We start from the raw sequence: 71,921 nt of genomic DNA, 5'->3' as shown, positions 1-71,921 counted from the left end.
TTTTTTCAAAAAACAAAAGCGATAACGTTGCGATGTCCGAGGCAACCAAACATGCCCACGTACACACACACACACACACACACACACACACACATCCAGAGCAGCAGACGATGTCCATCTATGGAGGGGAAAGTGTTACAGAGTTTACAGAATGCGAAACTAAGTAGTGAATCATTGTTATTTCCCTCGATTTTAACAACCCAAACTGTTTTTTCTCTTTGTTGTATTGACTCATGTGTTGGTTGTTAAAGTGCTCTAACTTTGACACACACTCAGATACACAAAGAAAACTATCCACAAATTAGTTGAATCTGATCTCATACAGTCTAGAAGCTGAACAAGTTCCTAATTTAACTATTTCAGTCTTACAGCCTGCAGTAAGGAAACATGAATGACACCATAATATGCACAAAAAAGCACCGATGACAACAATAAGTGGCTTTTCTGTATTGTATTGAATTGCATTTGTCAGTTTATGGGTCACATATGAATTTATAAATGTGGAGGCAATTCGGTATAACTCAAATCAGGCAGAACACCACAAAGAATGTAAGACAAAATGAAAAACACTCAGAAAATCTGTTTGTGTTGCAACATATTTGTTGACTTTATATTGACACTATACTTTTGAACTTACTTGATGATTACAACATGGATGGGACTGTTAGGGGAAGCAAAGCCTGCATTTTAAAGCTCCATTGATACCAACGCCTAAGTGGGCGTGGTCATGTCACGTTTGCCCCCCTAAATCTACGATTTGTAGCTGCACTCCTCACTACTGAGCCATCTATGATGTGGCATTTGTCCCGTCTCATTTTCCTCTCTCTTCTCTGCACCATCTATTATCAGAGGGATTAATAAAAAGCTTTGGGCAGCCTGCCCTTTATCCAACAGTCCCTCTTCTGTTCTGATAGCAGGGCAGATATTTGGGCTAAGGTCACTGCGCAACATCAAAAGAACCAACCTGATTTCTCTGTTCTGGTTCAGTGGACAGGTAGCAAAGGAAAAGAGGCTCTTCTAATAATGCAGCCCCTCTAAAGACATGAAAGGAACCAAAACCTTCCCTTGAACTATTTACTGCACACATGCACACACATGCACACTTCTTTACTTGCACGGTGTAGATTTAAATCCCCCGCTCCTCAACAAAGAGCTAAGAATACAGGAATTCACACTGTTAAATCCCGCTCAAGCACAACGACATTTACATCAAATCTTTGTACTTAATGTTTATATGAACAGCAACGTAAAAATGCTATAACACAATTGATCACATTTGTGATGCATAAATGCACTGAGAAGTGTGCGCACAGACACACACACACACGGTACACTGGTATAAACACACACTGCCCCATCCCTTACTTACTCACTGGTTTCCCTGTAATAACAGCCCAGTTGATGTATTTCCAGTGTCTAGTACAGTACAGAGCCAACTAAGTGCATGAATTTCCCGGTCTGTTTCCACTCACACCAGACGGACTCATGCAGGTTATGGTGTGACACTCCAATTCAAAGAGGGGTAGAAAGAAAGTAAAGCTGCAATCTATACTCATACACAAACCTCATGTATGACCATACCATAATACCATAAAGCTAGACAACGGGACTCTGGTAAGTAGACTCAAGCCTGCAACATGATTGAAGGATCAGTTCACAACTAAAAGGTAAGGCAGGCAAATATCATTTGTTTCTCAAATCACATCTTTAAGAAAGATTGTCCGCACGGTTATTTGCATGTGAACAGATCCGATTTGCCTGTCCAGATATCCCCGACCTCTAATCTGTATGGGTTGTTGCGCCAACAACATGGGCGTCAGAAACTATGCAGCTGAGAGCATTCGCTCCTCAAAACAACTGCGCTGTCAAGTCGCAGTGCCGAACTCCCCCATTGTACCAGACAAACTCAGCAGAGAAGACTGACATACATGGTGAGGGGGAAGCAGCAGAAAGAGAAAATACCAGTCCACGGACTGTTGTCCTCCATAGCGCTCTGCTAGAAGAAGAAGGATTCTGCTCAGAACTTCCACACTTTGAAATCTGAATTGAGCGGCCAGAGCGTCTGGACTGAGACGCTTCTGTAGAAGTCTGATTGAAGTCTGATTGAAATCGCAAATTGGTGTTGGAATATCATTTGCAAAAATCGCATTTCATGTATTTTGTTTTACTGTCCAGACTTTCTAATCTGAATACAATCTGGATATGCCTAAAAAAAGGTTAGAGTAGCTGCAACAGCGAAGTATATCAGGACTTGCAAAGAATGGCACTGAAGGCTTTTCTTGATGGAAAAGATGTTTTCTCTCTTCTCCTGGACTGACTTTGGCAAGAGTTTAATTGACAGATTCACACATGCAATCACGTTGCAAAGTATCTTTTTGGAAGTGCCTGCCCTTTTTCCAAACAAACCATCTGGCGCTTCAGGTTCGAGTCACGCTGAGCCACGTGTGATGACCTGCGTTCATGCCATGGCTCATGTAAAGCTGCTTGATCTCCCTCCAACTACTTTGATAAGTCAACACATTTCAGTAAACTCCTTCAGCTCTTCCCTTGTGGAAAATATTCCTGTGGAAGATATTCCTCAACCTCGGATGCCACCGCAGTGTTCTGCGCATAATGTAGTCATGATACTGAACTCTGCCCCAAGAGCATAAAAACACATGCAAATAGATTCCCTCACTGCTCCATCCAGGACACACATACACGCAGCTCTTCGCAAAACATCTCCATCTGTAGTTATATACCTCTAATTAGAACATGACTGCGTATGACTCAGACGTTTGAGGGAAGTCATCATTTCCCAGCTGTCCTGACTTTCCATGCCCTCTGCGCTCAGTGACTGTTTTTGTAGGATATAATAATGGCTCAAGCGAACGATGCCGTTGAAGGTTTTCTTCTTTCTCTCCCCCCTCATTCTTCCATTCAGTATATGGTTCAACCCCCCCCCCCCCCCCCCCACACCCCCCACCCCCACTTTCCTCTCGGAACGGTCAAGTTATGACTCTGGAATTCCTCACCAGTGTTATGTGGTAACCATGGAAACCCCAATCTGAATCTCCCTTGGTAACTAACACCAGATTTTTAGCTTCATGACGAGTTGAAGAAAACAAGTCAACTCTGGCAAGTGACAACTGTGAAATCCACTTCATTCAAATAAACAATTGAATAAGTCGTTTTACTGGAACGAGATAACATTATTCTCTTAATTTATTTCTTATTTCAATATTTCTCACGTAACTTATGTTTAGAAACTTGCACATAATGCAAAGGGTGTTAAATATTCCCGGGTCAGACAGGGGACAGCGGGGTCAGACGGGTCACTGTCTGGGCTCATACGTCTTTGTTAAGTAGCCCAAAGAGGACTCTGTCCATTCAACCACTAATGCATAGTAACATGTTTCAATCTGCCTAGACGTTTACAAGGCGAAACCCCTTCTTTCCTCAATAACCAAAGGCAGGAAAAACATATCATTCTTGTCCAGGGGGTATTCTGTGTTTAGTAGAAAAGGACACATAATCTGGGAACCAACACTAAAAAATAAACCAGGGGGTTGATTTGTGATCCCAGACCAGCATCCAAATTTCAATCATGGGCCCAGACTTGTGAAAACAAGTACTTCTGCCATATATAGTGGTGACGCCTCAGAGAGGCCTTTTAACTTATTCTCAGTCTGTGCACATGAGTTAGGAAAGTGATTATCCAGAGTCTTGATCTGAACTGAAAACGGGACATCTATGAGATTAAAATCAGTCCACAAGTTACTGTTTCAAACGGTAAGTCTGGTGTTACATATTTTGCATATTTCCGAATCAAAATATTCCCAAACTGCTGTCATACTCGCTTACAAAATAAGCTAAATAAAGTAGAATAAAGATAGCGACACATTAAAACTGACACTCCCATCTAACAATCTTTGAAGTCAGTGAGGTGGACATTAGAGCAGAGGTGCCGGCTGCCAAGCAAACAGCACTCATCACGTACCTGAGTGATGCACTGTAGCGATCAATATGTTAAATAACAATGTACAATGGCTGACTCTTTTCTCACTCTATTGATGGCACAGCAGAACTGCACTGGTCGATCACAACTGAACCACTGCTGCCTTTCACATTCATCTCACAAACAAAGATATTTGTTAATACGGATGCACAGAAAATAGCCACCATTTATCAGATTGGCTGTTGACATGCAGGAATTGAAAGGATAGGTTTCTTACAATAAGCCACAGCTAATATGAGGCTTCAAGGCGTCTGACTTTGTGAGCGTTCAGACCAAAACCAGCTCTTCATTAAAACAACATACAGGGCTGAGGGGCGTGTGGCATCAGGTACTGGTGAGACCATTAAATACGATCTTTGCAGCTCAATATCAGTAACAGATTTGGAAATGTGAAGGCTTCTCAGATGTGAAACAGAGTGCAGTGTTTATTACACAAGATTTTCCTACGAAGGAAAGTTATCTTGAGAGCAATTTCTTTATTTTGTCATTGTATACCGTGTAGACATTACAAAGTAATCCACTTAGACTGTGCACTAGCATGCATTTTATTGGCTAAAGGCAGGTCTCGCTGGATGACGTTGCGGTGCGTTCCGCCAAATAATGAGCAAACTATTTTTGTCAGACGACCCTGCGTTGTTTCACGCAGAGCTACGTTGTTTCACGCAGAGCTAAAGTCGGTCTGAACATGGCCTTAGTCCAATTAAGTTATTACCTTCCAAAGAACCTCATACTCTTTTTTTCTTAACGTTAATACAGTAACCTCTTCACGTCCTGTGTTCATTGTTTTAATGTTTTTAAACCAGATCTTACACGTTACACCTTACGGTCTTGAGTTCACTTTAATTCAATAGCCTACTATAGCACAACAGTTTAAAAAACCAGCTGCTCTGAGAGGCGGTGCTGTACATCCATTTGATCCTTAATAGATGGTATAGGTGTGTTCAATGAGGGCTGCTGGGAGAATAAGGTAGAGAATATACTTTTATGGCACCGTTAGGATACAGCACAATTCGCATCGGTCTGTGAGCTCTGTTGGCTGTAACTCACACAGAGAGACCACCCCCCCCCCCCCCCCCCTTGTAACTTCTAACTTCCTCTTGGGTTCCCTGTGGGGATCGACAGCCCAGTGCATTGTGGTCTGTCACCAGGAGATAAACCAAATGCTGCAGTGATGACATCATCTGTCTGTTTGTTTACGGGGAGTCAAGGGGGGGGGGGGCGATGGAGAGATAGGACGAAGGAAGAGGGAGGGATTGGGGACATGCGAGGAAAGTGGGGTGTTGAGAAAGACGGAGAAAGGGAGAGAAGCTGACATATAGAGAGAATGAAACAGGATGCATTCATGAGCCCTGAATAAGCAAATGTAACCCACTTTGCCTCCTCAGTTTGTTTAGCCTGCAGTATGCTCACTGAATAATCAAACACTCATAGTTTTCTCTTACTGGCTGTTTGCTTTCAGTACACAGCTGCTTAGTCTATGGGTGAGCTTTTCAATTAAGTCTAGCTTCCATCTGTGTATTATTCTTTGAAGTTAACAGATATGTCAGTACTGCATACCGCGTATCTCCAAAAAGTCGTCTCATTCAGGAACTACTGATTTTCCTTTGGTTTAGTGATTTGGTTTGGGGGAAAGATCATGAAACGTTATCTACATGTGGGACACAGTTATTGGTAAAATGCAGAAAATACATGTTTCAGTGTATATGTTGTCAACAAATAACTCCAAATACCTTGAAAAGGATACAGGTCAGACAAAGAAACATACCAACTGTGCTAGACGCAATCACATTGACGCAAAGTCCATCAGAAAAAGTCACAACACAAACAACATTAAAAAAGAAAGATAAAAGACAGTTATACCAATGTTTCCACAGGGGCGATACAGGGGATCATACAACACCAACAAAAAGAAGAACCATATTGTTATGCATAGAATGAATAATTCACTTTTTTACATTGACACAGCAGATTGGCCATGATCTTGACAATCATGACTGTTCCATTTTCCACATGAATAAAAAAAACATGAAGACAGTCGTCATTACCACGACAATAACGGTGGAAGTGGTCCATGAGGTGTACGTGACACACTTGGAAGTTTCCTGTCTATCCGTACAAATTCAGTGGTTAGAGATCTGAATCACTCATATCTGTGGTGTACTGTAGCTAATGGTTGTGGAGGTGGTTAGGGGGCATGTGGCTCTCACGCTCTCTCGGGCTCTCTTGTGACTTTTCTTGCATGTCTCCACAGCAAATGGCTATGAGTAAGGTCACACAGAGGGGGCAGATATAGTTAGAATCTCACCCGCTCCAAAACTTAGTATTTATCAGCTTTTTGATGGTTGAAAGTACACAAATAATTAATATAAGTAATCTGCATCATATATGCTGCTAAAACAGATTATATTCACTAAATATGAACTGAAGTAAGATACTCAGTATCCAAACACAGAAATCAAGACATTCATTGCCTCTGTGTGTTCATGACAATGAGCCCCTACTGAGCAACTTAATCTTTTACAGGCCGCCTCTGTGAAACTATGCATTCCTGATGCAGAGAGACAAATGTTGAGAGGTGTTCCTGCGGCTCCTGAATGGATGAAGGATAACAGGACAATAGTTTAGCCTTCTCAGTTGCACAATGATTTATATCACATTTCAAACCAGGTCTGACCAGCTATAAATACTGAGATTATTTTGAAGATAACCAGAACTTATCCAGAACTTATCCAGCTAAGAAAAGTGTGGAGTCTGAACTCCTAATCACTCCATCTTTCCTCAGACTGTGACCTCATCTCCCTGGAGGATGGGGGAGGCTGGAGGAGGAGGAGGAAAAGAAAAAAAACAGGGTGGGGGAGGGAAACAGAAGAGATGTTGACATAAGTTTTTTTTTTAAATAAGAGATATGTAAGAAATCCTATTTGAATGAATTGGAACAAAGGTCTGTAAATACTTTCATGGTGCCCAGAGGATAAAGCCCTCCAACTTCGATGATCTCCTGACTTTTCCTCGAATGCAACCATAAGGTCTTATAAAACAAATTGACAACAACTTTATAGATTTCAATGAAATTTGGTACCGACATTCATGCTCCCCTCAGGATGAGGTGCAATAACATTTCCTCTCGTGCCATTATCAGGTACAATTTATACTTGTCCTATACGTTGGCTACAACTAAACACCTGCAAAACTAATGACATTCCCTTGAGCCTCAGCTGTACTTTTTGTTGAGTGCCAATTAAAACATCTTAGCATGCTAACTGTGAAGCCAATGCAGAAGTTCCAGGAACTTGTATTCTTTCTAATGGCCTTCAGGGGGCGCCTCGTCTGGTTACAAAAATAAGTCTAATTGTATAGAAGTGTATGAGAAGATTTCCCTACTTCTCACTTGATTTATTAGATCAGTAAACATGGTCTCAATTGCTAGTTTCAAGTCTTCTTCAATACAGCAAGATGTTCATTTAGTAAACTGAAGTTGTCTGGTCTGGGTGTTTTTGTTTTACAATTTTAACCCTTTCACAGTGTGTTTTCATTTCATGAAAGTTAAGTAAGTTAAGTAATGTTGAAAGATTTTGGTCGCCTAAAAATGTTTTATTCAGTGTTCATTTGTACTTAGCTCCATCCTCTTGTGTCACTTCCGGTTCCAAAAAACACAAAAATCAAGATGGCGATGGCCTATATAGCAAACTCGAGGCTTCAAAGCCGTAGTCCGCAAACCAATGGGTGATGTCACAGTGACTACATCCACTTCATATATATATGCTAGAAACCTATATAAGCAAACACCATACTTAATGTGGTTAAAGTGAGAGGCATGGAAACAAAGACAAGAGGTACAGGATAGAGTGAGATCCAAAGATTAAAGATGCAGTGAGGCACTCGGATGGAGGTATGCAAGACATTCTAAAAATGGGAAACACTGTATTAAAGGAATGCTGGAAAAGAATAGTGTAAGACGAGACGAGCAAGCCAGCGGAGACTGCTCTGGGATGTTGCAACTATATGTGAGGAATGACCAATTATTCAGTGCAAGGACCGAGGACTTTTCATGATGCTAAACCACAGTGATGAACGGGTAGAGCAGAATGAAAGACAGCGGGAAAGACCACCGAAAGAGTAACATTTTGAGGAGATTTGGAGAAGAGACGGACTTGGAGGGAAAAAGTTGGATGAAAATGTTCAGCAGCTGTACGGAGACTGTGCAGCTGTGACCTCTCTCCTCACCCTTGTCCTGTTTCTCAGGATGACCATTCTGAGTGTATTGTGTAATGCAAATCACAAGGTTACAGTTTGACTTCCACACGTCGGCAGTTCACAAATTTCCCAACTCTCCATTTAGTCGCATCACGTTGCCTCCATTTCACTCCCTACACCACCTGTCTCTTAGGATTATTCATATTTCCCACTGTCAGACTGAAACCTCCTCCAAAGAATTACGCACTAGTTCCTTTAATATCACACATTTCTTTCTCTCTTTTCGTCTCTCTGTCCTCTCCATTTCCTTTTCTCTTCTCCCAGTTGAGCTCTTACATCCTCTGCATAAGGCCTTTCACATTGTACGGTTTAATGAAGATGAGCTCAGTACAGTCTCATGTCTATTTTTGTGTATGGGACTGTCATCAATGTAACCAAGTTGCGTACTGGAAATGATTGTCGCTGTTTTCATTGTGACCATGCTGATTCACTTTTAATGTCAAATTACCACATAAAACCAGTCCTTATAACCATAAGAATGTTGGTATATTCATATGTGAAGCCACAGTGGACAGTGAGCTTGCACAATGACCAGATAATGGCTTTAAAGCAGAACGTGGTTTAGAGATGGTAACCACAGGTAAACTACTTCCCTTTGGGGTAGTCGTGTGAGGAGGTAAAAAAGACAAAACAGTTTTTGCTACTTTAAAGCTACTTTACCATATTTTGGACAAACTTAGCATGTCAAAGTCTGAAATTCTCGTAGATGAAAGAGTCAAAGAGCTCGAAAAGATGCCCCCACCTGGAGAAAATGTTATATTCAATGTTTAATTCTTTAATTGCATTTTAATATAACTTAACTATCTCACTACATAAGATTGCAACAAGATTGATATGACAAGGATTACAAATTTTTCAATTTGTTGTTGTGACAAGCTCTAAGTTCAAGTTCAAAACAGAAACATACCATTGCCAAAGCCTCCATGGATAATGAGAAACGCACTCACGGTCAGTAGTTTATCAGATGGCCTTTTCACCTCTTTACCTTCATGTGACATCGCCATCCAACAAACATGTCCATATATAGATGAGTGTAATCTGAGGGTTTAGGACAAATGGAGAGAAAGTCCTCAAAGTGGGGATGGCTATCACAGTAAGTTTACTTGTATATGCAGGTAGATTGCATTTACACAGTTAGTCTGTAACTGAAAACACATGTGGAGCTTCTCTGCTCAGAAGTGGTGTTTTCTCACTTCTTGAGCTGAACATATTGTAAAACATGATCCCTCACAAAATGTGAATACAGCGCTTCTTCTGCGTGTGCATCCTTTTAAATAGAACGACTCAGAGCTTCATTCCGACAGGACTACAGTTGTTGAAAACACAGACACACACATGTCTGTGTTACAGTAAACTGACATGCCAGACAACAGATTTCATGGGACAGAAATGTAACGGATCAATCCTCAGGCGAATACAAATAACTTCCCTCATAGCTAATCATAGTGCGGAGCAAATGCTCAATAAAAGATAACGTAAATGTCACGGTAGAGCCAAATGATGCCAACACCTCGTCGACACCCCGTAGATTTCCTGACACACATAGGATAAGCCACATGGCCTCAGCTACAGAGGCTGCACTCCCTTTTCACCACGGCTTGATTTGCCAGCTGACTGACGATGTAACTGTTTTACTGCTGTGACATTGCGGCTGGTGCCATGACAGAGGAGATATTATATATATATATCGTGTGTCAACGACGATGTAGCGGGTTAAAAGATTTTGTTTTTGGTTTTGTTTGATTGTACTGAAGTCTGCATCATCATTACGTGGCACATGCAGTTCACCACTTGGCTGACGCACGCATTCATTCCAAGATGGCCTGTATTCACTGTTTTTGTCATCCTCTTGTTGTTCTGTTTATGTATTGTCTCATGACTTTCAATAAAATTAAAAAAAAAATGGACTCAAGGGAGTCACAAAACAACCGTTTCTGTGATTGAAGAGAAATTCAGGAACTCACCATGCATGACTGTTTCAACCTCAGAATGTTCTGGAAGTGACTAAAGACACTGGAGGAAGTTTGCACTCATAGAGATGGGGAAACCAATGAGTGACTAAGGCAAAACAACAACATTACTGTTGGTTTCCATTTAAAACCTACAGTCATGTGGACAGAAAATACAATCAAGATGGAGCAAAAGCAACAAAGTGACATTGCTCCAGAAAACTATTACTATTCCAATTGCAGAATAAAACTAAACAAAAATGTCCAACTGACCTAAAATGGGCTTTTCTAAAAATGTGTAAACTTTGAAAGGCTTTTCCTAACACAAAGAAGTACTGAAGAAGCAGCACTAATCAAAGTAAATAACGTTTAAGGACAGATCAATAGTTCCCCTCTTGCTTTAAATGGCATTGAAGACTTAAACTGGACAAACAGATGTAAATAAAGCCAATGACAACGACTCTAGCATGAGAAAAGAATCAACTGATTACAACTGTTGAGAAAGCACATGAGAGTGAGCCGGAGAGGAGAGGAGCGAGAGAGAAAAAGAAAATTGATCTTTTAGCTCGCACATTACTGTTCGCTTGCATCACAGAGAACTCATTTCAATGAAACTCCTGGACATATAAACAATTTCCAGACATTGAAACTTTAGGCTACTGGAGACTTTCCAGATGCTGACACCATTGACCTAATTCCTGCAGATCACCACCAGGACTGTGTAAAACCTATAGGCCAATATACTGCATAGGATCAACATCCTGTAGGTTGGGCTGCTTAAATAACATGAACCAGCAGTAAGTCAACTCTTGATGACAATATCACACAACAATAAAGACACAGACCCCTATAGATTTTTGTGGATATAAATTTGAGCAAAAAGAAGTGGGAGAGGCTTCTTTTCTTCTTTCTTTTACGCCGTCTCTCAATATGAATTGTCATGTTTAGGACACATGAAGCTTCAGCCCTATTATAAGGATAAAACAAGACCCCTTTCTGGCTCTACTAAATACATGGTTTCAAGCACAACATAATCACAACATTTTACTTAATTCTACTTTTAAACACACATGGGACTCTTCAGACACAATGTGGGCAGATGGTTGTATAGGTGACTGTATAAGACAACAGTAAAATTAGGCCTAGAGGAGATTTGAGTAGTCCTTGGATGAAATGTTAAAGGTAGAGAGCAGGCAGAGGACAGCCTTGTGGCCAACAGGGTCCTAAACTCCAACCTTTTACAGCCAGTGGGATGGTTCTGGATCCAGCACCCTACATCTTTAACTGGGTAATTAAAATCTGCTCATGGGGCACTGCCTCTGTGTCATGATATCAACGACACATTCAAGTGTGTTTGCCTCTGTGTTGCGGGTTGCATGGAGACACTTTTAAAATAATTTCTCTGTCTTACCTCATAGGTATAAAAAAAGAGTAAGAGAAAGACCTGGAATTTGTAACCATCTTTGTTTCGTAAAAGTTGGTCTGCCCTCTTCGTCTACGTGCTGCGTGGGTAGTCGGTCTTTTTGTTGGACCTCCCTCCTCCGGCTGAAACTAAGCCATGCCCAGATAAATCACTCCCACTGACTGGTAACCTGCACACTGTGGCCGCAGACTGGAGAGGAGCAGACTGATTTGGGAGGTTGGAGCGCGGCAGAGAAATAAGCGTTGCACTGGAACCGACCTCTCAGAACTAAACTTTGCACAAGGAGCACCTGTACCCGCGTTCAGCAACAGCCGGGTGGCTCGCATTAAGAAAGTATGTCCGGCAGCACCATAGCCAGGGTGCTGGTGGCGCTCTGTATCGGGAGCGCGGTGAACTGTATGCCCAGAGGAACGCACAGGAGTCGGCGACAAGCGCAGCAGCATCAGGTCTCCTCAGTCTCTCAGGGTAAGTGTTTCCCCCGAGTTATTAGTCACAAGAGAGATTTGGTGTTGCAGTAAACGGCTTCTTAGCTGGGGGCCAACAGAGGTCACTTGACGGACCTCACAGTTTGAGGGTAAATAATTAAATTACAGTTCATTTTGATCATGTGTTTGGCATTTTTAGCTGTCGAGACAGAAAGCAACATGGATTTTCTATAAGACGCATCTTTTCAGGTCGTGTCTCTATAGTGTCATTTTTGAAGGATTTGCTCTTAAATCGATTGGAAACCCCATAGATTAGGTAATGCATTGTGTATTTGTTTGAGAAAAAGCACAATCAGTCTCTATGATCCTCTGATCTTCATTGGAATCATTAAATTAAACTCAACAACAGTAAAAAAAAAAAACGTTTCTGATCTCCTCAACTTCATCCGTGTGTGAATGCTAATGATCCAAGCTCCTGAGAGAAAAAAAAAAAATTAGGCCCAAGTAAAAACTCTTTTAAAGTTGGAAAAAAAAAAAAAGATGCTGTTGACATGTGAAGTCATGAGATGTGAACAAAGAACATGCCTGGTGGGGGAGAGAAAGAGTAAAGGTGGATATAATTCTCCACTCTGTGCAACTGATTTAATACTCCCTGGGGGCCTTATGAAGTGGAGTTAACACATTCAGGGGTGGAGTGTTTATATGTTTATTCCAATGTGGGGTTTGCTTATTTTGCTATATAAAAAAACCAATAATACTGCTCTATGTGTTTTGTTGTTATGGGCTGTACCATTTTCCAGTTGCTTCATTTGTCTTTCCACTTTGAAACAGGACATGGTAAGCAGGTACAGTGTTTTGGGGGGGGGTGCGGGGGTGCGAGGTGGAGTGTGTTTTCTCTCGCTCACATTTTCCCTCCACTCTATTTGTTTTAGTGTAAGAGCAAAGGGAAGCGGTGCGTTTCATTTGACCTCCTGCGGCCTGATTCTAGCTTGTGCCAAAGTCTCATTAGCCGCATTTTTTTCTGTTCTCTTTTTTTTGGTCAGATGGTTGCATAGAGAATGGTCAGTTATATGGTATTAATGACCAGTGGGAACGACCATATTTGGGCAGCATTCTGGTCTGTACCTGCTATGGAGTCGCTGGCATCAAGTGTAAAAGCAAACCTGAAGGTTAGTGTTGTGTGTGTGTGTGTGTGTGTGTGTTGATCTCATTTTTTTTTTAAAGCTTTGTCCAAACATCCCCACATCAGCCCATCTTCACTTCCCTCAAAACAAACATAAAACACCCTTTTTCTATTCCCCCCCCCCCCCACTGTAGCAGAGGAAAAGTGCTACGATAAGATCAACCAGCAGTCCTACACTGTGGGGGAAACCTATGAGAGACCCAAGGACGACATGATCTGGGACTGTACCTGCATCGGATCAGGGAGGGGCAAGATCAGCTGCACCATCGGCAGTAAGTTTGTGTTTTTGTTTTGTGTGAGTGCCTGCTCTACAAGGAGCTGCCCCGCTGCCATTAACTGTTCTAACCCCAGACCACACATCCTCATGTGTTTCTGTGTATATCCTGGCCTGCCAGTCCAATGCCAGTAAACTGGTTAATCTCCATATTCTCCTCAGCTGATCAGCAACTGGTGCTGTACAGCTGTTAGCAGTTAGCCCGGTGGTTAGATAATGGGAGAAATGTCTGAGTGTGTGTGTGTGTGTGTGTTTCTTTTGCTTTCTTTCTGTGCAAACACACGCATGCACATTGACCTCAGTCTAAATTCGTCTTTTCTTCTTTCTGTCTACCCAGACCGCTGTCATGAGGGTGGGGCTTCATATAAGATTGGTGACACCTGGAGGAGACCCCATGAAACAGGAGGCTACATGTTGGAGTGTGTCTGTCTGGGAAACGGCAAGGGAGAGTGGACCTGCAAACCTGTCGGTGAGTCATTCAGACAGCCACTGACTAACAGACGACTGGATTTACCCGCTGGGAAAACTGTCTGATTTTAGTCTGCCAGAAAACTTTGGGATGATTGATTAGATTATTATGTATTCTTCATTCTCTTGTGTATAAACTTAATTTTCAGGGTATTTTTGTATTGAGTGTTTGGTACAAAAAGATTTGATTTAGTAGCTCACGAGTCTCTGTTTCCTGCAGCTGAGCGTTGTTACGACAACTCCGCGGGAACATCCTATGTTGTTGGGGAGACGTGGGAGAAGCCGTACCAGGGATGGATGGTGGTGGACTGCACCTGTCTGGGAGAAGGAAGCGGACGCATCACATGCACTTCCAGAAGTAAGAAACCCTTTCTTTCATCTATCGGGAGTGTCACCTGTCCTGCCACTGTATGTAATCTGTATGGGGCAGAGCAGCATCACAACAATCTAACTTCCAAAGAGCTCTCTTTTTGTGTATCTTCTATCTATACAAATGTATATCTACTTGTTCAAAACAGACAGGGAAAACTGCATCATTAAGAGCCACACACAAGCAGAAAATTAAATGAAATGCTGCTTTAACGTGTCAATACACATCAGCTTAATCCTAATGGAACGCCACACAGATATACTCTCTGGTCGTACTGGCAGAGCTGAAGGCAAACAGCGAAACTTGCGATTTGTTGGAAGATTTTAACAGGCTGTGGAGAAAATGTTTACCAGTTGTGTTTTCAACTGGGACCATTACTTGCCTCCTTTAATGATGCTGGCTGATGTAACAGATGAGAATTTCCCTGTTGGTTTGTTGTCGCATGCAAGACTCCAGGGTGGCCTTAGATGTTTTCGTGTCGGAGGTTATCAATAAATTGTTATCGTGCATTTGCTCAACAAGTTATCAACAAAATCTCAAGGCACACACATGGAAACAGCTGGTGGCCAGGAGGAATTACTCCCCACAGAATCGCTGCAGACTCCCATCCAAAAGTGGCCACAATGCCGTCTCACAGTTTCGATCTATTTCTAATGAATCCCTCTCGTTCACTTCTCTCCTAGATCGCTGTAACGACCAGGATACTCTGACCTCACACCGCATCGGAGACACCTGGACCAAGACAGACGCCCAAGGCCACGAGCTCCAGTGTCTGTGCACTGGTAACGGCCGAGGGGAGTGGAAGTGTGAGCGACATGCTTCACTTCATACCACTAGCCTGGGTGAGAAATGAATGATAATATGCCTGTCCCTTTTTTTTTTTTTTTTTTTCTCCTGCTGTGTGCGTGGAGAGAGGAATGTATACCAGAGACAGATGCTGTGAGGAGGGAGAGATAAGAAGTGCCAAGTGTTGAAGGGAGAAAGACGGGTCTATTAACTCATGACCATGACCTCATGAGAAAGAGAGGTGGTGAAATGCAAAGGGAGAAATGAAACATGGGAAACTTGGTGGGAGAAATGTGCTTGAAGTGGTTTGAAGTGATTATTGGGTGTGAGACAAGAACACATGCTTGTCGTGACTCAGGGACAGTAAACTCATTGAAAGCTTCATTGTAGCCAACTCGGTACAGTGCTGTTTCTGTTGAAATGAAAGACATTTCGTACGTTATACAGTACAACACACCAACTATATGTTGTTTCTGCCGAAGTCATGCATAGGCCTTAACTCCACCGACAGTTGCATGTTCAAAGGTGTTTGTTCTGGTGTTTAAATTAAGTACATGTCTTATGTTTTAGCTGCACCATCACCTAATAGGTAGATTTTAATTTGGGACGTTTTTATGCGATATCCCCCGTGACCTGGATCCAACGTTTCATTCCAGGCACTGGCTCTCGTGTGATCACTAACATCCAGCCTGCGGTCTTCCATCCCGCCACTGATCCTGAGCTTCCCCAGGAGGGTCCCTGTCGGACGGATGCAGGTCTCTCCTACTTCATTGGCCAGCGCTGGTTGAAGAGCCAGGGAACCAAGCAGTTGATCTGTACCTGTCTTGGCAATGGAGTCAGCTGTGAACAGTGGGGTAAGATATGTTCCTTCTGTCGTTACAAATAAACAGTGTCCGCCATCATTTTATAAGAATTTTGTGAACTGGAATGCAACAAGCTCACTGTGGAGTTGTACGATTAAGGACACAACCCAGCATGTGAATGCAACTGAGGTGATGAGCTCATGGTCATACCTGTATGTTTAGTCATTACTTTATCCGTGTGTGTTCCTGTCTTCATACAGATGGACAAGCTCCAGTGTACGGCGGCAACTCCGGAGGTCAGCCCTGTGTGTTTCCCTTTGTCTACAAGGGGAAGACCTACCACTCTTGCATCTCTGATGGACGCAGTGATGGACAGCTCTGGTGTTCCACCTCCTCTGACTTCGAGACAGACCAGAAATATTCTTTCTGTACAGAGAGGAATGGTGAGCAGATGTGTTGAATGCTATTATTAAAGGCGGGACTTCTGAAGTGAAATTGGACAGCAACCTTGATTTGAAAGTAACTAATTAGCTCTACACATACTGGTGTACCGTTATTATTTTGACATTCGAAGAGAGAGAGTGGAGGGTGTCTTTTTGCTGTCCAGAAAGGGTCTTTCCCCAGAAAAGGTATTGAGCTTGTCCCTGCAGATACCTAACACTAGCTAGCATCTACCACAGGGGATGAAACAACTGTTTAAAGCTCTGAATAGGTATTTTCAGGGCTAAGTTTACCGACTAGTCTGGCTGACAAGTTTAAAAGAAAGACCCTGGCAGTGCCTCAGCAAGCACTTGGTTCTTATCTGAAGTGTGTGATTCTGCTTGGTAGTATGTATAAAGCAGGAGTTGTATTGGGGGTTGGCTGTTAATAACTATATAGTGATGGCAATTTATATGGCTGTGTTTTTCTTTTTAACAGTAATTATGGCAACACGAGGCGGTAATTCGAATGGTGCTGTCTGCCAGTTCCCCTACCTCTATAATGGCCGAAACTACACCGACTGTACTGCAGATGGTCGTAGAGATGGCATGAAGTGGTGTGGAACCACAACGGACTATGATGCAGAACACCGTTTTGGATTCTGTCCCATGGCTGGTAAGTCTGTATGTGGGTGTGTGTGTGTGATGGAGAGAGAGAGAGGAAGGGGGACAGAGAGACTACAACTGTGCCTTCCAATACCCATACTACCATACTGTTCAGTATGCCAGAAAGATATGTCCTACTGCATCTGGTTGCATTTTGCAGTATGCAAGCAAGCATGCTTTTCCGACTATTCTGACCCACAATCCTCTGCACAGCAGATATATGGCGGAGCAGTATGTCCCAATTAAATGCATACTGCATGCAACAGATCCATGATTTGTAAGGGCAGCTGCAGTATGCACTGAAAGTTAGTTAGTTGGAATGCATTCCAAATGCTGGGGCTGGAGGTGGTGGCACATTATAGATGACATTTTAAAATATCATTCAAATGTCCTTTAAAAAAAGGAAACACAACTTTAAAAACTCTTTTTCACACACATTAGTTTCCAAAATATTTGTTTGCGAGCCAGAAGTGTTTTCTCGCCACAGGGGGCACTAATGTGATTAGCACAGCTAATTACAATGTCCCTCCTACTCTTAAGTGAAATGTATCTCCGCCCAGTCTGAATCGGCGCATAGTCTTTGTAATAAGACTATTCTTTGGCAATTAAAAGATTTGAAGGGCAACCTTATTTAATTTACATAAACGCTATTATCAGATTGATGTTAAAAAGGAGTCGGGGCTGATGGCGCAGACAACATCTAATTTACAGTTCTTACACCTTTTTTATTTATAGCGTAGCCAAACTCGCATTGAAGTCACTGCCTTGTGAGAAATGTGTTGTTGTGTTGTTTAGGTGTCAATTAGGTCTCCACAGGTAACAAAAGAGGCTGAAACACTAGGGGGTAATTAACGCTGCACTAATGTCTGTGAAGGAGTAATGATATGGTAATGATTATACCAACATACCATTTAACAAAGAGATAAACTATGAAAATCTACAGGACTTCTTTAGATATCAGGCGAATGCATGTTGATGTCTGAATAAGATGCCTGATGGTCTAATTTATAAAAAACAACAACACTTAGTCATGTTGAATAATGCCAAAGCTAGTTGATACAAACACAGCTGCATAGTCACAGCAAATGTGATTCCTTTGGCATTGCGGTGAATGTCGGGATCTTTCCCGGCTAACTAACATGATTGTAGACGAACACTGAGGTTTATCTCAGGCATTGCTTGAATTTAGTATGTGCACGAATTAAGTGCAGACGGATGTGAAACGATATCCTCAAACAGGAAGGAAGATTAGCTCTGCTTTCAAGAAGAAATCCTTCTTACTGCTGTCTACATCAAAGTAGATGGTCAGAAGATGGAATAGTCTGTTTGGCAGCAGTGTGTAGACTGTGCAAACATCTAGAAGACTTATCTGAGATAAAGCAGTCTTTGAATTCTAAGAGAAATGCAGCGCTGGATTAATTTTTATCTTGTAACAACTTATCGTTTGTAGTTTCTTAACGCAGCGTGGCAAGACAGATAGGCGATCATTTTAGGAAGTAGAAACTTTTTTTTAACTCTGCTCTGAAGTCAAAGGATTTGGTTGTGTGCAGAGGTTTAGAGTTACCACGGGTGCATATGGACAGCCTGTAGAATAGTAATCCTTGTTTTATGTTGTACTTAACAAGCACATCGCAAGTGATGGCATAATAGATTGTGCTGATTTCTTGGGTTTTTTCAAAGCTACAATTTTCTCCAGAATTCCTTTTTTATTTGCCTACTTCAATCCTGGGATCCACCTTTGGACCGACACCCTGTTGTTAACAACACCCTCTGGAGATTTAAAGAGGGGGGAAAAAAACTGCCGTTATGCCCTTTAGCCAGTGCCAGAGCGGGTTAAACTCAGTCCAGCAATCAAAGCAGCAGGGGTTCTTTGATATTGACATTAATGGCTTCACAGGGATTGTCAAAACAAACATGGCACTTGAGATGTTAATGGCGGTGTTTAAAGAACAGTAATAGTCTGGAGCCCCTTCTGCTCCACCTGTGGCAGTCCTCCGGGGAGAGTCTGGATCGGCTGATCTGGTGTCTGTCATGTGCTCTTGGGATGGTAGCGGCTCTGTCTCCACCACCACTATGCAAACTGCACCATTTAACATTGTTAGATCAACTGTTTGTTTTCTCTCTACCTGAAAAATATGGCCATAATTATTTGTATCGGCCCCTCTTCAACAAGATCACCAGAGCTTTGGTTTTTCCTCTGCAGCTCAGCTGGAATCTGCTAACATACCGTCAAGCAGTGATTGGTTTTGCCTGGAGGAAATTGTCCCTGGCTGCAAAGCAATGTTCAAACCGCCAGTTACGTTTTTAAATGGCCCTTTTCAGAGTCATTAAAAAGAGTAGTTCAATTACCATAAGAAAATACAGACTGGTTTTAAAGAGATCATTTAGTTGATGCCAAATACATTCAGACCTTTTGGAACAGATTGAAGCAGTTCCATGCTTGGAGAACAGATTTTACATTGCGAAAGAGCACCAGGTCACCCTCCAGCTATAGACATCTGGGAAGGGTGGGGTGAAAACGCATCCAGACATTGTCTCCAATCATTTTAAGCCATACTGATAGCACAGGAGAAGCCCTGTACAGCAATTAAAGAGACATTTACAATGTAATGAATGTACAATGACAATAAAATAACCTTGTAACCTTGTTCACCGGCCGCTACTTGGATCATTCAAATGCTAAATTAGCTTGAGCCCCAGGCCTGGCTACTGCACATCAAAAACCACCGCCTGGGTACTTGACTATTCCCTACCATGTCCAAAAAAAATCTCCGGCCCCTGTATTTTTGCCCCAAGCCACAGCTTTGTAGCATAGCCACCAAACCAAGTCCAAATGATCTTTAGTCCAAGGAACCAGATGGTCTGGCTCCGGTCCAGATTCTGCATGCCTAAGAAAAGTTTGGGCTGGGCTTCAAGACAATATATATGCCCTTTATCTCTACCTCCACCTCCCTCCCCTGTATGGAGTGTTGAATGTTGCAGTTTAAGCAGAAGTACCTATGCAGCTTTCCTGAATAAAAACTACTCGCTCTTTTAATCACGGGAGAACATCTGGTGAACACACGCAGCCATTCATATACACAAGGACATGAGACAGCTGTGTCCGGCTTCCAATCCAGGAAAAACTTCTTCAAACTTGATTTGAATCAAGAACCCAACATATTTGCATGGGCTTTTGTAACTTTTTTTCTTGTCCTTCTGTGTCTTCTAGACCATGAAGAAGTGTGTACGACCAGTGAAGGGGTGATGTACCGCATGGGAGAGCAGTGGGACAAACGGCACGATGTTCTGGGTCACATGATGCGATGTACCTGCGTCGGCAATGGCAGAGGAGAATGGAGTTGTGTTGCTTACTCCCAGATTAAAGGTTTGTATGTGTGTGTTACAGCGAGAGATGGAATAGGTTACATAGAGGAAGAACGGGTGAATCAGAGTTGCTGACGTGGCAGTGTTTTTGTCCGTAATAATTAGAGAGTCATATTAGAATACTCTGAGTGAAGAGGTGAAAGGTCACAGGTGACAAAACCACTCGCCTGCCAAAAGGTTAAAAAGCAAGGCTGCACACCTGCGCTTTATGGGGCTTCAGCTGCACCTGCATCGCAGAGACGCACGCCTACACACACACACACACACACAGTTCAGAAGAGCAGCTGTGCTAAAGCAGTGAGGTACTTCGAAAATAAGTTACATTTTGACTTTTCTCCTGCATGCAAATGCATTAATCTGTGTTTGTTTGTCTGTTGCAGACCAGTGTATTGTGGATGGTCTGACCTATGAGGTGAACCAAACCTTCACTAAACAACATGAGGAGGGCTACACGATGAACTGCTCCTGCTTTGGACAGGGCCGTGGTCGCTGGAAGTGTGATGCCGTTGGTGAGTTTACCTTGTTACAGGTTTTTATCTGTGTTCATTCAGTCCCAACTAAATCACAATCATTAAGCTGATTTAACCGTCCAAATTCGGTTAGAAAATTGCAATTAGTAATTTCTTTAATAATTCAGTTTGCAGTATTGTGCGGTCCCTGTTACATCACCTGGTTTTATGTGACTCTGTCCTCAGATCAGTGCCAGGAGCCGGAGACGAGAGCCTTCTATAAGATTGGGGAGTCTTGGGATAAAGTCATCCAAGGAGTCATGTACAAGTGCTATTGCTATGGCAATGGCGTCGGAGAGCTCAGCTGCGAGCCTCAGCAGTCCTACCCCGGTAAGATGTTAAACACATTAGGGTTCGGCAATGTACTGATATTGTATAATACTGTAAGACAATATACATTTGTCACCACTGAGAAAGCTTCTATGGAAGCTGTGCCTTTAACGTATCTGGTCTGTATTGACTTATGATGATAGAGGAGGGTCGCACACAATGAGAAGAAGTCACTTTATCTACAGGAGACTAGAAAAACGAAATGTTTTGGCCATCTGGCATTGATCAATGTTGCAGGAATGTATTCATAAAGCAAAACCCCTAATATACATTAATATACTTCTGCCTCTCTCTTTTGTTTGTCCTTTTCCACCTGGTCACCTTTTTCAGAAAGAAAAGTCTCAATATTGTCATTTTTCACTCCTGAACCTGTCTCAGTCCCTGGTACTATTTGTATGATGTTGACTGCTGTTTCAGACTTGGTTGCACCTCTCACCATCTCATTTTAGTGTCAGTAAGTTGTTTGAGGCTTTGGGTCTTTTTAAATAGTACAGCCAGGTTGATGCCTGTATTGTACAGGGTAAAGAAAGGATGCAATGTTCACGGTAGCTGTAATAATGTAATCCGCAGTAAGGATGTGTTCGGTGATGGTAATATGAGCCAACAAATTACGCGCCATCTCCTGCAGGGAAATTTATTTGTTTAAGTCACCTTGAAAATGAGGCCCTTGACTTTGATGTGAAACAGACAGCGATGGGGGGGGGCGGGGGGTGTGATTTCCTCTTTAACAGATACACCCCCTACTTTGAGCCTTTGTTCTTGCTAGCATGTGGTGCATCCCCTGTGCTGTTGCCACAGCTGTACAAAACATCACAGTGCACGTGTGTGTGTGTATATAGCCCCCCCCCGCCCACACACACACGCATGCACACATGTAAAGCCTGTTGAACAACAGTTTTGTGGATTTTAGCAATCACTTTAAATTAAGCATCGTGTCTTAGAGTTTAAGCACTTAGTCAGCATTATTTAGAATAAAGTCATCATGCTTCATTACACAACATTATGCAGCCGTGATGGTTAAGTTACCTCATTCCTGCTGACTGGAAACCAAGCAAGGCTAGTCAGCAACACTGCACACCGACTTTCTCCAAAAAAAAGCTTTCACACAGTTCTTTGTTGTTTACCTTTTAGTATTCTGCCCCCTTTGTCATTACAGCTGACCACGTTCTTCACCTTGTATGGCATGTAATGTTGTTCCCATCCTGATTCTTAAAATGGTGATGCACTTGTACGGTATGATGGGCTTTTATGGTGTGTATCTGCTATTACATTTTAAAATAAGCGAGGCTGTGAAGCTATGCTAGTGGAGACAGAACTTGAGGTTTGACAAGTCTTGTGTAAAGGAACATTTGAACTATTACTTGTTTTCCCTGTGTGTGAAGCAGGTTGTCTGGAGATACAAAATGTAGGGCAGTAGTCCTCCATAAGTGGCTATAATAGCAACCAGCTGTGAACTTGCTCTGCGTCTGTGTGTGTGTGTGTGTGTGTGTGCACACAAAATACAGCGTGCTAAGATTTAAGGGCAGCAAGAGTCAAATCCAGACTCAGTCAGTTGGCTTACTGGGGAAAACACCATAAAAGGTAAAAATGGAAAATCCCAGTGAAGGATCTTTTTAAAGGGTTTTCACAAGTCTCAGATTTAGCCGCACATTGATACGATCTTCCGGAAAAAAAAGTTTGTTTTCATTTCTTCCCTCTGCTTTTATCTCTTGTCTGGAGTGTAATTTAATCTTTAATCTTTTTGGGGTATTTCTTATTGTTAGGATGACTCTCAACATCACTTCCCTTTGCTGTGGTCCTTATCACCACCTTGCTGTGCCTCTTGTCTGCATCAAGAATTAATGTTGTGTCTGTGTGCAAAGTAAAGAGGATGTCTGCATGAACGTGCATGTGTGTATTGCTGAGAGATTGTGTGTGTGTGTGTGTACATGCAGTTTATCCACTGCAAGTGTGCATCCGTTTTCATTTGCGTCCCACATCTGATTCTATGTAACCCTTACCCTCGCCAGTGGCCTGTGGGTCTGTAATAGGCAGTAATTGGTCCCAGATTGTTTTTGAGGTTTGTGTATCTGCTAGCAACTTCTGGTTAACCGAGCCACTTGCTCAGAAACTTTGATTACAGGTCTGCTATTTGGAAAAGTGGTTAGTAAACCTCAGTTCTTTATAGAAGCTACCAGTTTCTATCAGCACAGCTTATGTCAGGAGTCTGCTTGCCACATGACTTCTGTTTACATTAAAGATGACTTGATACCCTTTGTTCACTTCCGAAACCAGTAAAGATCCAACATTTTTGAGCTTCTGCTGATCTCTTTTTTTTCTTTCTCTGCTAAGCTACTCTTAAGCCTGGACCGCCACTTTTTGCAAGACAGAACCCAACTTTAGTCAATGTGCTGTCAGATGCACTAAGGACACAATACACATGTTGAAGCTCATGTCGGTTGACAAAACTCACTACCGCAAGGTTTTCCAAAGAATCCACCAACAAACGTGCATAGTCGTTATTTGTGACTTGTTAAATGTTGTTTGGCAGCGTGTACCTAGATTCAAGGAGCTCAGTTAAACAGCGAAACCCACGTTTCTAGGACTGAAATAGCATGATTTTGTGTTATCGGCTTGGCAGTATTGTTTTCACAAGGTTTTTTTGTCATGCTTCTTTATTGCTTCCAACTATTTTTCTTGTTTCAGCAAACTGTTTTTCCCCTGGAAGCTCGCCGTTTGTAAAAATGCATCATATCCCTTTCTGTGATACTTCTCAAAGTGTTTTCTAAAACTCATGAAATGGAGAAGGTTTAGAGAGAAGAGAAAGTAGAGTCAAAGGTTTCTCTCCTCCAGCTGTTGAAATCTGGGCTGGAATCTCACAGGGACGTGCTAGTTTTCCTTCTCTTTCTGTGTTCTGTTCAGGAAAACACTGCTGCACACTCACTCATGCTCACTGTTGAGGTGGAATATGTGAAACTGCAAGTTTCTGAAATCTCTCAGATTGTAGAATAGCCAGTATCTCGCCATGTTAGATGCTAAAGATATATGATGTGTTCAACATTATCACATTATCTTTACTCTACAATAGAAAGTGAAACTCCTCGTCTGTTCTGTCTCTGATCTTTCTCTCTCTCTCTCTCTCAGGTGGTAATCGTCCTGTCCAGGTGATCATAACTGAATCTGGAAACCAACCCAACTCTCACCCTATCCAGTGGAACGCCCCACAATCTGCTCACATCACCCAGTACATCCTCAAGTGGAGATTGGTGAGTCTTCTGATTGAGCTTCACGGTTTACAAAGAAATGATGGTTCTGATACAACCGCAACCTCTATCGACATATTCTGCATGCAAATCTTTAAAATACTCTTGCAATCTCTTTTTTTTTTTTTCTGACATTCTACATCACATTTTCCAGAAAAACTCTCATAGCCCATGGAGAGAGGTGATGATCCCTGGCCACCTGAACTCTTACACCATCTCTGGTCTGAAGCCGGGCATCACCTACGAGGGTCAGCTAATCAGCGTGCTGCGGTTTGGACGCCAAGAGCTCACGCGCTTTGACTTTACCACCAATTATGGATCACGTGAGTGGAGGGAGTTGACAGATCTCAGTGACAGTTGCCGCATCACTGTTTAACCACCTGTATTGGCAGTTTATTTGGCTACTTTTACAGTTTAGGGATGGGTATTTCTTTTTTCTGCAGATCTCTGCTTAATGTGCACTGGTTTGCAAAATAAATATGAAAGATAGTTTGGAACACGAGGCTCTGGAAATGTGCTTGCAACATTATGAAGGCAATTTTTTGTGCTTTATTTTTTTATTCTGTTTGGCTCCTCTTTAATGTAACTTTTATTTAACCAGAATCTCCTCACTGAGGTTTAATAACATTTCCTGGACAGTGTTGCCAGTTCTGATCTCAGAGGCAGCTAGTAACCAACTCTCCTATATTTTCCGTCTCTGTCTTTCCCGTTTTTTCCTGTAGTGGCGACATCACAAGGCGAGACCACTCCACCTCCACCTGTGGTTGACATCTCAGAGTCAGTGACCGAAATTACCTCCAACAGCTTTGTCATCTCCTGGGTTTCCGCCTCCGACACAGTTTCTGGTTTTAGAGTAGAGTATGAGCTCAGTGAGAATGGACAGAGAACTGGACAACCCCTGGTGCTTGGTAAGTGTAGAGATACACTTATACAAACATAAATACATTCACAAATATACATTAGGGTTTGTATTGATGGCAGCAATCACATTGTGTATTCTATTTTGGCCTGATTTCAAAATAATAAAAATGTTACCAGGACAGACTGCTCTTAGTCAGAGAATAAAATATCTTTATTTAGCTGCTTTTCAATGTATTAAAACCAATGTCATTTTCTTCCCATCAGCCCTGCCCCATACAGCTACCTCAGTGAACATTAACGAGCTTCTACCTGGGAGGAGGTACACTATTAACGTCTATGAGGTTACAGATGGCGGAGATGACAACCTCATTCTAACTACTACACAAACCACTGGTTAGTAGGCACATACACACGCTTTCTCCCGGTTTATATTCCCGTCTCTCTTCTCTGATGTTCTTTCCCGTTCTCAGAAAGATTACAGCTGCTAGACTGAAATGTTGTCTTGAATCCCAGACCTGCAAGCAGCCTAATGAACACGTGCCAGGGGACTATAAATCAAGTGGTCCAGTTAAAAAAAAAAAGCTGTGGTTGTAATTTCCCTTCTCACACTTACACCCCATTTGTTCCATAGCGCCTGATGCTCCCATTGAGCATGAAGTGGAGGAGGTGGGAGAAACTTCCATGGTGATCAGCTGGGAAAAACCACTGGCCCCCATCACTGGTATGTTGTAGCACACGTCACAGCCAAAATCTATCATCATTCTGTTGCTAATTTGAACCCGCACCTATTCATCTGTGACCGTCCCGTACGCACAATGAACCGCACGGTCTCTTCCTCCATGCAGGCTATCGTGTCGTCTACACGCCATCACTGGAAGGTGAAAGCACGGAGCTGACTCTCCCTGACACGGCAACATCTGTGACTCTGAGCGACCTTCGACCTGGGAAGTTGTACAACATCAGTATCTACTCTGTGGAGGACAGTCTGGAGAGCGAGCCTATCTTTGTACAAGTCAACACTGCTGGAAATCCACTGCCAGGTAAAAGACTGAGATGTGTAAAACAAAGGGGACCTATTTGTTATTTGGAGAGCCTGAGTCAGGTTGTTTTTGTGCTTGTGTGAGGAAGAGAGAGTGTCAGGCAGAGTCGATACCATTCGGATAGATGCATGAAGAAGTATTCCTTAATATATGGGGTCTTCTTTTACTTTTTTGAAGTACGCACTGGCTTCCTTATGTCAATATTTAGGTTTTAATTGCTCTGGTTTTTGTTTTAACCTCTACCACCAGCTCAAACCCTTGTCTGTTTACTGGTACAGCCTCGAAGGAGCCACTGTATACTTACAAATGCTCACGGTTTATGGGCTAATATTTACTTCAACAATTGTTTTGGTGTTAAAAAAGTGACTCTCAAGCGGTTGAATTGCATCTCCTGAGGGAAAATTGCTGGCACTTTGAAAGCACCCACAGCCCTCCAGACACAATGAAAACGATAAGCCCAAAGATAGGGTAATATGCTATACTCTCTTAGGCAGGTATCCTCAGTTGATCCCCCTGCTGTATGTTCATATGTCATCATAAGGGCACCCTCCAGAATGCTGCAAGTCATCCTGTGGCCTAGTCACTGATTTATGTGGAAGTTTCCAATTCTTAATACTAGAAGTAAAGAGTTTTCCATTGGAAGGAGAAGTCACTGAGTTCACAGCTGTTCTACTCTTATTCTGCTTGACTGTAGTTATGTAAAACTCATCAGTCTGCCAGGTCGAACATGCTGTTGGGCCAGTTGAGCAGATGCTGGAAAAGTGTGTCTGTGCGTGTGTGTGCTTGTTTGTATAGTCTGTGTGATGGGATAAAGACACTTGACTCGGATGAGAGTGTGTGCTGCCATCTTCGGACAGACAAGTGAACTCTGTAGATGACGTACAGTATGACAAGTGATTAAACCGGTGTGAACTCTGATGATCTGTAATATAAAAGAAAATGCGTTGAATGACATGAGCTATTTTTAAATTGTGTTTTTTAATCACCTCCAAGATTAAAAAATACAGCCATGAGCTCAGGCGCTTTGACTTTACCACCACTATGGATCACGTGAGTGGAGGGAGTTGACAGATCTCAGTGACAGTAGCCGCATCACTGTTTAACCACCTGTATTGGCAGTTTATTTGGCTACTTTTACAGTTTAGGGATGGGTATTTTTTTTTTCTGCAGATCTCTGCTTAATGTGCACTGATTTGCAAAATAAATATGAAAGATAATTTGGAACACGGGGCTCTGAAAATGTGCTTGCAACATTATGAAATAGCAATTTTTTGTGCTTTATTTTCTCCTTTTTTAATGTAAATTTTATTTAATCAGAATCTCCTCACTGAGGTTTAATAACATTTCCTGGACAGTGTTGCCAGTTCTGATCTCAGAGGCAGCTAGTAACCAACTCTCCTATTTTCCGTCTCTGTCTTTCCCGTTTCTTCCTGTAGTGGCGACATCACAAGGCGAGACCACTCTACCTTCGTCTGTGGTTGACATCTCAGAGTCGGTGACCGAAATTACCTCCAACAGCTTTGTCATCTCCTGGGTTTCCGCCTCCGACACAGTTTCTGGTTTTAGAGTAGAGTATGAACTCAGTGAGAATGGACAGAGAACTGGACAACCCCTGGTGCTTGGTAAGTGTAGAGATACACTTATACAAACATAAATACATTCACAAATATACATTAGGGTTTGTATTGATGGCGGCAATCACATTGTGCATTCTATTTTGGCCTGATTTCAAAATAATGGAAATTTTACCAGGACAGACTGCTCTTAGTCAGAGAATAAAATATCTTTATTTAGCTGCTTTTCAATGTATTAAAACCAATGTCATTTTCTTCCCATCAGACCTGCCCCATACAGCTACCTCAGTGAACATTAACGAGCTTCTACCTGGGAGGAGGTACACTATTAACGTCTATGAGGTTACAGATGGCGGAGATGACAACCTCATTCTAACTACTACACAAACCACTGGTTAGTAGGCACATACACACGCTTTCTCCCGGTTTATATTCCCGTCTCTCTTCTCTGATGTTCTTTCCCGTTCTCAGAAAAATTACAGCTGTTAGACTGAAATGTTGTCTTGAATCCCAGACCTGCAAGCAGCCTAATGAACACGTGCCAGGGGACTATAAATCAAGTGGTCCAGTTAAAAACAAAGCTGTGGTTGTAATTTCCCTTCTCACACTTACACCCCATTTGTTCCATAGCGCCTGATGCTCCCATTGAGCATGAAGTGGAGGAGGTGGGAGAAACTTCCATGGTGATCAGCTGGGAAAAACCACTGGCTCCCATCACTGGTATGTTAAAGCACACGTCACAGCCAAAATCTATCATCATTCTGTTGCTAATTTGAACCCGCACCTATTCATCTGTGACCGTCCCGTATGCACAATGAACCGCACGGTCTCTTCCTCCATGCAGGCTATCGTGTCGTCTACAGGCCATCACTGGAAGGTGAAAGCACGGAGCTGACTCTCCCTGACACGGCAACATCTGTGACTCTGAGCGACCTTCGACCTGGGAAGTTGTACAACATCAGTATCTACTCTGTGGAGGACAGTCTGGAGAGCGAGCCTATCTTTGTACAAGTCAACACTGCTGGAAATCCACTGCCAGGTAAAAGACTGAGTCAGGTTGTGTGTGTGTGTGTGTGTGTGTGTGTGTGTGTGTGTGTGTGTGTGTGTGTGTGTGTGTGTGTGTGTGTGTGTGTGTGTGTGTGTGTGTGTGTGTGTGTGTGTGTGTGTGTGTGTGTGTGTGTGTGTGTGTGTGTGTGTGTGTGTGTGTGTGAGAAAGAGAGTGTCAGGCAGAGTTAATACCATTCGGATGGATGCCTGAAGAAGCAATCCTTAATATGTGGGTCTTTTTTTACTTCTTTGAAGTCCACACTTGCTTCCATATGTTTGTATTCAGGTTTTTGTTTTAATCTCTACCACCAGCTCATACCTTTGTCTGTGTATTGGTACGACCTTTGAAGAGCCACTGTATCTACTGTACCTACCAATGCGCACAGTTTATGGGCTAATATTTACCATAACACTTCTTTTGGTGTTACAAAAGTGACTGTCAAGAGATTGAATTGTACTAAAACACTGAGGAGTCATTTCTCTAAATAGATGCATTTTAATGCAATGTTTTTTTTCTTCCTGTCAACAGAAGAAGTTTCCTCTCCCACAGATCTGCAGTTCTTCGAGGTGTCAGATACAAAAATCGTTCTGACCTGGACCGGCCCAGCCAGCGCCGTGTCCGGTTATCGGGTCACCGCCGTCCCCGTCGATGAGTCTGTTTCTCCCCAGAGGGAGATGACTCTGCCCGTCAGTCAAAACTCCTACATTGACGTGTCTCAACTCCAGCCTGGAACACTGTACCGCTTCAACGTCTACACCATACACAATGGAGAGGAGAGTCTACCACTTATTGGGGAGCAAACCACTAGTGAGTATGACGGATGCCCTCAGGTCTTCAGGGAAATGACTACACATGTCTCTGTGGATTTATGAGCTAAAACATGTGCAACCTCCACTTCTACAGTCCTCAAAAAATGTTTCCTCCTTTAAATCAAACGGTCCACATCTAACAGTGTATATTAATGTCTTTTCTTTTTTTAAGAGCCTGATGCTCCCACTGATATCCATTTCAAAAATGTGACCGAGGACAGTGCTGTGATGTTGTGGTATGCCCCTCGTGCCAAAATCACTGGCTACCGTCTCTTCCTCACGGTGGAGGGCTCTAACCCCAAGCAGCTGCGCCTGCCTGCCCGCCTTTCTCAGTACACCCTCCTCAACCTCAGGCCTGATACCGAGTACACCGCCACGCTACACGCAGAGCAAGAGAACACCCTGAGTGTTGGAGAGGCTGCTGTGTTTACCACTAGTGAGTGTCTGATGCATATACAAATAAGCATAAAGCAGTATGGTCACTGTTTATGCTCAAAGGCTGCATGTGTTTGAGAATCAGAGTTACGGTTGGATGGGTGGAATATTTGTTTGACAAAGTGAGGGTGCGTTTTTAAAAGTTTAACAATTTTAAAGTAATTATCTTACATGTGTCATGTAGAATACCTGCACAAAAAAATGGCAATACAGCTTATAATAAATAAGAAGAATAATTGTAAAGGTTTTGACCAAAATTAGTCATTTAAGATGAGTAGAGGACACTGGCATTATGGATGCAACTTAGTGGAAAGAGCAATCTTCTGAATATGTATGCACTCTTATGTAAATCTTCACACTGGTGCTTATATCTTGATATACTATGACCCAAAAACTGATTAGAACGCACTTTTACTCTCCTTGTGTTTGTAGATCTGCCAATGGGCAACGCTCCTAATTTCAGCACTGATGTGACCGACACCTCCATTGTTATCTCCTGGACTCCAGTTCCCCACATTGGATACAAGGTACACTCACTGCTAATATATAACATACAACATGTTTTAATATCCCACCACCCCACAAATGTATAAATCTGATGTTTCCTATTCTTTCCCATAAAATTAACAACTTGTGTGATCGTCTTCAGATGCAAATAGTTTCCTTCCGTTTGCTGTGGAAAGTGCGCTCCAGTTATTCTTGGTTAAGTGTCGGCCCCATTGGAGTTAAATAACATGGAAACTACAGACCTCAGGGTTCAAATCTGATTGGTTAGAATATGTCGCACCAGAGATGAGAATGTTCTACTGCCTTAGATGTTCTTGGGAAACCATTGACCTCTGACCTTTTACCTCCTGTACCCCCCAGTCCATGTCCCGCTCTCCGCCGTCTCTCTGACACTGTGTGCATTTATCTTTCAGTTGACGGTACGTCCCAGTCAGGGCGGAGAAGCCCCCAGAGATGTGACCTCTGACTCAGGAAGTATTTACGTTTCTGGCCTGACTCCGGGAGTGGAGTACACATACAGCGTCCAGCCAGTTATAAACGGCCATGAGCAGGGAACCCCAATCACACGCCGTATTGTCACACGTAAGAATAAACCAATGAATATTGAATTTGTCACCTTTTTTTCATTCTGGTCTTTTCCCTTTTATTGCCTGCTGTTTTGTTTGTTCCACCAACGTCTCTTCTTTTTGATTCTTTTACACTTTTCTTCTCCTCTGAAACCTCTTTTTCTTCTTCGTTTCCAGCTCTGTCTCCTCCTACTGATCTCAACCTGGAGTCCAACCCAGGCACCGGAGACCTCACAGTCCAATGGAACGGAGCCAGTATACCAGGTACACACACACACACACACACATACACACACACCTTCATATTCAGGTGCGCTTGAAACACAAAATATTTAGCCACATTTAACACTTCATCATATCAATCAATCTAAACCGCTTAATAGTATGCCTCTTTTGTGTGTTTTTGATTAAATCAATCTGTCAGTGAGTCCAGTTTGATTGAAACAACTCTTAGCTGTGACATTTGCAAAATGTCATTGAAATGCCAAAGTATAAATGTCAGCGTCTTATTGTTCCTCATTGATGCATCATTTATTTTTCTCATTTTCCACGCCATGTAAATCTTCCTTCTTTTTTTCTCTCTCTTGCTCTAAGACATCACTGGCTACAGAGTGACATGCACTCCCACCAAAGGGCAGCAAGGAAACGGTGTGGAGGAGTTTGTGGAGGCTGGTAAGAACTCCTGCACCCTGGAGAATCTCAGTCCAGGAGTGGAATACAACATCAGCGTTGTTACTGTTAAGGACGATATGGAGAGCACTCCGATATCAACTACCATTACACCAGGTGAGTGAGAGCTCAGCCCATAATCCTGGAGTTTTAATGTTTGTTTTTTTTAGACCATGAGGTATGGATATTCTGCAAAGGAATTCAGGGAGTCTGTTCTGATTCTCATGATAATTTTATAAGGGAAACGCGTTTGTGTGGCCAGTAAGAGCAAACTGTCCCCATTTGTAAATAACATGATATGTTGAAAGTGTATATGTTAAAATAACACAATAGCTTTCAACATTTAACAGATACTAGCTCCCCTGTGTTAGCACCACTGCTCTAACGTAGCACCAGTAGCTAAAGGACTGTCCAAAACGGCAATAGGACTGTTTTGCAACACTAATGCTATATTGCTCATTTATATATTACGATTTCTCAATGGAGTCGTTTCATTGAATAACAGATGAAACCTCAGGAGATGTTAATATATAAAAGGAAAATCGGCTTTGCATTAGCTCTTCCATGGGTGTGATATGTTGAATATCTCACCCTATTGGAAGTAGACAGTTTATATTGCTTGCCCTGACCGCTGCTGTCCTTTTGTTGTCTGTTGTATGTCCAACCCCTTCCCTTCACTTCCGCCTGTCGTTTGTTTGGTGTTTCTGTTGTCTTCTCCCTTCTACTTTCTTCTCCCTGCTACTTCCTTTCCCTCCAATCCTCTATCCACCCACCCAGAAGTCCCAAAGCTGACGGACCTCACCTTCAAGGACGTGAGCGACACCACTATCAGTCTCCGCTGGTCCCCGCTCAACACGACATCCATCACTGGTTACAGGATCACGGTGGTGGCGGCCGGCGAGAGTGTACCCATCTTTGAAGACATGGTTCTGCCGACGACCGGCCAATACACCGTCTACGGACTGGAACCTGGTATCGACTATGACATTAGTGTGATCACTGTGACGGAGAACGGCGAGAGCGAGCCCAGCACAGTCACTCAGCAGACCTGTAAGATTCCCTGAACCAAAGAACACTTCTTCTACTACTAATACCATGAACAATACATGCACACATGTTCTTATTGGAGTAGCCCTTCAGTCATAAATAAGAATACTAGAACTATACTTTAGGCAGATAGATAGTGTGACCTCAGTCTCCAAGGAGGGAGTCACAAATCACATTGTGTGTGTGCTGAGTTATATAATGTAATAAGGTTCTTGTTAAGCCTGAGACATTACTTTTTAAAGCAAACCTTTTAAGTTGCTGGTGTAATTGCGCAGCATCTTGCGTTGTCAGTTTAATAATCCCCTGTGTGTATGTGAGGACCATCTGGTTTTAGTTTCGGGGGTTTAATCATTCTGAGGCTCATTTTGCCCTCCAATGCAAACGCTGCTTGTTCTCTAACTTTTAAGATGTCATAAAACTTCAGATGGATTTACACTGACGCACACGTAAAACACAGACTCTTCCCCTAAATAGTGTGAATTATTGTCTAGTTTAGTCTAGTTTTCATTATTTTCTTGTTTCTTTCTTCAGATCTATTTTCTCCCCTTATTTCCCTCCTCACGCTTTCATAAAACTATTGCAATTCTCTTGCCCCCTGTTTATTTGCGCACCACTTGTACCTTTTGAACACACTCTGAACCCGCTGCTCTCTCTTTTCGATAGCTGTACCAGCACCCACTAATTTGGGCTTTGGCCAGATTGGGCCAGACAGTATGCAAGTCACATGGGTCCCTCCCGTTGTCCCTAACACAGCTGACATCAACAACTTCCTCATCAGGTACGAGAAGAAACATACAAAATACTTGTTTATTTCTGATTCAAGTTTTATCTTGAGGACAGGATTTCTTTCCTACACCCACATATAACAAAGCAACACAAATGACTCCTCTGTTGGCCTCCTTATTATTCAGGTATCATCCCATTGACGATGAAGATGACATTACAGAAACCAATGCAGAAGGCAGGACTAACAACGTGGTGCTAAGGAGTAAGTTACAGCAAAAACAACAAACACACAGGCACACAAATGACTACATTTGTATTTATGTCTTTTTTCATTGTCCACAGACTTGCTGCCTAACACAGAGTATCTGGTGAGCGTGGTGTGTGTGTATGAGCAGAGAGAGAGCTCGCCACTCGTCGGTACCCAGCAAACAGGTGAGTCTAACATGATCTAATTTAACAACAGGGGTAAATCAGTCCAGAAATGGGGATCAAACAGCTTCTTTTTCATGGTGCAGATGCTGTAACTTAATGCATCCTTCTCTGTATCTCCCGACCTCTTTTCAGCTCTGGATTCCCCAGTCGGCCTGCGTTTCTCTGAGATCTTCACCAACTCCTTTACCATCCACTGGCTCGCTCCCCAGAGCAAAATCACAGGTTACCGTATGCGTTACCAGATGGTCAGCGGCGGGAGGGCCAAGGACGAGAGGCTGCCCCCGTCCAGGAACCACTTCACCCTGACAGGACTCACTGCTGACACAGAATACTTGGTCAACATCTACGCAGTGAGCAGGTCCAAAGAGAGCCTGCCGCTCAGCGGGAAACAGAAGACAAGTATGAAATCATGATTTAATACTTGGTTTCATCCGGTTACTCACCATGTTATCATTATCATCATCATGTTGTTCACTAATTTTGTTATTTTCGGCTCTTCACTCTCTCTCTCTCCAGTCTCTGATGCTCCCACAGACCTGGAAGTCCTCGACTCCTCCCCCACCAGCATCACCGTCCGCTGGGATGCTCCACCTGTCACTGTGCGCTACTACAGGATCACTCATGGAGAGAGTGGTGAGCTAGTATTAATGGCTTAAGATGCATTTCTTTTTTTTGTGCCAGGAAACTCTTCTCAGAATGTATTTTATTTGTTATTCTAGTTCATACATTTATTTATGGAAATGTATTTGCGTTTGGTGTTATCACATTATCACATTATCATTCTTTATCCAGGAGGTCACAGTAATCCTAAGGAGTTCACAGTGCCTGGCTCTCAGTCCACTGCCACAATCACTAACCTGAAGCCTGGTACTGACTACACCGTCACTGTCTACGCTGTGACTGGTAGAGGAGACAGCCCCGCTTCCAGCACTCCAATCTATGTCATGCACAAGACAGGTACACACCCTCTGAGAGACATAAGTCACCCATTTTTTGTTATTATCCTGCTTCCACATATTTACCACTCATAGCTTTCTCCTCTTCATCTCTCCTTCCTCCTCTTCTAGGCGTTGACTCTCCCTCTGAAATGGAGGTGATGGAAGTGAATGACAACAGTGTCACAGTGAGGTGGAGCCCTGCCCAGGGCCCAATCAAGGGATACAGGGTGACTGGGGTCCCCAGAAATGGACAGGGGCAGTCTTTCACTGAGGTGGTGGCTCCAGGTACGGGGTTTGAACAAATACTCCAGTATTTAGTGTTTATCTGTAATTTAAAGCTTGACTAGATTTACATTTGTTCTGGCTTCTAATGTCTCTCTCTTCCCTGTTTTTTTATATCTTTTCCAGACCAGACAGAGATTACTTTCTCTGGACTGATGCCCACAGTAGAGTACGTTTTGAGTGTATATGCTCTTGGACAAAATGGAGAGAGCTCTCCTGTGGTGGTGAATGCTTTAACAAGTAAGGGTTTACACTTTCTAGAAAACGTATTTGTTAAATATTGTACCTCTTGACCTCTCCACCTACTTCTCTTAACTCCACTACCTTGCCACCCTTCTCTCTGCTCTCATCGCCTTTTTAGATGTAGACCGTCCCAAGGACCTGACCTTCTCAGACATCGACTCCTCCTCACTGCGGATCACCTGGGACAGTCCTGAGGGAATCGTCACATCTTACCGGGTCTTGTATTCCAGTTCGGAGGAGGGGGAGAGAGAGCTGCGCCCTGCTCCTCGAGGAGATGCTGAGTCTACTATTATCTATGGTCTGCAACCCGGCACTGAATACACAGTGAAGGTCATTGCTGTGCATGATGACACAGCCAGCACACCGCTGGTCGGGACACAAGCTACAGGTACGGAAGTAAATTGGCTCTATATGTAATAACAACAGTGACAAATGTGATACAGATAAGAAAAAGTGAAAGCTAAAGTTCAGAAACCAAACAGGAAGTTAGTTTTGGGCACATTGTATAAAGGTGAATATCCTTTATTCTGACTTGACAGTATTCAATGAGCACCTCCGTCTGCCGATACTGTGAGTACTGTCTCTGTGTAATCCTCGTTTTTTATCTTCTTCCCCCCACAGCCATCTCATCCCCCACCAACCTCCAGTTCTCCCAGGTTAGCCCTACCTCTTTCACCATGCGCTGGGCTGTGCCGGGTCAGGAAAACCGACTAACTGGCCTAACGGGCCTCACGGGCTACCGTGTGGTGGTGAGCCCAAAGAACAAGAGCGGTCCTACCAAGGAGATCAACTTGGCTCCAGATGCCACACAGGCGCACATCTCTGGACTCTCGGTGAGTGTGGCTCTGAGAGTCTGAACGGGGGACTGCTGTTTAGTGCAGTACCTTCTACATTAACAGCAACTTTAAACTAGTTAAAAGGTGGTTTCCCACCTTCCAGATACTCATTGGTTTCCATCTGTGTTATTAGTTATTAGAGTATGAAAATGGACTAGCAGAGACCTCCATCACAGGGAATGTTCTCCGTCTTGAAACTCCATTACGTTGCAAAAATAGCAGAACTAAAAAAAATGTGCATTGTTTACAAAATGTAATACATACACACACAGGCAGACTTGCATACCGGTGAGCACACATGCATATACATGCACTAAAAGTTATGTTTGTAGCTGCAGACAGCATAATTAAACTGCACAACACTGTGAGAGACTGAAGTCTTTTTTTTTCTCCGTCTTCCTTAGGGTGAAACTGTCTATGAAGTCCATGTTTATGCCTTGAAAAACTCTCTGACCAGCAGGCCAGTCCAAGGAGAGATCACCACCCTGGAGAGTGAGTTTGAAACATGGAAATTCTGAAATTCTGACAAATGAATGGATCCTTTTGATGCATGTATACAGAGCGATGGCATTATTGTAAACGTTGTTATGGAATGTCTTGTGTTGTGCAAAAAAGCCATTCTCAAGTTTATCCCAACTTTATAAATATATACATTCTCTCCCTCCTGGTTTCGGTCCTTCTCTCCCTTACTTTCTCTCTCTTTCCTCGTCTCCCTCAAGGTCTCAGCCCCCCTCGTCGCATTCGTATCTCTAACGTTAACGACTCTTCCATCACCCTGACATGGCGCTCCAAGATGGAAACCATCTCTGGCTTCCTGGTTGAGGCCACTCCCACCATCTCCTCTACAGGCTACATACCCATTCAAAGGACCATTGGTCCTGACTCGCGCTCCTTCGTTATTACAGGTAATGACGATGCACAAGCATTTTTATACACAAAGATGTAGTGTAAACCCACAGCTGTAACCCCTCACTAACCTGTCACTCTGTCTTCACTTCAGGTCTGGAGCCAGTCACCGAATACAAGATCAACATCTATACACTGAGAGGGAACGCACGCAGCACACCTCTCACAGTCACTGCCACCACGGGTAACCATTCATTTCTAGCCTACAGTGTCAGTCCAGAGGAACACATTACTTTGTGAAATGTTACTTCTTTGCTGTGACGGTGAGAAACATAACATTGGTAACAACAAAAGTATTTTCTTACTTGTCTCTTCCAGCCAGACCAGTGGTCATCCCGCCCACCAACATCCGCTTTACCTCCCTGAACCCTAACAGCATCTCTTTCACCTGGGAGCCATCACGCAGTCCAGGGGTTACTGGGTATTATGTCACCTATGAGGAGGCCGGGGGTTTGCCTCAAGAGGTTATCCCAAGACCCCATGCAGGCCAGAGCTACGCCATTGTCAATGGTGAGTGTGCAGCATGGGATTTTCTCTACTCGTACGTACATGCAAATGCATCGATTACAAATTGTGGCAAATAACAAATGCTCATAACTTCTTTTGTATTTTTTGTGTTTTGGCCATAGGTCTGAAACCAAGAACGGAGTATGTCGTTAAGATTGTTACGCTGCAGAATTATTTAAGAAGCACACCTCTAGTGGGCAAAGCCAGAACACGTAAGTACACCCATCATCCACCTGCTAGCACCAATGGGCCCTGCAAACATTAGATCTTTTACTTTGACGTTTTTATTTTATCTAAGTGAAGGTTAATTAGGACATTTTTAAGAGTGTTTCTATTGACAAAACCTTTATCCCCATTATTCTTTCAGAGTGGATTATAGTATTCTGATACTGGTGCTGTAGAATAATAAAACTAGATGCTATCAAGTCCTGCTTCCAAAAGTCTTCATAAAACTATAAAATACGACTTGGGCTTTTTTATGTTTCCCACATTCAGGGATTGTGCCAATTAGTTGAGGTAATCTTGTGTCTCCACTGGAGGAGAACTTGGTCTGGTTATGCTTATTTGTCATGATGGTTGCAATGAAGAATACCTTCTCTTACAGACACTTTTTTCCATCAGAAAAAGTCATATTAGCAGATTTTTTTTTCTGTTGGCAAAACCATTGTCCAGGTAATAAGTTACAATTGCCACATATTTGCTATTGCTATATGTTTGACAGCACTGTTGCCCTCTACTGGCTTTCATGTCTAACTGCTGCTAATGTAGACTTACAGCATATAGCCCTTGATATTGATTGTCATTTATATTCTTCCACACTAAACACTGATGTTAAGATGGGAAAAGCTACACTTCAGACAGAGGGTCAGTTTTCAAAATGGGCTGCAACTAAACAGCTGAAAGGCTGTCAAACCGCAAATCTATGTTTCATAATAACATGACCATAGCCAGTAAGCACTATTCAACAACCCATTTGGAGCAAAACATTCCATTTAATTATATCCACCTAAAAAGGCCCTATAAACAACTATACAACCAGGTCCCGACTGTAACCACTGGAATCAAATGCATGAAATGTCTGGGCTTGTATGGATCTATTAGATGCATTTTCATCCTCAAAATCTTTATTTTGGTTGAAAACAATTCTATAACTATTAAAAGTTTCCCCAGTAGCACAGTTGAAACACAACAAGTGTGTGTGTGTGTGTGTGTGTGTGTGTGTGTGTGTGTTTCACCTGCTAAAGGTTCAGCTGGTGGATCTGTAGATTTGCTTTGGCCTGCTGGCTTATAACAGCTAGCATACATACATATGTCTCTTGTCCAACAGAGCCAGCTCCAGATCATCCGCTATTGGTCCCCGAGCTGCCACTGCTTCCTGTTCCTCACCGACCCACCACTGACATCCTGGATGTTCCAGAGTCCTTCAATGACAAGCTGTAAGAACCAGCATAATCGTACTGAAATGATTGATTCAGAACAAAGATGCAAGAACAAAAACACCTTACATATCTGTGCAGTTAAACTGTGCTTTTAAAGTTAACTCTTTTTCTTTCCTTTTTTTTTGTTCATTCACGTTCCAATTCACATCTCCTGTTGTTATTCCTTCCTCAATCCTCTCTTTTTTTTCTGTGTGCAGTTTTGACACCAACCATGTTCACTTGGCTGGTACTAGTGGCCAGAACCAACCAGGCCAGCAGGGCCAACACATCTATACTGAGTACCAGAACCTAGGCCCCAACAACGGACTTCATGGCCCCTTCAGTGGACCCAAAGAAGGCCAGAGACCGACTCTCAGAGAACCTCTGATCTATATTCCTGTAGCAGGCCCTGATGGAAACAGAGTACCCTTGGTCAGGGTGTGTAAGACTTAAATTATCTGTAAATCTGATGTACCTCATGATGTTATTTTAATGGGAAAATGTTGTATTAATCCACTATTATTAAAGATTTATATTATCTAGAGTTTGGGAATGTGGCTGATAACAAATAACTGGCCACACGAAACTGTGGTGTGAATCATAAAGTCTCAGCGGATCTGATCTCACTGTTCTGTAACTCATAACTTCAACTTTTCTTATAAAGAAATATAGAACTTAAACAGAAGTTGCTAATGCATTAGCTGTCAATCGATATCCATCATAAAAGTGTACATGTGACATTTTTGGTGGTTTTATGACCGAACAATATCTCCGTACTGTACGTTTGATCCTGTAGGTGAGCGACGGTCTCCTGCCAGGTCTTGCGTTTGGTTTCCCTGACAATGAAACCGAGTTGCCCCAAGAGGCACAGACAATCACAACCATCTCCTGGTCTGGGGTTCCTCAGACTTCAGAGTATGAGGTGTCCTGTAATCCCATTACACACCTGGAGGAAAGAGGCTTCCAGGTATACACACACACCCACACACACACACAGTCTCTCACACACATATATTTATTGCTGGAGGTGTAAGAACCACTTTCTCTTCCTCCCTATAGATGCGTCTTCCTGGCACCTCCAACAGTGCTACACTGGTTGGTTTGACATCCGGAGCTTCCTATAACGTCGTGGTAGAGGCCATGAGGGGCGGGGCTAAAGAGAAGGTTTTGGAGGAAGTCGTAACCGTTGGCAATGCTGGTACAGTAGTCCACACTTGACAATGACAATAAAGTTGAATATGTTTAAAGTTGAATATGCATTCCTATGTACCACATGTATACACAAAGATGAATTAATTGTATAAAATCTCACTATGAATAGTAATTGTTTAGACACAACAATGTTTTAATATGAAATTTTTTTATAGATGCAAAACATTTAAATCAAATGATGGAGCATATTGTGTGTATCATCTGTCTTTGTCAAGGTAAACCAATCAGCTGGTTCAATTTTAAACGTATTTTTGTATCCATCCCTTAGTTCCAGGTGACATTCCCATTTCCACCAACCGGGATGTGTGTTATGACACATTCACACAGACGTACCATGAGGTGGGCTCAGAGTGGGAGCGCATGTCTGAGACGGGCTTCAAGCTGTGGTGCCGCTGCCTTGGGCTGAGCAGCGGCCATTTTAGATGTGATTCATCCAGTGAGTGGCTTAATAACCCCATCCCAGCATGCTTTGCAAACACACCATGGAATTATACATCAAATAATTCTATGTGATTTACTCAAGAGGAATTTATAAGACAAAATCAATGTATCATAGATAAAAAAAAACTGAACAGACTTGTTGGAGTTATGTGCTACACAAAACAATGAATACATTTTACTTGATGCACTTTATAAATTCCTTAGCTACAGTTGAAAAGACATAGAATTTTACAGTTCTATGTGCGGCAACACAGTAATAAAATGATGGCATGGGCAGCCTTAGCAGTGTAACTAGATCATTTACTGTAAGTTATTAGATAGTTTCTTTACTATGTATGAGTCTGTCTGTAGTCTGCCCATGTTGGTCTCCCTGCTCTGCCTCTGTAAACTGTGAAAACCTCACAGACTGCAGAAAGCTAAGCTAAGCTAACTGGCCTGCGTCAGTCTCGGTTTTTTGTATTGTCCATAGAGCTAACACGACAATACCAGAAACTGAGATCACCATCCATTCGCCATAAGTACAGTGCCATTACGCTGTCTGTATGTCTATGTGTGTGTGTGTGTGTCCTCACTGGGACAATGTATGTATTCAACTGGGAACCAGTCAAACTCACTGGGGCTCTGTCAGATTTCAAGGATGTGATCACGTGTTGTTTGAAGTACAAATGTATTTTGGAGATTGTAAATTTCAAAATCTGTTTCTGTGAATCTTTGTCTGCAGTGTGAAGAGAAAAAGTTGAACTTTTGGAAATGTTGTCAAATGAACTTCTCTCACATATACACTTCACTCACTCTTTGCTCTTTCCCATCTTTGCCATTTCAATCCAATCTTCCACCTTCTCCGTGCTGTCCTCTTGCTTTTCTCTCTCTCTCACTCTCATGCTACTTCTTTGCGCTCCTTTTTAGAGTGGTGTCATGACAACAATAATAACTACCGCATCGGGGAGAAGTGGGATCGCCAGGCTGAGAACGGTCACATGATGAGCTGCACCTGCCTGGGCAATGGCAAGGGGGAATTCAAATGTGAACCCCGTAAGTACAGACTGGTGAACATACACACAAGTTAACCTAAACTCCCCGTAATGTCAGGCTTGTTTTTTTGTGTTCCTGGACATGTTTGTTTAGTATATTTCTTCTTTCAATCCTTTCTCAAGGATATTCACTTCACATTCATTGCTGTTATGAAATGAATGGAGAACGCATTAAGAAAATACAAAATTCAATTTTTTGCTAATCTTTAATATGTAACTCTCACCCTCCAGATGAGTCGACGTGTTATGACGATGGGAAAATGTACCAGATGGGAAACCAGTGGCAGAAGGAATACCTGGGCGCCATCTGTACCTGTACCTGCTATGGAGGACAACAGGTGTGTAACACTGTGTGTGTGTGTGTGTGTGTGTGTGTGTGTGTGTGTGTGTGTGTGTGTGTGTGTGTGTGTGTGTGTGTGTGTGTGTGTGTGTGTGTGTGTGTGTGTGTGTGTGTGTGTGTGTGTGTGTGTGTGTGTGTGTGTGTGTGTGTGTGTGTGTGCGCACTCAAACCTATTCACTGCTGCTTCATGGGGAATGTGTACTACCATCAGAACTGCGTTATGGAGTCCTTGTGATCAGACTGTGTTTGTGCGTGTGCGTCATCCTCTCCCTCCATCTCTTCAGGGCTGGCGTTGTGAGAACTGCAGAAGGCCGGGAGGACCGACGGATGTGGACGCTGACCTCCTTCAACCTGTCCATACAGATGTCTTCGACCGTTACAGAGAAAATGCTCTACGCAAACTGGTCAGTGTCTCACTATAGGTTTTACTACTGCTAATCTGCTCTAAAATAAAAAAAACTATAAATTAATATCACAATTTAGCCACAAATATTAACACACTGCAGATATAATTCAACAACTTTAAACTTGAATTAAGGATAGGACTTTCTTTCATTTATCTCCCCTGATCCCTCAACTTTACATGTTAATGTTCAAGTAAACCTGTAATAAAAGCATTAAGTATTAAATTCAGCATAGTTTTGGTGATCTGTAATTTTTCATTTATTTACAGCAGTGTTTCCCAAACCGTTTTTCTGGAGAAACTTTTGAAAAAATTGTGAGAGGAACTAATTTGTGCGTAAATGAACGTTCCGTGAACCATTTTTACTGCCATTTCCGCATTAGCTTATATTATCTTGAAAAGTTAAACCAGCCGTTTCAAATGTACTAAATCACAAACGTCTTTTCATGCATGTGTTATTGAAAACATATAAACGTTATAAATAAAGTTATTTGGTGACCCCGTCTTTGGGAATGACTGATTTAGAAGAGGTTGCTTTAAATCCAGTCAAAACTAATAAATCACAACATCTCTTCTCTCTTTCCTTCTCTTCTTGCCCTTCTCTGCTCTCCAGAACATCCAATGTCCGATTGAATGTTTGAGGCCGGAGCTGCTTGCAGACGCTCAGAACCCCTTAGAGTAGAGAAGAGGGGAATATGAGTGAAGGAGGATGAAGAAGTGAGACCCCTTACAGCGTTGATACCACTTCAAGAAGGAAGCCTCCTCCTGTTTTCATTCAAAGAAGACATTTCCATCAGATCTTTGCCTTTAAAGGTTTCCCCTCACCAAATTTAAGTGCCTTAACTAGACTTTTCTACACCAACCTTTGTGCCTTTTCAAAGATCTGTTCGACTTTTCACATTGGTTGTGATCCTTTCTTCTTCGTGAGGAAAAAAAGGATTTCTTCATCCAAGGATTTTTTTTTTTTTTTTACATCAATCTAGAGCACAAATCCTGCTGCTTTATCACCTCAAACCTGCCTACCCCCCAAACAAACTGTTGGCACACTCACACATACCAGATGCAGTGTATTTGTTGTGTATTTTTACTGTTGGGACTTTTCAAGAGTATTTCAAAAACATTTGTAAAACAATCCATGACCATTATCTTCCTTTTGACCAAGACAAAACACACCAAATGTGTCTGATTTTATATAATGATGTTCCCTGATGATAACACATGTGATACATTCCCCAATGTTTTAAGTCTTACTGTGACTAATGAATATTCCGAAAATATTTAGGTAATGGTACAAAGCATCTTTTGGCTCTTTTGACATTTCCAAATCAGCAGAGTGTGATTATTGCAAACAAACTATATCCATACAGTATTTTTACAGTTTTCCTGTCTCAGCTTGACTTCCCTAGATAGATATGACAGTTAAAGTCAGATTTTGATTAGACAATTTTTATTAACTTGAATCAACATTCTTTGGCATGAAGGAGATTAAAGTGGTAAAAGCTGTGCGACACTGCAAGTGTCCTGTCTGCAGAGCAACGGGTCACTACGAATTCTCTTTAGATTACAAGAAAATCAAAACGACACATTTTCCTTTAAAAAGATAAGCACTGTTACTTTTGAGTTGGTATTACAAAGCGTTGCCTTGCTATTATTTCGGTATAGGCTCTTGAAGTCAACATGTAGATGTGATTCTGTGATCTGTAGTGTGGATATGTTAAAAGTAGATAAGGTATCGCACCTATGAAATCTATAAAGCAAAAGCTGACTGACCAAAAGTGAAACTGTTATTTCAACAACAACAAACATGTAAGTCAATTGGAGGATTCGTTACTATTTCCAAGTGAAATGCATTTTCAATTACATTCATGTTTGTATTTTTAGTTTATTTTTTAATTCATTTCTTTTATTTATCCCTTTTATTCAGGCATTTGTTTAATGCTTTTTTGGGGTGTACACTTTATTTTTTAATTAACTTGTTTTTATATTGTTGGTGCCAAAATCTGAACTACTGTGGACTGAATCTTTTTAATAAACTGAAAAAAACAAGCCAAATGTCAGTGTTTTTCTTTTTGTCTGGGGAGAATAAATCATTTTATTTTCTACAAGTGTACAAGAAACAACAGGCTGTGTTTTTTTTGTAAGATCTGAATTGTTTGACAGAGAAAATATGAATCGATAATAACCTATAACAACCACACATACATACATGCAATCTAAAATAAGGATCTGAGGCAGCGTTCGATTCCACAAGCCCTTGGTATGTGGAAGGTCTGCGCTTTTATTCTGAAAAGCAAAAAACCCTACACCGGAAAGTCACTCTCCCCCGCGTTCTGGTTGGTTCTGCCTGATTTCCGGTTAACTGTATTTCCTTCAGAATATAATTGCGGGAAATTGTTCTTGAGTAAAATGGACTAAAAAGCTTGAGTTAATGGTAGTGCCAGAAAGAGAACACACATTAATAATTTTTCCAATCTGGGTTTCTTCTTCTGTTACTGTAATCTTCCTCCTGGGATCATAACGCCTGATCTTATCATTTAATATTATGTGTAGTTTGTCAGCTATTGAGGGCCTACCTTTTAAAACGGATTGTTTATACTCTCGAGTTCCTGCAGAGGCACTTTAGCTTAATTTTGCACTCATTAGCCTATGTAGGCTTCATGAAAAAAAATCAATAAAGCCCCTAAACAATTTCGCTGAACTTCTAGACCTGACATTGTACCTGACATGATTGTTAATGCGCAAAAAAATACAGGATATCGAAAAACATCCGATCGCGGGATGATGCTTTTATTCTGACGAAATCAGAGCGGAAGTGTCGCTGCCCAGAGGAAGCCTCGAAGACGAGGCTGCTGCAACTTCGAAATAACTTCTGTTAAGGCTCCAGAATACAGACGAGATGGAAAACGTCTCCATGGAAAGTTTGATCCTGAAGCTCCACGATGTGAGCGGGGTGAAGTTCGGAGAGTACAAGCTGAAGAGCGGCATGATGACGCCTATTTACATCGACCTGCGGGTTCTCGTGTCCCACCCAGCGCTCATGAACCAGGTAAACACGTGCTGAAACTCCTCGCGACACAACTGGACGAACTAAATCCTATGCGATGAAGGAACAACAACTGAAACATCACACATCTATCTAAAGGCTGCACGGTGTCGCGCTATAATGCAGCGTAACTACTCAAAGGTTCCCCGAATAAGCAATTGACTGAAAGTTGCTGAGTTTATTACCTCTAGAGTTCTTTTAAATAAAGTTTAAACATCTAATGTCCAATGCCACATTGATTTTTTTACTGTTTTAATGTGCAGGTGTCAAGTGTTCTCTACCAGCGAGTGCAAGACGAGGGACTACAGTTTGATTCTGTGTGTGGGGTTCCATACACAGCCCTGCCTTTGGCCACGATCATCTGTTCTACACAAGAACTGCCCATGCTCATCAGGCGGAAGGAGGCCAAGGACTATGGTGGGTGGGCTGGGTTTATGGGACGTTTAAAGAGTATTGTCCTCCATGGATTGCATGGGTGTTTGTGAGAAGATGAGGATAGTGATATTAGAGCCTAAGCCCATTTAAAAAAGAAAAATAATCTCTTTTTCCAAATATTACATCATCCATATTCTCCCAGTAGGACACTTTGACACCCCGTGGAGCCTATGTGGGTTAAAATGGTCACTAGTACCACAACTCTTATCAGTGATGTTAAAGCACGTCTTTTGTCTCAGCTGTCAAACACAATAACCTACAGCACTGCTCCACCCCTGATACACAAGTGGCGACATGATTGAAAGTTTAGATATCCAAGTTTTCTAAAACAACGCAGGAGCAGTTTTCTGACCCGTGTGATCGAGAGCGGATTAAGCAACAATAACTCTAGTTCGCCAGGAAAAGGGGCTGATGAGACTCCTTGTGTAACCCCTCTTCTAGGAACCAAGCGTATGGTGGAGGGCTCATTTCGTGAGGGGGACATATGTCTGATCATTGAGGACACGGTGACCACCGGCAGCAGCATCCTGGAGACTGCTGAAGTGCTCTACAAAGAGGGGCTGAAGGTGCGTTATCAGAAGAGATGATGCTTTTTGTTAGAATGATCACTGTAACGGTCATTTAAGCCCATTAAGTAGTAGTAGTATTGTCTTTTATCTGTTCTAGGTGACCGATGCCGTAGTACTAATGGACAGAGAGCAAGGCGCCGTAGAGATGTTGGCGTCTCGGGGAATCCGGCTCCATTCCATCATCTCCATGTTCAAGCTGCTCGAGGTGCTGCAGGAGGCCGAACGTATCGACACCAACACCGCCCAGAGAGTGAAAAAGTTCATCCTGGACAATAACACTTTCAGGTACAGTCGCACAGTTTTGGTGAGGATAGTGTTTGTGTTTAAATGCATACTAACGTTGCAACTTCTCCTCTTTCAGCCACAAGGATGATAACGGCAACGGGGTCCCTGCCACCAAGAAGGCGTGTGTGGAGAAGAACATGGAGCTGAGCTACGCCGACAGAGCCAAACTACCAAGTATGTAGCCAAGTGGCCAGCACTAAATTTCACGGTACAATTTGTTGAATGAAGCTCTTCACCCAGCCTCTCCCTCCCCTCGTCTGCAGACGTTCACCCTCTGGCGTCAAAGCTGCTGAAGACCATGGAGGAGAAGCAGTCGAACCTCTGTGTGTCCGCCGACGTGACGAGCAGCGAGGAGCTTCTTCGGCTGGCGGACTCTCTCGGTCCGACCGTCTGCATGCTGAAGACCCACGTAGACATCCTGAAGGTCTGAGTGAAACCGGTTCACGTTTCACAAGAACAACACTTGTCAGGACAATTAATCGAATATTGTGACGTCTGCCAACAGGACTACACGGTGGCCTTTACCCAGAAACTGCAGGCGTTGGCCGAGAAACACAACTTCCTCATCTTTGAAGATCGCAAGTTTGCAGACATTGGAAACACAGTCAAGCATCAGTATGAAGGTGAGAGGATTTGATATTCAAATTTGGGCTTATGTATGACACACACCTGTCTTCAAGATGACATTTGAGAAACTGTGTTTTGTTATTTCCCAGGTGGTATGTACCAGATCTCATCTTGGTCCCACATAGTGAACGCCCATGCGGTGCCGGGCCCCGGGGTTGTGAAGGGCCTGAGCGCTGTAGGAAGGCCTCTGGGCCGAGGCTGTTTGCTCATAGCACAGATGAGCTCCCAGGGGTCACTGGCTACTGGTGAATACACAAAGGCTGTGGTAAGTGTGTGTCTGCATTTTCTAAGTTTACTCAGAGATATATATATATATTATAGTTCATGGTTTACAGTTTATCTACGTTTATCTTCACAGCTGGCGATGGCAGAGGAGCAGTCAGACTTTGTGATTGGGTTTATCTCTGGCTCCAAGATCACCAAGAAGCCAGAGTTCATCCACATGACCCCTGGTGTGCAGATGCAGGCCGGAGGTAAAAAAAAACAAAAAGTTTTTTAATATTAATTTTTTTATTTTACATACATGCATACACATTTGTTTGGATGCATACGCACAGACTCCAACTTGAATATTATTAATCTGTGGTGTTCATGAATTGTAGGAGTGGACTTTAGATGCATTTTGTGTTGTAATGTATTTTCTAGGAGAAGCACATGGTGTAAACGATGCACCACTACAACAAAGATGTGTCACCCAAAAGTATTTGGACCCCACATAAGTGCAAACTGTCTGTTAGCATTGCTCTTATGTGAACAGTGTAGGACAATAAACCCATTTTATACATAGTACTCCAATATTGGGACAATGCCTGGTATAACCTGGCTGCCTTAAGTGCCTAAGTGTCGTTTCTCCTGTTAGTGATTTATCTGTGACGCCCCAAACATAGATGGTAAAAAAGGTAGAAAGAGCTTGATGACTTTCAACTCTTTCTTTTTGGTGTTGTGGCTCCTCTTTAACACAAGGAGGCGCTATAGTGTAAGAAATGATTCCTGGACGAGCTATCAATAGTCCTCTTGCTCCTGAACAACCTCCCCCCTTCTCTGTCTCCTCACCCCACCCCACCCCACCCCACTCTTACAGGTGATGGGTTGGGCCAGCAGTACACCACCCCAGAGGAAGTCCTCTACAACAAAGGCTCTGATGTCATCATCGTCGGTCGGGGGATCCTGGAGGCCCCTGATAGGCTGAAAGCTGCTGAGTCGTACAGAAAGTCAGGCTGGGAGGCTTACACAAAGAGACTGGGCCAGAGTGGCCAATAGGGAGGTTAAGGAGTTGCATCTAATTTCAAATTTTACCTGCAACTTTAATAAGGACTTTTGCGGACAACCTTTTAAGTATTTTGTCTTTTACATTTTGAGTAGTGTGCACATATTTGGATACATCAATACATTGATAGACATTTGCAGGAGGTACCTGGCAGGTGGAACCGGACACGTTACTGTGGAACATATGTAAATGCGAACTTTTGATTCTGTCGTATTGATGAGCTGCTTTAACTGTGTTCTTCCGATTCCCTCCGATCAATAAACTGCACAACTTGACCTGAAGTCCGTCTGCTGCGATACCTCTGATCAGGTTTAGACAAATTTGGGAAAATGTATCTTTATTCCTTGAAGATGGCTCGTTCTTCCTATTGAGGTCAAACCGTGAAGAGAAAATATGTGGATTACCTTGAAAAGCTAGTTGTTGTTTTTTTGAGTTTGCTGTCAAAGTCCCCTGAGGATTTTGTTTGTTAAAGCAAGATTACGAGGCGTCGTTCGCTTGAGAAAGACTACTGCGTCCACTCAGGATGAAGCTTGTTTTTGCCACAAGCTCACCGTCCTGTCTGTATCATGTAATTGTTGCAATACTAGACCACGATTTGTTGTCCGAATAAGAGGGGGAATGGGTAATATTTTTTTTAATGGTTGCGTAATATTTAGGTTGTGATTCGGGGAATGTTCCGGTACGGTCTTGTCCAATCTGGATCTCAAGCATCACTTTTCATATTCTATCGGACATACTTTTGGCTGCAAGACATAACTCCATACCCAAATATCTGCTGCTAATTACGTCATTAATGAACTCCAGCTTCACAAAGTAGCAGTAATAGGTTGGTGTTAGGCTTGAACGTACAGTTAGCTCATTTCATGGCAAACGGAACAGCTTAGTCAGTCACAGTTCAGTAATGGATGATGAGTTTCAAATAGTGGTTTTTACTATGGTCCTAACTTGACTTCATTTTTTCTAAAGGGAATACTTTATATGTTATGAACTATAAAATGATGCCTGATTTGATTGCAATGTCCTTAACTTACCATAAAAGAGCAAATGCTGAGGTAAAGTATCATTTTCCTAAATCGCTATAGATTCAGTCATTATGTGACTTGATCAGGGATCTCAGTTGTTGTCCATTGTCTTATCTTCTGTGTCTCTAAGAAGAGATGTGTTTTTTTAAGACCGGAGAAAGTTTCCTTCAGTTTGACACCTCCCTTTAAAAGCAAACAGATTTTATTATCTGTGTGTCCTGGAGCCATGACAGTTGTGCTGTTACTAACAGGCCTACATGCAATGAAATCGGTTCAGAAGGTTCTTGATGGTTTCCTCATACTTGGTTTAATGGTTAGATGTATTTATCTAACAGAGATCTTGTTTGGCTTTTTTCCCCTCCGTATGCAGAAGAAATGCAATGTGGGTTTTTGTAAAGTGAGAGTGAATACTTAAATAAAATCTTACGTTAAAAAAACAAGTTCAATGTTTATTTTTCCTCCCCTACTGTACATATATGCACTTACTGTAATAATACTGCAATGTCATTTGTTTTGAAACTTCCGCTATGTGATTTAGCTAGATTAAGATACTGTATTTCACAATTGGAATGTACTCATATTGGGAAAAAAAAAGACTTTAGATAATGCACCAATAATCAATGACCCATCAAATAACCTCAGTGGTTATTATTACACCACATTGGAGAAATTCCATCTTCTTTTTAAACTGATCTTGGTTGGTTTCCTTTACTTTATACTACCTTAAAGGTGGTTCAATTCCAAATTCAGGGCATATTGATTTTGGGATTGCCTCTCAACATGGCGACGGCTGAGCCGGCAGCTATAGCAGCTAACGGTGGTAACAGCGCAAACAAAGGCAACAATGCCGACAGAGCTAACCGTGTTAAACTGGGGGGTGGGGGGACCGATGGGTGGCTGTTCTGCTTCACTGTTATCAGCAGTAACCGCCGGATTTAGCTAGTGTAGGTTGAAACCACTGTTTGTTGACTTGCATAACTCCATTTAAGGCTTCATAAAAGTTATATGAGAGATGAGTCAATTAAGCTGTGTATTATGAATTAAAAAAAAACTAGCCAGAATACAATTCCAGTTTGAAGCAATCACTTCTGATCAAATAAAATACTGTCAATGTGAATCATTAGACTCACAGAAACCTGGTGTTGTGATCACAAATGGTTGAATTTAATATAACAATGTTGTCAAGAATATTTTGTTGGTTTTGATCCACAGTATATATCATGAAATACAACAAATGTGTGCAAAATTATAAAATCAAGTAATTCTATATAATTCCTCTTCCTCACTTTAAGTGTATTTCTTGCTGGTTTGAATGTTGATGTTCTATCTCTATATCACATTTAATTTATTTTCTTATCATCTCTGTATTGTGCCTCCATGATGGTGGGGGATGGTAGGAATAGTCCAAATGAAAGCAGCAGGGGCTGAGAAATAACTTGTAGTCCTTACCATTAGTCAAACTTGGATCCTACAATTCTCATAATGCAACTCGGTTGGATCTTTTTTTAGACCTCCCCTGCCTGTTTAATTATCACCTTTTTTACATTTTTCCTGTTTACACCTTTTTCTCTGATCGGTTGACTGTCATTGTTCATGTTTTGTGGAACAGGTTCAGTTGTCAGTTGGAAAATCGCTTTTCACGATCTTTGCCTTACAATTACCAATAGTTTTCTGTATTATTAAATACATAGGTACTGAATTATTAAATCACTAAAACATTTCCAGATTCCATGATTGCATTACTTATTCAGAGGCCATTCAGCTAAAGAAAATAGGAATCAGCTTCAAGCATTACTGTCATTTGACCGAGACCAACTTGATCAAACGACATACTTCTCCTGTTTTGCCGTGAGTTTGGCTGAATCATTGTTTCGTCATGTCTCAGGGTGGATTTTTTTTCTTCAGTGGCAGTTTGAACCCTGAGCATTTGCCTTCCACGGCACCTGGTAGATTCCACAGAGAGATTTATTTCCCCAAAGTTGTCAGGCAAGGTGAGCCGCCCATCAGCAGAAAGTCATTTGCAAGGCATATGATATGGAAATGATGCCCGAACAGACTCTGAACAAATTGAGTTGGCAGGTAGCGACCTTACAATGCGCCTCTCTGCAGATCAACGCAGGCACAAAGGTCAGACACGTTGCCTGGCACAGAGGAGGAGGAGGGAGGGAGGGAGGGTGCTTTGGATGGAGGAAAAGGGTTGGTAAGAATAATGCATTGTGTGTGTGTGTGTGTGTGTGTGTGTGTGCGCGCGCACCCCTCCCCCTTTATGTCAATATTGGATCAGAGCAACGCACCATGCGACAGGTGTCCGTGCATGCCCTGAGGATCATCCGTGTCGTTTTTATCCATGAGGGGTGGAGAGAGAAAAAGAGAGGGAGAGAGAGAGATAGAGAGAGCATGAGAGGTATAAAAGGTGTATACCTGACACAAACCCCACACATCCGATGCACGTAAAAGGTGAGCCATATCTAACCCAGCTTGCACATTTTTGGCCTTCATCGCTTTGCTTCTTATGAAGGTGGGCTGCATGGCTTTTTTATTCATTGTCTTTTAAATTTCCTTCAGAGTGTCCATTCTTACAAGGGTGTACATTTGCTTGGTGTTCTAACTTCTCCCAAATCTTCCTCCAGAGGTTACCTGACAGCAGAGAGGCCAGCTGTTACTCGCTCACTACTACCTTGACTTCTCTGCATCATCGTCGCACGGTGATCCGTTTCTGTGACTTTTTCATGTCCGTATTTGCTTCACGTTGAGCCACACGTACAATACCTGAAGATTAAGTTTTGTTCGTTCGGCTCGCGTTATGCAGGTATGGACTGGCAACTGGGAAAGACACAAAGCTTCTTTTTTCGTCACAGGAGCATCACTGTTGTTAAACCACTGTCAAGTGTCAGTTCAGACAAATAATGGAGTGTTGGTTTTGGTTGTTTTGAAGTTTGTTTTAAGGATGTTCATGGGCAGCACAAGTGAGCCAAATTACAGGAATGAAAGTCTTGAAAATCTTCAAAAATGTAAAAGACATTTCTGAAAAAAAGACACATCAGCCATAAGGTCAGGAGTCTGGGTCGTTGCTTTATCTAAGATGACTTGATAACAGCATAGATTCGTTGGCTGAAGCACCAGGTGTACAGCACATTTCACTGAATAGATTGCCTTATTTGCATACAGCTGGCAACAAGGCAATGCTCTAAAGAAAGCCATGTCAGCCTTGGACAACATGTTGCCTGACTGCTGGAGTCACAATCATTTATCTGAAGGTGAAGTGAAAAAAAATAAATTCCTGGAAGATTAATTTCCTGACTCATTTGAGAAGACATTTAAAGACACTATAATATGAACCGGTGTTTGTGTCGAGCAAAGGAAAGCACAAGAAGGGTTACAGCAGGTGAACTTGGTTGACTGAATCAGTGATTCAGGTTATCAAGAAAGGATGCTCATTGATAAAAAAAAAGATGCAGTTTAAATACTGAAAAGGTAAAAATAAGATTATGAATTGCAGTTTCAACCATATGTTCATGTAAAAACCTGCTCGATTTGAACAGACGTGCCTGTCTGTCCAGGTCAGTAACGATGCTGCAAATGAAAGACAGTATAACTGCTGATGTAACTGACATTAGGAAAAGTGTCCAAGTGATGGTCATTAACTGTTTGTTTTCTAGCTAGAGGTTGAACTCATCTAGATGTGCCTGTTTGAGCTTCCCCCTGGATGATTTCATATGTGCTGAAAAGGTTGACATTTACAACGATGGGGATGATTATCTCCGTATCGTCCCTTGGTGCCTTTTTGTGATAATTGTTTTCCCGTTGGCACATTCATGTTGACAGCATGTATTTTCCACCGGGGCCTATTCATTACTGTCCATCTCCTACGTCACGAACTGAGGCTGCAGGCGAGCACCAGGGAGCAGAGAGATGGGCTTAATGGGAGGCTATGTTAATCATTAACTAAACATTAACCACTCACATACACACACCAGACATCTGATATGGGCCATCTGCCATTTGGATGCTATGGTACAGCATTCATCTATCACACTTTTACAAGTCATTGTGTGTATTGTTCCTTCTGTTTATGAGTATATCGTCTTTTCAGCGCTTTATTGTGTGATTTAAATGAACACTGGTGTTTTCCTTTTATCCAGCTCTCGGATGACGAGGCTAAGTGTTTTTGGATTTCAAACAATAAATTAAAATGTTGCAGCTATACGATTCCACCTTACTAAAGAGTAAACTGCCATTTTACATTCCCAATTCAAGTGGATGAATTCATTCTAAAGCCACGCTGAAGCTTTTTCATCTAGTGGAAAAATAACAACGACATCCAGAGCTAACGTACGGTGCCAAAACACATGATACACACACAGATTGCGATCCCCGACCAATCTAACTATTGACTAATTGTTTATTGAAATAAACAATTTATATGAAAAAGAAAAGTTTCTACTAAAGACTAGGTTCAAACACGAGTCAAATTGAAACATTTGACCTGCATATGAGCCGACGCTAAATCACTGATGATCACTTTCTCTGAAAGTCTAACACATTATGTCATACATTTAAAATTCATTTTGAGTGGTGATCTCTGTGACTGAATATGTTCCCACACTACAGCACGTCCCATGTACGCTCCAACTGAAGTTACATACAATATACAGTATACTTATCTTTCATGCCCGTGGTCCCCCCCTGCAGAATAGTCCTTTAACATTGTGTTCATTTTGGTAGATCCCCTTCACTCTTTATTACCTCGAAAAACATCTCGTCATCACCTTACAAGAAGAGACATTAATTGAAAGCCGGCCCAGCATGTCATTCTTTACCTGAAAGCATATTTGCCTCTGCTTAAAGCTCCAGTCAATATTTGTTTAACGCCAGAGGAAGCTCGCGCTCCTCAGTATCCTGGTTACCTTGCCCCGATTTAAACTGACTATCCCAACTGGTCCTGCTGCTGCTACACCCTTCCTCCCAGCTCCCGGAGCTGTATTAGCAAGTGAGTAATATGTTAACAATTCAACATAGAGCTTCAGACAGATGCTTCTTTCTGTAAAATTAAAAAGGTATGAATGTATATATTCAGTGGAAATTGATTTCTTTTCAAATCACCATTTGATACAGTATGAAACTGGTCGGAAATATCACATTGAATTTGTGTAGAGATATTTTCTCATCTTTAAAATAGGCCTGATAATTACCCTCTCAAAGAGGGCAGATACTGATTGTTTTAATTATAGGATCATTGTGTAGCATTACTTTGGCGACACTACAAGACACATATTTTCACTGAGAAGCCTTTTCATTATACTGTTACTGTCATTTCTTTAAAACACACAACATGAAAGAACTCTGTAGCCATGAAGGCCAGACGATGCAAAAAGAGGTAGAATCCAGAAACATGCAATATAAATGCATTTAATACTTTTCTATAATATACCCTCTGGGTATCATTTTACTTTTACCTTTATTTCATATGGTTTTGCCTGTTTGGCCAGCTAAATGCAAACAGAGAAAACATACACAAAAATGAAGAGGAATCACAAAATATATGATGTTTTAAGCAATTAATGTTGTATTGTCATTCTGATTATACAAGTTCTAATTCTACATGTATTGCATGTGTGTCTGTCCTGGAAGAGCGATCCCTCCTCACTTGATCTTCCTGAGGCTTCTCCCTTCTTCATTAAAGTCATTTGACCGTCTATATCAAGGGAACAATGACAGAAGCTGTTGTATGTATATAAAGCTTTTTATAAATGTTGTGCAATATATAATCTCATTTCAAGACTCCTGCCGCCCCGGCCGTGACCCTAACTCTGCTCTGCAGGGCCGTACTGTATCAGTATCATTAAGAACACTGTTTGTATCTGCACAGCGGGGACATGATTACATTTGTCCTGCCTGCCAAACTGTTTGCTGCTATCTGTAAATGGTAAAGGGAGTTCTTCCCAAAGGCTGTGTGCATGTGTGTGTGTGTGTGTGTGTGTGCTGCCTGTGGGCTGTGTGCTGTTTCCTCTGACAGTTACCGATAATGAAGAGTCATGCAAATGGCCAAGCCCTGTTCCCTCTCCTGGTTGGCTACTCCCTATACCTTCTCTCTTTCTGACAATATGCAGTGTGGAGCGCTGCTGGATGAAAAGTGAGCATTTGAGATCTTGGAAAGGAATTATCTCGATAAGCTGTGAAGTGCTCTTTATTAGAACGAAAATGTAACCATCTAACATGAAAAATAACAACCGTGGTAACAAGCTGCTGTTAGTTTAGAAAAGGGAAATCAATAAAACAAATAAGAATGTTGAATATTCTTGCTTTGTCTAACTCTTTTAAGAATACATAATCTTTCTATGTAGCCTTACGGGCACAAGCGCAGAACATATTAAAGTCTACATAGTGTTTCTCTATGTTTTTCCTGCAGGTAAATCTAGCTGGTTGAGTGTCCGCGCAGAGATCAGCAGGGACAAGTAGAGGCGGTAGGAGCAGATGTCCTGCTCGCATATCATCCTAACCTGGTTTAATCTCCACGGTAACCTTCCACCTGAAGGAGGGCATTTATTCAGTGCAATCTGTAAGTCACTGTGTGTGTGTGTGTGTGTGTGTGTCTGCTCTTGCATGCAAACAGGTTTGTGTGTGTGTGCAGGTGCATTCACTGACTATTCAAATATTTCGGACTCACACTGACCCGGAAAAAAAGAAAATCTCTCTCAGCAGTGTTAACACACTTATGCTGTGTGAGTATACTGGCTTGTGTGAAATTATGATTCCATTCGAATTCACTGTATGGCCTGGAAAAATAACAACAAAAGTTCAATGATAATTAAATGGATGATGCCGTCATTTGAGTTTCAAACCGAGTGGAGATAAGACTCAGACGTCTGCACACCAGAACTTACCAATCAAAGGTAATAATAATGATTAATTAACACCTTTGAATTTAATAAAGAATCACAATGAAGCAGTGTTTGCACCATACTGTAGGGTGCACCCAGCAGTGTACAATGATCTTATATTATAGTGAATGTAATACCATGCAGTGCAATCATAAAAGGATCCCGTGTCTGCATGCTTCCTCAATGATATGAAGCCAGTGGCCTGTAGATGTGTCATGTGACCAGTGAGAAGGAAAGAGTAGTTTTTTAATACAGCAAGATAAGGATTCAAAGTAGAACAGTACTATCTCTATACTAGACTACACTGTATGTACCTGACTCATGCAAATCCACCCAGCTGTATTTAACTGGGAAATGAGCTGAGTGTGTGTGTGTGTCTGCGTGTAAATGAAGGTAAGGATCTTCTGCTGATCCATCTTGTCAGACCTGGTGAATACAAATGAAAGACCTTTGCGTGTGTGCTACCTGAACTACATAGGGTGTCTACATACATAAAAAATGTTTGTGTGCATGACGCACACACATACACACGACATCTGTGTCTATATAAGCCTGTCCTTTCACCTGCTCATCACCTGCTCTGGGGGCAAGCATCTGATGACATAAACACACACACACACACACACACACACACACACACACACACACACACACACACACACACACACACACACACACACACACACACACACACACACACACACACACACACATTTGAAGAGACACACGTAGAGACAAGGACAATGAATGGGTTAACAGAAGACAATGAGAAAGCTGTTTATACAAGTGAACAGCTCAGACATGCCCACAGGTGGACAACACACACACACGTGCACACACACACACACACACACACACACACACACACACACACACACACACACACACACAATTTGTTCACTCTTGGGGAGTTTATATTGACTCCCATTCACTTTTTGGAGTCTTACCCTAGAAATGACAGCGTAGTCAGCCAATTAGCCTTAACCTAAACCTAACCTAACTTTAACTTTAAGCCACGTCTCCACCCTAAATATAATGGTTTACATTATGGGGACTTGCATTGTGCTCCCAAAATGTAGTCGAGCCCAATGTGACTGTGTAAACAGATTTATATTCCCACAGCACAAGTATTACACACCCACACATACACACACTGTCATAGTTGTTTCTGACGTTAGATACTTCCACATGAACTCCATCTCAGTCCTTTGTAAGTTCTTGTTTTGATGTGCTGTCATGCTTGTACTATGACAATAATATTGACCATTATTTTAACAAGAGCAGGCCAATTTCACAAGTTTCTGCCCATGTGTGCAGTAAAATACACACGTTGGCCACTAGATGTCACCAATGATGAATGAAAATACATCACTAAAATCTTTGTGGTTATTGCAACGCTTTTGTAACACTGGTGTATTCGAAAATTACAAAACATGCAAGAAAAATAGCAGTGAAGGGATATAGTAACGCTGACAATGAAGGCTCCATTTTTAAACAGTAAATGTGGTTCAGATGGTTTGCCAGTGTTCAGTCAGTGGTGTTACAGCTTGTCATTGCACACCAAATAATCACGTAATTAAATAGGAATGCATTCATCTACTGTCATTTATGTCAAATCTAAATATGTATTGTATTATAATTATTTTGGCTTCAGACAAAGAGAAAGAAGCAATGCTAATACCATTACATTACTGTTATAAGCCCACACAAGAACAATATAATACATGACTATGAGATGGTTTTTATTCATGATGTTGATTGATGATGTTACACGTGCCTGTCTAATCGCGCTCTGTAGCTGTTTGCAGAAATGTAACAATAAAGGCAAATCCATAATCAAATGTGGAAACGGTAAGGCAAGGCAAGGCAAGGCAAGTTTATTTGTATAGCACATTTCAACAACAAGGTAATTCAAAGTGTGGTAGAAACTGATGAAAGTTTGATGAGTAACATGGTATCATGCCCAATTTAAATCACAGGTCTTTAAATATAATATAGGGACTACCACCGGGCCACATTTAACTTATTAATGTTACTGGTGTTTTCTGAAGCTGTAACTATTTGAAATACAGGAGAAAATAATGTATATAGATCATGTACTTGTATTTAAAATCATCATTGGACATTTGAAAATAGTATTTAGCTTAAAAAAAAACAGTGTTGTTTTGTATTCCAATATTAGATATGTTCTCTTCCTAAATTATATTTGTCATTCAGCCCTTCCATTTCACGATTATTCTCCCTTAAAGATGATTATTTCCTAATTCTTATAATAAAATACTTTTCTTCTTATGTCATGTTTTACAATGAATGACCAGAGCGCTAGTGTGGTTGGAAGTGTCGGCTACCAAAGCTACAGTGCACTCCGATGTCTTTTCTTGGAGCATATATCGTAACATACTCCCACCCATATGAGCTCGATGACATTTTGTAGCATCCTGTTTATTTGGGGGATGATGCTCCTCATTTCTATTCCCAAAGATATGTTCCAAAGCCACAACAAGGAGTATAGGCCAGGTTCTCCAACAGTCCTGGTCAGTACATGTAGCTTTCTACTATAGCAGTTCATGCAGTAGACTCAACCGTTGGACAAGAGGAAGATGAAGACGCCCTCCAGATGAAACTGGCACATGTCCTAGTACTGTCTTTGTGAGATGCCTTGGGCCCGTTCTCCACCTTTAGTTTAGGATTCGGTTTACCTTCAGCCGAGAGGGAGAGAAAGAGAGAGAGAGAAAGAGAGAGAGAGGGGATCAGCTCCTAGAATGTGTCTATTATCCTGCCACACCAATCAAACTGTTGTGTCAGTGCGTTACCATTGTATGGTCCTGGGTCAGTTTGCCACTGACCGTGGCTGCCATATTGATGACTAAGTTACTTTGGGGCTCTGAGGACAATGGTACTCTGGAGCCTCCACAAAGCACGAGGCTAATGCCCCCCTTTCAGCTGGCCCGCTCAGCTGCTGAGTGTGCAAGGCTGCTGGGCAAATGGAGTGGCGCAGGTCCAGGGGGCCCGGCCCTATAAAAACACAGGCAAGGGTCTCTCCCCCGACATTGATTATACTGGATCTGTCCCACCTCAGTACTGTCTGTAAGTATACCAACACACTGCCTCAGACTCAGCTAAGAAACTGCAATCAGGGGACAGCTATGTGTACTGGGGTGGAGCCCGACAGCCACCAAGATGCTGCCCATAGTGTTAGATAGACAGCCATGCAATTTGATTGAGACTTGATTTGCTAAGAAGTAAAAACATGGTAGCTACTTCATAGCTTTTTTTTTTTAGGGTGACACAGTTCAGCAGTCGTTTTAGTGCGAAAAGCTGGCAAGATGATGCCTTATAGTTGTGCTTGTGTTTGGCCTGTAGATATCATACAAATATGTTTGTCAAACCAGGAGGCTAATGTGCTATTTTGTATCTTCAAAACTGAAGAAATTAAGCTAGGTATGGTTAGCAACTCCTGTTAGAAGTGATGACTTCTGCAGGAGAACTGCAAATGGTACTGGAGACAGCATGCACGCTCTTGAGCTGTCTCTTACACATATGTGGTTTGCTGTTACGGTATTTACTTCTGGTAACAGTAGTTGTACAATTTAAGGGGAGGAGACATGTCTGTGGTTCTAGATTGAATCTCTTCAATGGAAACAGAGACAAATCTGTACTACGGAGAAATGGAAAAATGATGAATGACAGGAATTGTTCCCTTCTGGTGACACCTTTGGGAGATATTTATTTCCAGAGTGAAGGTGCAATAATATGCTTTGAATAGAAAGGCTCTGGTTTGTTTTCAATGTAGAAACCATTTCTTTACATCTAGCTAAACAAAAAGATTGTTGTTTCATCTGTCTCATCAAAAAAAAAAGAATCCAAATCCAAACATTTACAGTTACTCATTTACTTCTTTCAGTCTTGTTGACAGTATCACTACTCAGGACATGCGGGTTTTGTTGTGATTCTGATTTTCTATCTATTAACACTGACTGTGTTTTTTTAAACCCTCCACCTTTGCCAGAGAGTAACCCCTAAGGGAGAAGCAGCAGCCATGAACACTCAACAGATGGAGCAGATGGGCCAGTTTAAGATCACAGTCTGGGAGGAGGAGAACTTCCAGGGAAAGCGCTGTGAGTTCATGCTGGAGTGCCAGAACATCATGGAGAGGGGCTTCAACAAGATCCGCTCAATCAAGGTTGAGAATGGACCGTAAGTCAACATTGTTGGTGCTCTTTTCCTCCTGCTCTCTCCATCTATCTAGTTTTGTATTGTCCTCACATCATAGAAATCACTTCTCTTTCACCTCTTGACCTCTTCTGTTTTTTTATGTGTTTATGTTTGAACACAATTAAGTTCGGACATCTTTATGATAAGGTTTGATTTCAGTCAATGATTTGCTAGAATCTGGTTGAAATTGTACCGAACTGAATACATAGTATCTGAGTAATAATGAGAGTGAGTTTAATTTCCACAGTATGTTGGTCTGCAGTCTTTATTAAACACTCATTGCTGCTTAAAAATTGCATTTTCCCCCAACCATAATAATAACTAATAGAATTCCATTATTTGCTTCTCTTGCAATTCTAATTTACTTGGCATGTATCGTTTGCACGTGTGTGTGTGTGTGTGTGCATGCATCCAAGTGTATCCCTGATATGAGTTGGATGTGTGCAGCTGCCGGCTATGAGCCAGAATGGCTGACTGACTGACTGGCGATCAGATAAAAAGCCCTGGGTGCAGCAGCAGCAGCAGCAGGAGCAGCAGCAGCAGCAGTATTTAATGTTTGCTTTGTGCTCCCTTTGACAAAAGAAGCTGCATGTTGTTTTCACTCCGGGCCGTTCGGTGGGCGTTGGACTCTGTTGTTTAACAAAGAGGACAGTTCCATTGTTGTTGCACTAAAACGACTTTACATTTAGTGGTTCATTATTGTTCTTGTTTTAGAATTCTATCAATGAATTAATACGTTCTAGATATTTTACATATGGTCTGCTCATTTAACCTCAACCTTTCAATCCTCGTCCTTTCTTTCATCCCTCTTTCTCTGTCCCCCCCCCTCTCATGTCTCTCCACCTCATCTTTCCACTCCAGTTGGGTGGGTTTTGAGTACCCAGAGTTCCAGGGACAGCAGTTTATCCTGGAGAAGGGAGACTACCCTCGCTACGAGGCCTGGAGTGGAAACAGCAGCTACAGAACCGAGCACATGCTCTCCTTCAGACCCATCAAGTGCGCTGTGAGTTACCACATCCTTCCACTCATCCCTGGTTTTTGTCTTTCTAATAGTCAGACCGGTCAAGTGGCTGACATCCTTTCTCCGTCTCTGTCTCTGCAGAACCACAGTGACAGCAAGGTGACCCTGTACGAGTGTGAGGACTTCCAGGGCCGTAAGTTTGAGATGTGCGATGACTACCCCTCCCTACAGGCCATGGGCTGGTGCAGCAAGGAGGTGCCCTCTATCAAAGTCAACTCAGGAGCGTAAGTTACACATCTTCCTCGGGTTTACTGGCATCTCTCTCTTTCTCCTGTTTCTCCCCCTTTTGCAGAATCCAATCACTGCTCAATAACTTTGGTCAAAACACATGACATAAATCATTTTTTGTCATTTATCAACCAAATGTCTGTTATAATGTTTGTGTAAATGGAATATTGTAATCTGGGATCTGTCCTTGACTCACCGCCTCTCTCTCTCTCTCTCTCTCTCTCTCTCTCTCTCTCTCTCTCTCTCTCTCTCTCCCTCTGCAGCTGGGTGGCCTACCAGTTCCCTGGTTACCGTGGCTACCAGTACATCCTGGAGAGAGACAGACACCAAGGCGAGTACAGAAACTACAACGAGTACAGCACCCAGGCTCACACCAACCAGGTGCAGTCCATTCGTAGGATCCAGCACTAAGCCTTCTTCCTGCCTGCCTGACCCAACCTGAACAAAAAAAAAAGAAACTCTCCCCGAACCCCCGTTCCTCAACTTGAACCCCCGGACAGACCGCTGTCACAGAACAGTAGACGGACAAACTCTTTCTATCACTCTGTGGCTCTGCATGTATGGATATCTAAGTACTACTTCTTCTTCTTGAAATAGGAAATAAAGGCTTTTCTTCAAAACTAGAGACTGTTTGTCGGTATTCCTTTTTCTTTTTACATTCTTTTTACAATCACCAAAACTAAATAAATCTAAATCTGATTGGCTACATTGAGCGGTCGGTGCACAAGCAATGCAAAATCAGAGCCCCTTATTCTCTTTTAGCTTCATAGAGCAGGCTGTTACCACAGACAGTTGTTGCTTTGTATTTAATTAAAGGACATATTTAGCCTTTTAGTGAACATGGAAAGATTTGATTCAAATCTTTCTGTTAAGCCTTAAGGTGTGTAACATTGTTCTTGTCAGACTGTATTCTTATTTTGAATAAACAAGAGCACCATATCACATTTGTTTCTATTATTTGTTCTCTACTGTTGCAATCACACTTTACCAGTAAAGGGAGGAACACAAAGAAAAAGATTGGTTGGTTGGCCAACTTATCTGTCTGACAGCCAGTGCACTCAACAAACACGTGTACATTTAGGTAAAACATTTAATGTGAATCATATTTAAAAAATAGAATGAATTCAGATTCAAGTTCTCTTGATCTTGCTTGCTTTATCTGATACAGCAAAAGTACTGTGTACCAGACACAGAGTTATGATAGTATTACCGTGAATACTTCAATGGGCTGACGAAGCAATTCAGCTGAGGTCCTCTGAGAGACTAATGCTGTGCATGTAATGTCATTGATGTACCTGTTTAGCCTATCAGACCTCTGTTTTTCCCCTTAGACCAACTGTAAAGGCATGTTACGTCAAATAAACACACTTACGTTAACAAAAAAAGTTTAAAAGCCGTGCAACATGAACCACCAACTTGACTCGATCATATTCATGAAACCCATTAACTTATATTCCCAGTCCTTACACAGTATATGTTTCGCTGCTACTTACTGTTGTAGCCGGCCATGAAAAGCCCTGCATGTCCAAAACTTCAACCTGCCATTAAGTTTAGCTGAAGAATTCACCAAATTCGAAGTTAAATTGTTTTAATGACAGATTTAAAATACGCTACTTTCCCAGAGTACATTGATTGATTTATCCTAAGTGAAAACCACTATATCTAACCCCTAATGATTCCTTAATTACATCTTTACATATCACAAAGGTGGTGATGTAGATGTAGCATGTGTGAGGATTTTAAAGCTGCAACTACTGAAACCCTGAGGCCCTCAGTCTTCTAAACATTGTAAACACCATAAGAGACCATAAAGATCATTGAATTTTCACACAAAAGTAAAATACCCTTGATCATACATTTTGATGATTTACAGTATCTCCCCATACCTTTGCACACAACTAACTGTTCAAAGTTTACTAGCTTAGCATTTGTTTGCTTATAGTAATGTGGCACCATCATGTTTATTTTACGGCCACATCACGTCACAGGGATCCTGGAGTGTGTTTACCTCCACACATACGCCTCCTGTTGGTCCAGGACGTGGTATTCCGTGTCACACGCCAACAAGCATGCTCACCGTCCCACGCCCAAAAAAACAGGATCTTTTGATAAATGTGTAACCATGCACACACACCTTTCTCAAACATACATTCCTCTGCAGACAGATTAAAGCAGCTCTCACTGGGGTTTATAGAGGAGTGACACTTGAGCAGTGCAGTAAGCTGCAAACTCTGGTACTTTGGCCACACAGTTCAGAGCACCAAGGTAAGTGTGAGGCTTCACAGGGCAAGTTTGCATTGATTCTTGATGGCAGCTATAATTTCACGAGGGTGTTGGGATTGATTTCTTTGCTTGAAATGAATTACAGTTGTTTTTTTAAATTTTAAGAATGTGTTAAACAGGAGAAATTATGCTATTTAGCCTGAATGTATATCTTTGTCAAAATGTATTTACATTTATGCAAGATTACGATGCTTTCGGTTAATACATGCTTCAGTTTGACTTGTGTACTATCTGCCATCAGATCCTGACTTAATTCTTTATTTTACATACATTGTGAACTCTATATAGCCTGGATCAATAAGTAGCAACACATTGATGTGATATGTTAAAGAAACAGAACAAATGAATGCCTTTCTGATGTTTCTATGATATTTGTTTTCTTCTTTCTATCAGTGGATTTCTTGCTTTCTGCACTATTTACCATCCACTGCATCAGTACAGTCTAGCTTTCGAGGCTTGTTTTAAGTTGCCTGCGACTCATACTTGGACTCAGGCAGCTAAAGCAAGTCTGGGACGCCAGTGACACAACTACTAAGCCCAGGGCTGAGGAACTGCTGCCATGTGAAGAATGGAAAATACATCTTTTTCGTCCAGGAGAAAGGGACATGATGGAACATTTGCTAATTAATTCTCCATTGATCAGTTGCACGAGATTTCCTTCTCTTTGTCTGTGAGGAAAAACCTCGAAATCATACAGATTACAAATCATTCGTAAACTAATGAGACAGTCAAAGGCCTTCGTAGTCTGATGCAATCTGTTTTTACAAAGCCTGATTATGTGACAAGGGACTTACATGTACAAACTTGCAAGCTGTAAAAAACAACAAAATAACCTATCATACAATATACACTGCATGGCCTGCAGTACATTACCTGTGTTTACATATGGGCTTTACTGAGCTCAGTCAGGTGACACATTATAGAGCAAATCCTGAAATAGAATATGAACGATTATCACACAGTTTAAGTCAACACACAGGGCCAGATATGCAAAGAGGGATTCGAATTAATAGTTTTCTATTGGACACATGTGTTGTACTTTAATTTCAATGTATAATTTCTAGTTTATACAAATAAAAGAAAATGTTTTTGAGTTCTTCCGGCTAAAATATTTTGTACTTGACAGAATCCCTAAGTCTCTTTTGAAACTTGAAACAATGATTTCTTTCCAGGGGAGGGCTCATGAGGATTCATGTAATCTGGCACAAATGATAATGAATTGTGTTTTACATTGCTGCTGTTGCACTGATCAGCCTGCCTCTCTTCATGTCATGACACATAAAAATTGTATTTTGACAATACAAACCAGATGCCAAACCACCATGGCAGAGATGCACTTGTGTTCATGTCAATGTCTGAGTGTTAACATAATTCTCTTTTTAAATGTTTTGAAAATGGGTCTGTCGCCTTTTTCGCCTTGATTCAATCACTCTCATTGAAGGAATAGACAAGAAAGCATAGAGAGAGAATGAGTTATGCAACAAATGTCACAGAATCAAACAAAGGATGCTGCATTTACGTGGAACGCATCTTTAAACATTAATCCTTTCATTCATGGACAAACCATCATGCCAGGGTTTGTTGTCATGCTAATAAATGACATGAATTTCCTCTTTAAATGCGTACTTGTTGCTTTTAAACACCCCATTTAGTGCTTCAGGGCAGATAAATAGACTGCGGATTATAACAATATAGTCCTGGATTGATCACATTGAACACTATTAGAGAGACAAGTGTTGAAAGATTATGATTTATTAGTGAAATAAATCAATTTTTAACAATTATTCAAAGGCCATGAAACATAATTTGCACCTAAATATTTGTGAATTAATTAAAAATACCACAGTTTTAATGATAAGACTAATAACAAAGGGTGTGTACACTATATACTCAGGCATGGTAATAGAGCCCACACAGCTTCACACAGTCCACTGCCTCTGAAAAACACCAAAATTAGAAAAATAATGATAACGTCAGTGAGCATCAGAAGCCATGGTTTTAAAGTTACAACCCTCCGATTGAGGCTATATAACCTTAAACCCACAAACAGAAGGTCAGGGGGGATGAAATGTCCTTGCTTTCTCGTGTGCACTGAAGCGTGCCTTTCAAGGTAAATATTCTTTTCCCAACATGAAATAGGTCTTTGTTGTTTGCCGAGAGGTAAAGAGGCGGAAAAGTGAGGAGGATCTGAACTGGTTTCCATGTCAAACACTTCAATTCACCATAGAAACTGAGATCTTAACGCGGAAACTTTATTAAACTGTGATGGTGGATTGATAAGGGCCCAATTTCTATCGGCCTCTTTTTATTGTGGGCACCAGGCGGACTGACAGAGGTAAATTGCTCTTTTAATTAAAGCAATGCACCAGGGGAAATTGCTGTCTGAATATTGTCTCAGAGATGGGGGCCAGTGACAGTTGCCTGGAAACTTCAATCTGTCCACCCGCATTTATTCCAGATCACAGTTATGAGATAAAGTTTAATAAAAATCTTTTCCTCCGCCACCAACGAAATGAAATCCAACCCATTCTGAACCACCGAACACAATGAGACAGGACTGCGGAGGAAACCTCATGTTCAACATGTATCTCTCAGGTTCGTCATTTTGTCCAGTAAAGGATTATAGAAATAGGCGGTTATGATTCTTTAAATTCTGCCGGGTGTCGGCGTCCCGAGGCGACGATGCTCCGTCTGCAGGGCAGCGCATTGTTCAGCCTTTTCAATCTGAAAGCCCGTCTGCTCTTTTGTCGGAAATCGGAAATCCTTTTTCCTGGACGCGTTTCCTGGCTTCTCGGAGAGGAGACCGCAGGGACGACGTGATTCTTGCATTAGACTGCGACTGGTTGAGGATACAATTAGGATTTTAATCAATTTTAACCATTTGTAGAGCTTTTGCCATTTTTAACATTTCAATTCACTTTGAATCATCGCACGCACAGGTCTGGTCAGATTTACAGCGTCTTTTAACATTTTTATATAAGCTGCTATTAAATACTTTCTCACTGAAAACAGGTGAAAACTATAACCTTGTCTGGGGTTTATTTCATTTAATTAATCTTTTTCATCTGTTTTTCATCTGTTTCATTGATCCAACTTGGTCTTGCTTTAATTCATTTCTCCAAAATAGAAACAGTGAAGTTGTTGTCTTGATCCAGCAAAGCAAGATTAGAATGTAACAGTATTTTGAATGGCTTCCTGAAGAAAATGATAGACTATTAAAATCATAGATATTAATTAGATAACAGGCCTTGACAGGATGGATAGACAGTTGATGATGCTGACAATGTCTCTGTTTTGATTTCAGATCCAACAGAAAATCTGTTGAAGGAAAGCAAAGGAACATCCTGGGGTCCACTAAACACAGGAGTACAGAAAGGTAAGAGAATGAACTGCCTGGACACGTAATCAATATATTTATTATCACCATGTAGGGCACAGTTATTTAATATTAGTTGTCTTTTTATGATATAAAAGAAGTCTTCCAATAGGCTACTTTAAAACAATATCTGAAATTATCCATTATTAAATAGTAATTATAGATAAAACAATTGCAATTGTATTATTAACCATGGAAGAAAAGCCTCTGAGCCTAACTCTTGGTAACAACTTGAGAAGAATAATGAAATCAAATCCGAAGGAATTATTTTAGGAATCACTTAGGCTTACCACATTAATAGTAAAAATGCCCGACATATTATAGCACGATTTAAATTAGTTTAACGGTAAATTTCATTTAACTTGTGTTTCTGTTGGGGGATCTAATTGAATTGTGATCGATATAAAAACACATCCTACTTTCTGCATGCTCTCAGTTTGCAGCTGTTTGTTGGTCACAGATAACGATTTGTTTTCAATTACGGACGCCATTCTTCTCACCCCATAACGGGCTTTGCACCCCAACATTATTTTTAGCTCAAAATGTGTCTCATACATTTTGAATCAGGAACATAAATACGAGATAGAATAAGAATTAAAAAAACGCCAGAATCCATCTGCCGTTCGTCCACAGCTCATTGTCACTCTTTTATACTGTTACAGAGTGAAAATAGACTTACAAAATAATCAAATTATTATGAGACGTATTTGACCATTTGTATAATTTGAAAACACTAACACCTGGGAGCACCTACATTGTTTTTTTAAATTATTAGTTAATACATTCAATGTTGTTTAAAAATACACTTGGATGCATTTAAACGAAGGCTATCCAAGGAAAAAAAAGTTCGGCTCAAGATGCATTGACATTTTATAAATATGTTTAAACAAACTGTTTTAATTCAAAGAGCATTAACGTGTCTCTTAATGCATTTAATTCATTTTAGACTGCAATTTGCCTTTGAATATCACTGCGTTGTCTATTGAAATGTGCTGCCAATAGCCTATTATTATTATTATTTGATAAAAGTGATAAAAGAACAAATCTTACATTTTCCCCAAAACAGACTGTACCTTTTAGACATGTGGGTTTCATGTGGACTGACCCAATGTGTCTGGTTCTGTTTACTGATTTATGAATAAAAAATAATTGTCTAATCGTTTACATCAAATCAATGGTCATCGTCTCCCCTATACAGGCAGCGGGCAGATTCAGCTGTGGCAGTTCCTGCTGGAGCTCCTCTCTGACAGCGCCAACATGCCGTGCATCGCCTGGGAGGGCACCAACGGCGAGTTCAAGCTCATCGACCCGGACGAAGTGGCTCGGCGCTGGGGGGAGCGCAAAAGCAAACCCAACATGAACTACGATAAGCTGAGCCGGGCGCTGCGCTACTATTACGACAAAAACATCATGACCAAAGTCCACGGCAAGCGGTATGCCTACAAGTTTGATTTCCACGGCTTGGCGCAGGTGTGCCAGCCGTCCACCACAGAGCAGGCCATCTACAAGTTTCAGGGTAACTTCTCCCCGATTCCCTTCACCGGGATTTCCAAACTGAACCTCGTGGCTCCCGGGATGGGGCCGCCGGGTTTCTCCTACTGGCCCGGCTCCCCTCCGGCGGCTCTGTATCACACCCACAACCTCCAGCCGCCAGGGCCCTTTGGCACCGTGTCTCCGTCCCACATCAGCTGTGTCAACAACATCAACAGCCTGACTAGCATCAGTAACCATTACAACTGACTCTTAATTCATCTTTTAGGCAAACCGGAGAAATAGCCTACAAACACCGTAACACAGGAACGCACGAAGAGGGGTGACAGAGGCAAACATTGGATTTATTTGGTTAGAAATTTAAAAAATGTAGACATAGACACGTAACGATAGTTTCAACAGCATCCATTTAAACATGTAATTGGGGAGCTGTTGCTGCTGCTGAGACGACAGTTGCATGTAAGCAAGACGTCTAAAGACTTCTACATACACAATCTAAATAGGATTTAGCCCCTTTAACCTTTAAACCAAGACATTCTTTCACGAGCGAATTACTGAAACCATCAAGGGCCGCGTATCAAATTACGCACAGTTGAACCTTTACGCGCGGTATTTTAATACATATGGAATTTCCTAGAAAATACGAAATCCAGGAAAGGGAGCATGTGGGAGAGCGCTTTTTCGAAACGAACAATGTAGAAAATTATTCTAAAAATAAGACAATCAAATACAGACTCGGCTTTTTTATGCCTATCAGTTTTCATCCATTTGTTTCCCTTTGCTGCCTCTCCTCCTCCTTCCTTGAGTGCTGTGGTTGTTTTTACATACAGGTGGGTGTATTTGCTGCAACTTAAGAGCAAATCACCAGCTATCTTTTGACTATTGGCGCCATCTCGTGGTTGTAGAATGGCCTAATGCCAGTTGGACGTTGTGATTATTTTCTTTTACTAAGTATTACCACTTGAAAACACTCACCTGAAATATATTGTCAGTGTAATCACAGTTTGCTTGGAAATCATATTACGCATATGCCCTTATAAGAAAATTAAACTTGCAATAAGAATAAAACCAGTACAGAGGCACAAGGGTGTCATTTGTGTGAAAAAGACTCATGAGATAAATAGTGAGAGAAACTGTGAATTGATTAACTACTCTGTAAATATTGTATGCTGTTGTAGAGCCAGGCTCTTGCTGCTTTTTAGTGATTTTGAATTGAATTACATTCACTCACACAGCTTACTTACTGTAGCCAAAACAACTGAACTAATACAAAACTAATGAAGAAAATAATAACAGACTGTTTTAAATAAGTCTCTTTCTCAGTATGTGTTTTAATCATATTGATTGCCATTGCCACCAATGTGTGCCACAGTAACATCCGTGCTCACACTAAAAAAAAATATGTGCTGTGTTCTTGCTTTTTCAAGTGTTTTCACAAAATGTGTATTTTTAAATGTGTTTGTCTTCATACTCATTTGAATGGTAATAAATAAACTGATGATGATTATGATTAAAAGTGATTACAAGATTATATTAGTTGAAGCAAGCAGTTGATTTGTCACTAGAGTCAGCCACAATTATTTGCCTACAATAACAATTTTGCTCTAACAAAACAACAAAGTATATAGTTAGCTGTAAATGTGTTTCTGGCCTACATAGTTTTAGTGACTCATCTTTGTTTGCCCATTCGAAAAAACAAACAATTATCCACCTAATATTTTATACTTTTAAACTGAACGGTCTACTGACACACCGATACCAAGCAGAAGTGGCTTCATTTTGATGAAAATAATACTTATTCATATTTTCTAATCGGCATTGCTGAACAAAACAATAGGCTGACACTGGAAATAGTTCATTTGTTAGGAAAAATACAAATCAGCTGTAATGTTCTGTATTCAAATTAAATAAAATCCAAACAATTCTCATTCATTGCTCCTCGTGTATACTGAAATGTCAGCATTATTAAGTACAAATACATTTGTTTCACTTCTAAATGCCTGTAGCAACACTTCATCAATAAGATAGACAACAGAAAATAATAAAATAAATAACTTCTCATTTTCTGGGAATTTTGTTAGTCGTCAATACTTCTCATTATGTAGGATAAACTTGACTTTTTGTGGCGTAGTTTGCTGCTGTTGCTGCTGCTGATATAGCGTTGAGTGGTGACAAACGGGACAGTCGATGTCGTTGGCCACACAGGGGCGCCACAACTCTTCCAACGTCAGATCACTGATTACACAACTAGGTGATAACAGACTTGGTCTCATATCATAGAAGCAACTATACCAGATTAACCACCAACCGCACAGTGCAAGTCTACAAAGATTGAAGTATGTCTGTTCAAACAATTGAATGGACATGCAAGTTGTATGGCCATTATATTTAAAGACAAAAATAGTGCCTCTACCTATAATAGGTGTATATTTACAAAAGAGAG

General features: G+C 41.6%; 4 protein-coding genes across 4 annotated transcripts; all 4 read left to right on the top strand.

Annotated features, from left to right (window-relative positions):
- Positions 1-11,958: 11,958 nt before the first annotated feature.
- On the top strand, positions 11,959-44,773 carry fn1a (fibronectin 1a; the record flags this gene model as incomplete). The annotated part of the gene is made up of 49 exons (XM_079170616.1): positions 11,959-12,088; positions 13,092-13,217; positions 13,366-13,503; positions 13,843-13,974; positions 14,194-14,331; positions 15,027-15,185; positions 15,786-15,983; positions 16,193-16,375; positions 16,851-17,027; positions 20,229-20,384; positions 20,764-20,892; positions 21,079-21,222; positions 24,346-24,467; positions 24,619-24,787; positions 27,802-27,987; positions 28,205-28,333; positions 28,570-28,659; positions 28,784-28,978; positions 29,516-29,794; positions 29,969-30,232; positions 30,664-30,758; positions 31,152-31,320; positions 31,482-31,568; positions 31,899-32,090; positions 32,751-33,023; positions 33,684-33,798; positions 33,932-34,008; positions 34,089-34,178; positions 34,311-34,577; positions 34,695-34,811; positions 34,971-35,135; positions 35,246-35,401; positions 35,525-35,638; positions 35,760-36,029; positions 36,263-36,474; positions 36,882-36,969; positions 37,197-37,382; positions 37,478-37,567; positions 37,702-37,893; positions 38,013-38,102; positions 39,218-39,326; positions 39,527-39,746; positions 40,105-40,275; positions 40,368-40,506; positions 40,789-40,956; positions 41,868-41,993; positions 42,224-42,330; positions 42,617-42,736; positions 43,349-44,773. 49 exons carry the CDS (start codon positions 11,959-11,961, stop codon positions 43,415-43,417), a joined length of 7,518 nt encoding a protein of 2,505 aa, XP_079026742.1. The 3' UTR covers positions 43,418-44,773.
- A 796-nt stretch (positions 44,774-45,569) lies between these two features.
- umps (uridine monophosphate synthetase) lies at positions 45,570-50,414 on the top strand. The gene is made up of 10 exons (XM_079170335.1): positions 45,570-45,781; positions 46,042-46,195; positions 46,655-46,779; positions 46,880-47,067; positions 47,144-47,241; positions 47,331-47,491; positions 47,573-47,690; positions 47,784-47,959; positions 48,053-48,167; positions 48,776-50,414. The coding sequence occupies exons 1-10, from the start codon at positions 45,632-45,634 to the stop codon at positions 48,952-48,954; spliced, it is 1,464 nt and encodes a 487-aa protein (XP_079026461.1). The 5' UTR covers positions 45,570-45,631; the 3' UTR covers positions 48,955-50,414.
- Positions 50,415-56,018: 5,604 nt separating this feature from the next.
- cryba2b (crystallin, beta A2b) lies at positions 56,019-62,827 on the top strand. The gene is made up of 6 exons (XM_079170828.1): positions 56,019-56,116; positions 56,393-56,542; positions 60,874-61,061; positions 61,941-62,082; positions 62,182-62,324; positions 62,592-62,827. The coding sequence occupies exons 3-6, from the start codon at positions 60,904-60,906 to the stop codon at positions 62,737-62,739; spliced, it is 591 nt and encodes a 196-aa protein (XP_079026954.1). The 5' UTR covers positions 56,019-56,116; positions 56,393-56,542; positions 60,874-60,903; the 3' UTR covers positions 62,740-62,827.
- A 3,938-nt stretch (positions 62,828-66,765) lies between these two features.
- On the top strand, positions 66,766-70,980 carry fev (FEV transcription factor, ETS family member). Its single transcript, XM_079170450.1, is given in 4 exon segments — positions 66,766-67,138; positions 67,141-67,206; positions 67,916-67,987; positions 69,186-70,980. Coding segments are annotated over 4 exon segments (807 nt in total). The 5' UTR covers positions 66,766-67,011; the 3' UTR covers positions 69,728-70,980.
- Positions 70,981-71,921: the final 941 nt, after the last annotated feature.

The sequence above is a fragment of the Pholis gunnellus genome (assembly GCF_910591455.1).
Source record: "Pholis gunnellus genome assembly, chromosome: 12".
Lineage (NCBI taxonomy): Eukaryota > Metazoa > Chordata > Actinopteri > Perciformes > Pholidae > Pholis > Pholis gunnellus.
Note: the sequence above shows the minus strand (reverse complement) of the source record. Positions and strands in the feature narration are given on the sequence as shown.

What these genes read in the sequence shown, in the direction of transcription:
- umps (XM_079170335.1), top strand. Translation starts at nt 45,632, where the DNA reads ATGGAAAACGTCTCCATGGAAAGTTTGATCCTGAAGCTCCACGATGTG. An exon ending in CTGGACAATAACACTTTCAG is followed by an intron (nt 47,068 to 47,143) that starts GTACAGTCGCAC and finishes CTCCTCTTTCAG; the next exon opens with CCACAAGGATGATAACGGCA. An exon ending in CCCACGTAGACATCCTGAAG is followed by an intron (nt 47,492 to 47,572) that starts GTCTGAGTGAAA and finishes GTCTGCCAACAG; the next exon opens with GACTACACGGTGGCCTTTAC.
- cryba2b (XM_079170828.1), top strand. Translation starts at nt 60,904, where the DNA reads ATGAACACTCAACAGATGGAGCAGATGGGCCAGTTTAAGATCACAGTC. An exon ending in ATCAAGGTTGAGAATGGACC is followed by an intron (nt 61,062 to 61,940) that starts GTAAGTCAACAT and finishes TTTCCACTCCAG; the next exon opens with TTGGGTGGGTTTTGAGTACC. An exon ending in TCAGACCCATCAAGTGCGCT is followed by an intron (nt 62,083 to 62,181) that starts GTGAGTTACCAC and finishes CTGTCTCTGCAG; the next exon opens with AACCACAGTGACAGCAAGGT.